The sequence below is a fragment of the Scyliorhinus torazame genome, chromosome 1, assembly GCF_047496885.1.
Source record: "Scyliorhinus torazame isolate Kashiwa2021f chromosome 1, sScyTor2.1, whole genome shotgun sequence".
In the NCBI taxonomy this organism is placed as follows: domain Eukaryota; kingdom Metazoa; phylum Chordata; class Chondrichthyes; order Carcharhiniformes; family Scyliorhinidae; genus Scyliorhinus; species Scyliorhinus torazame.
Genome location: NC_092707.1, coordinates 125129528 through 125201616, shown reverse-complemented (window position 1 = coordinate 125201616; position 72089 = coordinate 125129528).

Here is a 72089-nt window from a genome sequence, read left to right as displayed (position 1 = left end):
CGTAATCCGATAGTGTAATTTCCGATTTCTCACCCACCAATTCTTCCTTAATCAATTTAAGTGGTCCTCTTACCTCATGACCAAAAATTAGTTCAAAAAGACTAAATTTGGTAGACTCATTAGGTGCATCCCTAATTGCAAACAATACGAATGGGATTCCTTTATCCCAATCCTCTGGATAATCTTGACAATACGCCCTCAACATTGTCTTTAATGTCTGATGCCACCTTTCTAACGCTGCCTGCGATTCTGGATGGTACGCAGTTGATTTAAATTGTTTTATTCCTAAACTATCAATAACTTCTTTGAATAACTTTGAAGTAAAATTATTTCCTTGATCCGATTGAATTTCTGTGGGTAGTCCATATCTAGTAAAGAATTTAAGTAACTCCTCCACAATCATTTTAGCTGTAATATTATGTACTGGAATGGCCTCTGGAAACCTAGTAGACACATCCATTACAGTCAAAAGATATTGATTCCCACTTTTTGTTTTAGGCAGTGGTCCTACACAATTAATTAGGACCCTTGTAAAAGGTTCCTCAAATGCTGGAATGGGTATTAAGGGTGCTGGTTTTATCACTGCTTGAGGTTTCCCTATCACTTGACATGTGTGACATGATTGACAAAATTTAACTACACCTTTATGTAGTCCAGGCCAATAAAAATGTTTCTGGATTTTAGCTTGAGTTTTCCTTATTCCCAAATGACCTCCCACTGGTACCTCATGTGCAACTCGCAAAACCTCCTCTCTATACCCTACCGGCAATACTACTTGATGAACTTCTGCCCACTTTTCATCCGCCTGCATATGTACAGGTCTCCATTTTCTCATCAAGCCATCATTTTTATGGTAAGAACACTCTGGTATACTCTCAGATTCCTCTTCCGTATATGCTTTCTGATATATCCATTTTATTTCTACATCTTTCTGTTGTAACTCCGCCAATTTTCCTGAACTAAAAATATCCACCTCATCCTCCACCTGTTCTTGTTCTTTTTCAACCATCTGATCAAAAATCATTTCTGATAATTGCACTTCAACTTCATCTTCACTCTTTGATTTCTCCTCTTGTCTTAACCTGTGACTTTGCGACCTTGTTACTACACAATCCGGAAGAATCCCAGGATATTCGTCCTTCAACACTTCAGTTGACTGATTTTCCACTGGCTTATCAACCGCAGTAGGCATCACCCCCATCTGCGATCCAGCTATATCATTACCCATGATAAACTGTATTCCTGGACAAGATAGTTTATCTATTATTCCTACTACCACTTCACCATTCTTCACTGGACTTTCCAACCTTACCTTACATAATGGAACACTACTCCTCTCACCCTGAATTCCACATATCATCACCTTTTCTGGCAACATTCTTCCCAAACTACATAATTCCTCATCTCTTACCATTAAAGATTGACTGGCCCCTGTATCTCATAAAATTGTGACTTCTTTACCTGCTCCTCCTGATACACATGAGTAAACTTTACCCACACAAGTAAATTCTTTAAAGACATCTGGCACCTTCTTAACAATTACTTCTTGAACAGGCTGTACAATCGTTTGCACCTCCTTCGCTTCCCTTGGGCTTTCCTTTACCACTTTTAACAAACCCCACTGTCTTATCCTGTTTTACCACATCGGCCTTCCCAGTGCTTTTCTTCAACCACCAACACTGTAACTTTACATGGTCTCGTTTATTACAGTGAAAACATTTGAAACTTTTCATTTCTTTTCCACCCTCCTGGATTTCTTTTTTAATCTGAGGTACACTCTCTTTATTGTCTCCCATCAGATCACCTTTACCTTTACCACTTGAGTATTTCTCATGTCCCCAGTTTCTATCCCTCACCGGCTGAAACTGATGTCGGAAACCAAGCTTTGATTTATGAACTAATTCATAATCATCTGCCATGTCCGCTGCTAATCTCGCAGTTTTAACCCTCTGTTCTTCCACTTGAGTTCTCACTACATCAGGAATTCAATTTTTAAACTCCTCCAAAAGTATAATTTCTCTGAGAGCTTCATACGTTTGGTCTATTTTCAAAGCCCGTATCCACCTATCAAAATTACTCTGTTTGAGCCTTTCAAACTCCATGTATGTTTGACCAAATTCTTTCCTTAAATTTCTAAACCTTTGTCTGTAAGCTTCAGGCACTAGCTCATATGCACTTCAGATGGATTTCTTCACCTCCTCATACGTTCCAGATACCTCCTCCGGTAGTGATGCAAACACTTCACTAGCTCTACCTACCAGCTTTGTTTGAATCAGTAACACCCACATGTCCTGTGGCCATTTCATTTGTTTAGCTACCTTCTCAAATGAAATGAAAAAGGCTTCCACTTCCTTCTCGTCAAACCTTGGCAATGCTTGGACATATTTAAATAGATTCCCACCAAGCCTTCGACTATGACGCTCTTTCTCACTATCCTCATCACTATTATCCAACTGTACGTTTCCCTTTACGTCTGGCAATTTTAACTGATTGTCATGTTTCATGGCCATTTTCTGAAGTTCAAACTCCCTCTCTTTATCTTTTTCCCTGATCTGTATCTCCCTTTCTTTTTCTTTTTGTTCTGCTAGGGCTATTCTTTCTTTTCTCCTTTCTTCTCTCTTCTTTTCTTTTTCCTCTCTCTCTCTTTCTCTTTCTTTTTCCTCTCTCTTTCTCTTTCTTTTTCCTCTCTCTCTCTTTCTCTTGCAAGCCGCTTTGATTCTTTCTCATGTTCCATTTGTTTAATTTGCAACTGAATTTTTGCCATTTCCAATGAGTCAAACTCTATTTCAGGCAACTTTAAATGCTTAACCACCGCCATAATTACCTCATCTTTTCGCATTTTGTCAGGTAATGTTAACTGCAATTAATGTTAACTGGCCAAATCTAATAGTCTGCTTTTCGTTTCTGTCCGTAAAGTACTACGTGTGACCTTCTCCACCCCCAAAAACCTCTGAGCCTCTGAAAGAGCCATTGTTCACAACACTCTCCCCACTTAAACTAAAATACCACACTGGAAAAGCAACAATCCTTCACTGTCTTTAAGTTCACAAAAGCCAATCCAATAGATAGACTTTTATCCCCCTCGAGCCCCCAATTGTTATGGGCGAGGCGTTTTCAGAACCCCAAAATGTATCATGGAGTTCAACCAACCTCTCCCTTTCATGTATTTGCTGTTTTTCCTAGCACACGGCTTTTTCCCTCGGTGTGGGATTACAATTATGGACACGTGGGTTTTTAAACACAAAACACTGTTTATTCCATGAACTCAACTTAACATCTCAAATAAACATTGGATCTCTTAACACCCCTTACTTCAAAGATACCTCAGAAAATATTGCAACAGTAAATAATTCCTTAAGATGGTCTTTTATGGCAGACATCACAGAAAATCCAGCTCACTGCAACACACAGACATTCACAAGCTCTTTTCAAAACTGCAAACCTGAACTGCAAAATGGCTGGTGACCTCAGCTCCTCTGACATCACTGTTTTCTTAAAGATACATTGCTTAAACATCCATGTCTTAAAGGTACCCTCACATGACACTGGGGTCACACTCAGAACTATGAACCCACACACAGGCAGTGATGTCAGGAGGTCATTGCCAGTGTGAGAGATGGGTGAGGCACCTAGTCTCTCTGCTGGGTACCTGTCCGCCAATGATCTGCAAACAGACCTCATGCTGACTGATGAGCTGTCTGTCATCTCTGTGGGCTCTTCTCAAGGCATCCTGGACAAGGGCACCAGCTCCTCCACCACTTTACCAGTGGCTGCTGCTTCTGATGATGCCACGACAACTGATCATCCTTCCAGGCAAAGCATGCTCAGGCTCTGCCAGTAGGAGGACAATCATCAAAGCCATCAAGGCAGTCCGCAGGCTGCCTCCAATGTGACTGGCAGCGAGCGGGTTGGGGGTGGCACCAAAACACAGCACCCACAGACATAAGTTGAACGTACCTTGAGAACAACAGGAGAAATGTTATACATGACATTATTTGTGATAATTATTTTGACATTTGTGTTAGGGATGGACACTTGGTTCTTTGTCTGTTCATGTGAAGTAACATAAACATTTATTTGACTTAAATGAGCTGAGTTTTTTGGAGGGTTTGAATAGGTGCAAAGTGCAGCACAGGCTTGTGAATGTATGGCATTGTGTGGTGCTGGTGTACTAAGTTTGGTTCTTATTTCTTGATAGTTAGAAAAGGAGACAGGACTATTGGCTTAATGTGTCATCGATACCTTGGAAGCTTAGTTGAAGGTTTGCTGGATTTAAGCATCCCTGGTGTCCCCCCTTCCATGAAGGTTTCTGTCCTTCACGCTGTGCCACTCCAGGCTCTTCTTCTGAGCCATCACTTAATTTAAACTCCCTGACATGTAGAGCTGCCTCACTTTCCTCAGCGGCTAGTGTGTTCCCCTTGACAGCGCAAGGTTGTGTAAGGCACATCCGGCGGCGACTATGGGGGAGACATGCTGTGCAGGATAGTGTAATGCTCACTCTGATCAATCCCGGCATCTGAAGTGCATCTTAAACAACCTGATGATCCTCTCCACCACCGCCCTTGTGGAGGCATGACACCTGTTGTATCTCTCCAGGACTTCAGTTCTTGGGTAATGGAGTGTGGTCATCAGCCACCTCTTCAGGGGATAGCCCTTGTGACCCAGGAGCCATCTATCCAATTGTGCAGGAGCCATGAACACCCTTGGAATCTGTGTGTGTCGCAAGGTGTAAGCATTCTGTGAGCTCCCTGGGTTATGGGCACAAACATGGAACTCTGTGTTGTGTGGTCACAGACGATCTGAACATTTATTGAATAGAACCGCTTTCTGTTTACAAAAGTTCCTGGCTCATTGGTGGCACATTGATTTTTTAGAGTACCCAATTTCTTTTCCAATTAAGGGTCAATTTAGCGTGGCCGATCCACCTGCCTGCACATCTCTGGGTTGAGGAGGTGAGACCTATGCAGTCACGGGCAGAATGTGCGAACTCCACAGGGAGAGTGACCCAGGGCCGGGTTCTTGGTGCCGTGAGGCAGCAGTGCTAACCATGGCACCTTGATGACCGCATTCGTGCAGTCTATTAGACGCTGGATACGGAGGAACCCAGTATTCGCAGCAAAGACTTGTGTTCTCTTCGTCTGGATCACCTGATATGTCTGAACGTGGATGAACATGCAGACGTGTCTAAAGATAGCATCAGGTACCAGTTTGACACAACTGTATGTGGCTGAATGCGATTCCCCAGTGAGCCTTGAAAAGAATTGGTGGAGTAGAAGTTGAGGCCCACTGTGCCCTTTGAGGCCCACTGTGCCCTTTGAGGCCCCTGCCATGGGGTTCCACCTGCACAGTTGGAGACAATTTCCGGATCTATTATGTGACATATTGCTGTCACTGTGTCCCTGGAAAGTTGGAACCTCCTGCAACACTGGATCTCGGACCTCTGGAAGTAGTTGGAGCGCTGCCTGTATGCTCTAGCCACTGGGTAGCGGTGTCTTCAACGTGCTCTCCCACCTTGGCCTCCCTGTTGGCCATGCACCACCTGAGCCCATGCGTCTCCTCTTAAACACGGCCCATCTCAGCTGGCCCCCCTCTACTCCCTGCCCCTCTTCCTCGTCAGAGGAAGTTTCAACAGCGGAATGCACTATTCCCATTAGATGAGACGCAGAGGACCAATGGCAGGGAAATTAGGGATCACTGTGCTGCAATCCTCTGGAAAACCTTCCAGGGAAGGTGAGGCCATGAGGTGCCGAAAGGCAGGCTTGAAAATCATATGGAATGCAAAGAAACTGTGGAACAACTCTGCTCACACAGCAACGAATTAGCAATGACAGAGAAAGGGCTGCTGTCTCTGAGGGCCTTCTGGCCTGTCGGTTGTGCAGAAATTATTAAAATGTGATTTAGTCCACCTAAAATCGCATGGGCAGTGTAAAATTGCTATCTAGTGACTTGTTAATAGCCTTAATCGGCCCTTTATTTTTTTCTAAATTTAGAGTATCCAATTCATTTTTTCCCAATCAAGGGGCAATTTAGCATGGCCAATCCACCGACCCAGCACATCTTTGGGTTGTGGGGGTGAAACCCACGCAGACACGGGGAGAATGTGCAAGCTCCACACAGACAGTGACCCAGGGCTGGCATCGAAGCTGGGTCCTCAGCGCCAAAGGCAGCAGTGCTAACCACTGCGCCACTCTGCCGCCCACTTAATCGGCCCTCTAAATATCGGCTGCCACGGATCCAATTTCCACGCGTGCCCACCAACTGCAAAATTGAGCACATGCGCAATGACATCAGGAAGCTCGCCCAAGTCATTTGATGGTTATTTTACATTCGGCCGGATGCTGTGCTTGCCCAACCCTCAATGTCAAATTCTGATCCTGCAGTCAGAAGGATTTGGTTTTTCTTATATTCTACAAAAGCCACTCTGGTCTTATGACCTCTATAAATTGGGAACACCGTCCATTGCCGAGAATTGAGACACCACAGCCGTATATGTATTTGGCAAATGAGTTGTTGTTTGTCACCAAACACATGACTAGATTATGTGATTTGTGTGAAAACAGCTGATTAAATTTCAAAATTGCCACACTGTCACTTACATGTGATACCATCTGACTGGAAATCAACCTGTCTGATTCTTTCCATTAAAACCAATGATTCTCTTTCATTAAAATTGAATACTCACAAATTTTACAGTTAAAGAGTTCTGCTTGCCACCTAGTCAGGATTTCTGGCTTGATGCATATTATTAACAGGTTACAACAAGTTTAGTCTGAGGTTTTCTGGGCGTGTAATTGGAGTCACTAATGTTAATGCTACTTGTGTGAAATGGGCAATAAGGTTCACACCCAAAATGAGCCAGATTTGTCAGACACAGAACATTGGGATGCATATTTGTGTGATGTGTTGTGCTGTGATCATCACAAACTCTTTGTGATTTCACACTCCCACGTTAAAGGTGCATTTGTTTCCAGGGATTTTCTGTTCTGTGCGCAAAGACATGTTCGGATTTGATTCTCAACCTGTGCTGAGTCAGCTGGCCTCGGCTGCGATTCTTTGTGCCTCTGGATTAGGGAGTGTTTACCAGCCCACATTCTCGTGCAGGCTGGGTTGGTAGAATGGGCTCCGTCTGTGCTGTTTGATTCTTGATTCTATGATTCATTTTCTGTCCCGACACAGGCTACTTCGGTGAGATATTAGGAGCAATGCACCGCCCTGGTATGAGTGAGCACCCTCACCAGAGGAAAAATAAAAAAATAAATCGTTGACGCCTTTTTCGCTATTCTCCCATCGCTTTTCCATTTGAAATGTTGGTGAAACTGTGAAAGTTGCAAACAGTGGAATTTCAGAGCTGAATGAGCAGAAGGAGAGTTGAAATATGAAGCACCCAAGGCTAACGCCCATTAACTTCTGTTAATTCAGCTGTTGAGACAGCATTCTGTCCTCACTCGATTCCCAGATCAGTGCATCTTGAGCAATGGTGAGTGACTGGATATTGATCAGGAGCAGGAAGCATGGCCAAGAGTTAATTTAAAAGCAGTACCTCATAGCAAAAAAACCTCCTTCCCATTTAATACTAATCCACAGACAGTCCCAGAATTAAAAAAAAAACATTTGGAAAAAAATTAGTGAACCATTTTAAGCTCTGCTTTGTCCTTAAATAGAGTATTGTGTCCTGTTCTGGTCATTGCACTTTATGGAGGCTTAAAAGAGAGTGCTGGAAAGATTTATAAGAATGGTTTAAGGGATGAAGGACTTTACTTACTTAGATAGGTTGGAAAAGCTGGGGCTGTTCTCCTTGGAGAAGAGAAGGTTGAGCAGAGATTTGATAGTGGTGTTTGAAACTATGAGGGGCCTGGACAGTGCAGATAGTGAGAAAGGGTTCCCAGGGGCGGAATGGTCACAAGCCAGCGGACACAGTTTAAAATGTTTGGCAAAAGAAACAAAGGTGACATAAGGATAAACCATTTTCTATGCAGCGGGTGGCTATGATCTGCAATGAGCTGCCTGAAAGGGTGTTGGAGGCAGGTTCAATATTACTCTTCGGAAAGGGAATTGGATGAGCACCTGTGGGGTTGTGGGGAAAGGGCGGGTTAGTCTGATGAGCTGAGTTGCTGTTGCAGAGGCCTGGCACCAACTCTGTTACATATTGTTGTATTATTTGTAAATATCCACAAAGGGGTAGGAACTAATTAGCCAGGAGCGAATTGTTATGTGTAAGTGTTCCAGGGGGGCACATTTCATGGCTGTATTAGCGTCTCATGATGTGCAACAGAACCAGTTCAAACTGGTCCTTCTTTTGCACATGGCAGCATGGGCAATATTAAACGTAAAGAGCGCTCTACTTTTCAAGCTTAAAGCATGATTATTACAAAAAGCAGGGATCCAAACAGCAACAAGAACCCATAGCAGATAAATAGGGCTAAATTGCCTCCTTCTGTGCTTTAACCATTCTCTGATTCTAAGCCCAGCTCAAAGGTGCATTTGAGCAAAATCAGACTTGGTTATGATGACTCCTTCCCATGGTGACACTCACATGTAAACAAATGACCTCTTTGGTGAGTTCCCTAAAGTTATTGATCGGGGAGGCTCCTCAATTTGTCATTGTCCAGCTTGGCTATCCCCAAATTGTTACAAACTTGGATGGGGAGGGATGAACTGGCTTCCTGTCTTTATTGAATCCTTTCTGTTGGTCACACAAAATGTTATCTTTTCGCAGATCCCTTTTCGCAGACCCCTTTTCCCAGACCCAATAATTATATTTTAGAAGGAGTCAATTTAACCAGACTTCCCTGAGTTAAAGATCGAATGGGTTTTATTAACTCTAAAGGCGCATGCATATACATTCATACAGGATAGAAAGGGGAATGGAGTTCAAAGTAAGTGAATGTTAAAAAAAAGATGTACGGAACTGTCCTTGGTTCATATGGAGCAGATGAATAAGAGCTGCGGCCATTTTGATTTAAGAATCCAGTAAATTTGATTTCAGCAGGCGAATAGTCAGTTTCATAATTCAGTGGGGAGAAACAGAGTTAACTGGCAGAAATTAATGCCCACCCTCGAGGTGAGTTTGGAGGTGGAAATTTAATTGGGTGTGTCATAATATACACCAGTATATCATGGTGCAGACACACACACTGATAGACACACAGTGGGACCAATCAACATACACAATACCGCAGCCAATCACCAGTTAGAGCACACGCACTATAAAGACAGGGGGCATCAGAGTTCCCGCTCATTCGAGCTGCAGCTTCCTACTAGGACAGAGCTCACAGCCTGCAGCACAGACATTCACCATGTGCTGAGTGCATCGACTGGTTAGGACAAGGCAAAGGTCTTTAATTAAATCTAATATCGTGTTAACCCACAGTGAGAGTATGTTAAACAGTTAATGACTCAATAAAATAGTGTTGCACTATTTCAAGTGTTGGTGACCTGTATGTGTTCCATGGATCCAGAGCGCCCAACACAACATGGTACCAGGAGTGGGGTATTAAATGTACACAGTTTCCTGCTGGATTTGCCGGGCTGGATTTGCCAGAATCCTTCTGAGGTGTTGAGTTTGGTGAAGAGCTTGGTGCAAGCCTTCTCGCATGTGATCTCTTCGCACTTGGGAATTGGATAATGCTCCCTCATGATATTGCGATTTAGATCCTTGGGATCAATGCAAATTCTCAATTCGCCGGAAGGCTTTTTTACACATACCATGGAATTGACCCAGTTGGTTGTTTCCGTAACTCTGGAAATCACTCCTTGGTCCTGGAGGTCCTGCAGCTGCTGCTTGAGGTGGTCCTTAAGGGGTGCTGGGACCCTGCGAGGTGCGTGCATTCTGTTTCAATAAGATCTTGTAGGTGTATGGGAGCGTGTCCATGCCTTCTAAGACGTCGTGGTGCTAGTTGATGATGGCGTCGAGTTGCACCCTGAAGTCGGTGTCCTGAAAGGCAGACGTGTCATCAGGAGAGAGAGAGTGAACTCTCTGAACTAGGTTCAACAGCTTGCATGTCTGCGCGCCAAGCAGGGAGGCTTTTGAGGAGCCCACGATTTCAAAAGGAAGGATGGCTTTGCGTGACCTGTGTGTCACTTCAAGTTGGCACGAGCCGCTGGCATCAATGGCATTGCCATTGTAATCCAATAGCTGGCAGGCTGATGGAAGGATGGCTGGTTTGACACGAAGGCTTTGGAAGTCAGACTGCGCAATGAGATTGACGGAGGCACCAGTGTCCAGTGAATCGTATTTGGGACCGGTTGACCGTCAGGGTGGCACGCCACTCATCGTCTGGATCGATGCTGTATACCGACAGCGGCTGATGTTTTTGCTTCGGGTACACCCTGTTTTTTGTCATGATGCCGACTCGAAAAGGCACCTTCCGGTCCTCGGCGTCACCGCTGTGTGGGAGGTCCGTATCGGACTCGGTGACCGTGGGTTGAATTGCCCGGACATTCCTGCGAGGCTGGCTGAAGTGATATGAATTGGCAGGCTGAGCTGGTCGGCATAAGGCAGCATAGTGTCCAAGTCTGCCCCATCTTCGGCATTGTCGAGATTTGGCAGGGCATTGCTGTTTTAAATGGGCGGAGCCACAGTTGCCGCACATCATAACGTTAGCACATCCGCTTGGCCACCACGCATGTGCGGTGCGGTCGTGCGTGGTGCGTGCCTGCGCATTACATTCTTCAACGTCGCCGTCCCCTCGTTTGGTGCGCACAAGCGCGGGAGTCCGCAAAAAAGCGCGCAAACTGGCCGCCCTCATCCAGGCTGAGGCCCTGCAGTTGCTCAATTGCTTGGACCTGTTCAGCCTCGTGGGGACCTTGCTGCACCGTTTCAGCCGCTTGGATGTGGGTATACCGACTCGTGGCGTTTTCGTGTAGGACACAGGTCTCAATGGCAGTCGCTAGGGTGAGCTGCTTTACTTTGAGGAGCTGTTGTCGTAGGGGGTCCGACTGAACACCGAAAACGATCTGGTCGTGTATCATGGAGTCGGAGGTGGGCCCGTAGCTGCAAGACTGCGCAAGGATGCGGAAGTGAGTGAGAAAGGATTGTAAAGGTTCATCCTTACCCTGCAAACGCTGCTGGAACACGTAGCGCTCAAAACTTTCATTCACCTCTACGCTGCAGTGAGTATCAAACTTGAGGAAGACCATCTTGAACTTTGTTTTATCTTCATCATCCGCAAAGGTGAGAGAATTGGAAATGTGGATGGCATGGTCCCCGGCCGTGGATAGGAGGAGAGCAATCTTCCTGTTATCCGAGGCGTCCTCCCTGTCTGTTGCCTCAAGTAAGAGCTGGAAGCGCTGTTTGAATATCTTCCAGTTGGCCCCTAGGTTGCCGGCGATGCGGAGCGGCGGCGGCGGGCAGATGTTGTCCATGTATCAGGATGACGGAATGCTGGCGGAAAGCAGATCACTTGCAGGTAGGTCTAAGAAGTGCTGATATCCCTCAACTCCTGGTATCATGTTGTGTTGGGCGCTCTGGATCCGTGGAACACATACAGGTCACCAACCCCTGAAATAGTGTCAGCCGGCGGCTCCCAACCCACCCTTGAGGCGGTCAACCAGAATTCGTTGCCCACCTCAGAGACTTAATTTGTGAACTTTGTGGACATATAGACTTTCTGAATTGTTCTGTTCTTCCGTTTAATTGTTTACATGGTTTGTATGTAGTGTTCATCTCGTTATTCTTGTTGCATAATGTTTTTCTGCACCAGGCATCTTCCCATGTAAATAGCTTAGTTCTCATGTATATAGTCCTGTAAATACGTCTTTCGCACACACGTAGTTAGGGACATTCTCACCATACACTATTTATTGCCACACATGTACATTCTTTTATAAAAGGGGGATGTCATAATATACACCAGTATATCATGGTGCAGAGACACACTGATGGACACACAGTGGGACCAATCAACACACACAACACTGCAGCCAATCACCAGTTAGAGCACACACACTATAAAGACAGGGGACATCAGAGTTCACGCTCATTCAAGCTGCAGCTTCCTAGTAGGACAGAGCTCACAGCCTGCAGCACAGACATTCACCATGTGCTGAGTGCATCGACTGGTTAGGACAAGGCAAAGGTCTTTAGTTAAAGCTAATATCGTGTTAACCCACAGTGAGAGTATGTTAAACAGTTAATGACTCAATAAAATAGTGTTGTACTATTTCAAGTGTTGGTGACCTGTATGTGTTCCACGGATCCAGAGCGCCCAACACAACAGGGTGGAGGATAGTGGTTAGGGTCCACACTGCTTTCCTGCCTCTGCCCTGATTAAATGTGTGGCGGGAATGCTTTGAGAGAGCCATCCCAGCCCGCTACCAGTCGAGGCCCTTCAGAGGGCAAGTAATGCCCACGTAAAGGCTTCACTGTGCTGCCTCTGGTCGAATACTAGTGGTGGGGTAGTCGAAACATGGGAAGCCTTAGAAACAAACCATTTTAGAGTTGCTTGCAATCTCCTGGGGTGGCGGGGGTGGGGCGGGGATACGCCTTCCCTCGTTCAAAGGCACTCAGTGCCTGATTGGGGACCGAGTATCGTGAAGGAATTATACCAGTGCCCATCCTACCCTTTCCTGTGACCTCTGCCCTGTGACTTCCATTCTGCCTTCACTCGTCTGTGGCCTGCTATCTATGGATGATCCCAGGTAAGCGGGAGCTGAGAGTTACCACTGCTCCCAGTGGCACAGGACTGCAGTTGGCCTGTGATTGGCCAGCATCTCCCAGGGGGAAGGTGGGGGTGCATTCCCTGTTTGTCACTGGCGTTTTCAGCCAATGAGTGGAGATTCCTGTTGATTAAATGCCGCGCAACCTTTCGCTCGATGATGACCCACCTTTCTGATCAGTTGTATTTTACAACTAAAGGTACGCTTGCCAAGCTTTGAATCTTAATTTCTCTTCTCTGTTTGCTTTGTGTTTATTTTTCTGTTTTGCTCTTGTTGTTTTTACTGGCAGCTGCTGCCTTTCTGCATTTCAGCTCTTGTACCTGCAACAAGTAAGTTGCCCAAGAGAGGAATTGTGTCCACACTGGGATATTAATGGTGCAAATAATTATGAGGCACTTTTTCACCCACGCTCTCATCTCAGGAACCACGTATCTACAGTGATTGAATATACCAAGAGGCACCATTTTTGTTGTCTGTGCTTCATGAGCAAGGTGATTCAGAAAGTAATTCAGAAAGATAATATAACGTTATTGTTTATTGGGAGGCGAATTTATTACAAAAGTAGGGAGGTTATGCTTCAGTTGTACAGGGCATTGGTGAGACAACATCTGGAGTATTATGTACAGTATTGGTCTCCTTATTTATGGAAAGATGCAAATGTGTTAGAAGCAGTTCAGAGAGGGCTTAGCAGACCAATAACAGGAATTGGTGGCTTGTCTTATGAGGAAATGTTGGACAGGCTAGGTTTTTATCCACTAAAGTTTTGAAGACTAAGAGACAACTTGGTTGAAACCTTTAAGATCCTGTAGCCACGTAAAATGGCTGCGTTCCGATTAATCTGGCCAAAACCCAGTTTGAAATGGCTAACCCGAAAGACTGCTGGGAAAAGCAGCTAACGAGACACAAGCAGGCAGCTGCAGACAGTATTGCATATTCGGCTCTGGGGAAATTAGCCCAGATCGATACTCAGGGCTATCAACAGCCCATCAACCCAGGTATTTGCAGTTACATTCAGGACTGTTTGCAGCCCATCTATCCAGACATCTGCAGTTAAATCGGCTATCCCCGGGAACAATTGCAACATATTAGCAATTGAATACCGGGCCAGACCCGTCGGCGCCTGCAGTGGCCGAAACAAAGACAGGTGAACAACCACCCCCCGATCGAGGAATCGCCTCACCATTGGACACATCGACCCCAGGGATTGGGAACAAATCCAATCACTTGGGACTCAGGGTCAAGGGCCACCCCGGGAGGCGGGAAGCCCCTGGGCCCTATAAAAGTGAGGGGCCAAGTTCAGATCTCTCTCTTTCTCCTCTTCGCCTGCTCGAGACCTTCGCAAGAACAGCAACCGGCAACGTAAGTTCGAATCCAGCGATCGCTATCCAGTAGAGACACCTAGCCACCGACCTGTGGCAGCCTTTTGAATCCCACGGGCCAGATCTGATTGGACAAGCCATTTGTTTCCCTGACCTGGTGGGCTCTTCCTAAGTTAAATATTGGCCAGTAGTGATAGGTTTATTATATAGAAAGTAGTATTAGGGTATTAATATTGCTTGTTGTATATAATAAATGACCGTTGTTTTAATCCTTACTAAGCGGTGTGCTGTATTATTAATCATAACCTGAACTTGAACCACGTGGCGGTATCATAAAGATACCTGGCGACTCGTGAGCAAAGGTGACGTAATCAGAGCAAATAGACTAAGGTTAAAAAGAGCAACATAATTGGCGACTCCGCCGGGACCCGACTTAGAAGTGGAAAACCACTCCGGGAGAACCCCAACATTTTGAATTAGAATCCAATCGGAAACAAAAAAAACCCCACAAGTGTTCAAGCGGTTCTGGTTAATAATTCACAATTCGGAAGTGTGTATATGCATGCATAACTAACAGGGTTATAAGGCAAAACTGATAGATTTTTTGTTGCGTCAAAACTATCGGCAGTTGGTATTTCGGAAATTAGCACAAGCCGTACCCGCATCTACCACACCACCTTAGCCCCCTGTTCCAAATTCGAACGTAACAAGCAGATAAGAGAGAGCCATGCAGGCAATGCAAGCGATGCAGCGCCTTATGAACCCCGAAGATTTTGCTGTCGCACCAGTCAGCAGCGTAGGAGTGGGACAGTGTCCCGTTTGGGAAGTGGAAATCCGCAAAATTTCAGCAGGGCAAAGGATGGCCCGTGTGGAAGGATTTCTGCAATAACAACGACTCAGGTCCTGGAAGTATAGGGCATACTTGGTGGGAGAACCTGAGTGAGATCCACAAAAAGAGTTTAGCAAAAACGCACAAGCCGATGGCAATTGTGTCCTGTCTGGCACAATTGCGAGGCACAGAGGAGGTCGTCAGGACGCTCCGCAAGGAAATAGAAGGCATACATCGGATGAGTAAAATCGATGTATGCGAAATTGAGAAAGAGAACCTGGAGTTAAAAGGTAAATTAGCAGCAAAGGACGAAGAGGTGGCTGACGCCAAACGGGGTCACCAATCTTGTCTGGCGCACTTGAGTAGTTTCCAGTCTCAGTATGAAAAGGCTTATCAGGACCTGCAGCGTGCAGTCCTGGTAAAGAAAGAAACAGAAAACCAGTTAGAGAAGCTCCAGAAACAATGCAATGATCTCAAGGCAGCCTTGAGAGCGCTCCACGCCACAACCACGGAACAAAGGCAGAGTACTTTGGACCATGCAAAGTGCCGAAAGCAGATTGCAGACTTGAAAGCACTGCTTTCTGTCCAAAAGGGATTTCAAGAAACCTTTGGGGAATGTTTAGACCAGGAAGACGGCCCTGATTGGGAAGAATTGCAAGAGACAGTGCAGAGATATGTTCAGGGAGCATGTGCGCAGGGAAAACCCCAAAGCACCCCCACCCCCCACACAACAGATAATACAGGCTCCCATGAACCCTGTAACAACCCACCGCACCGCCACAGCAGACGAGGCGGAAGTCTTATATTCCACCCCCCTCACAGTGACCCAATTACGGGACGGGTGTGCCAAAATCACACCGTTCCTCCCCGCTTCAGACCCACACCATTTCTTTGCCACCGTCGAACACCTGGCGACCATGTACAGCCTGGATGAGAAAGAACAGCTCACGGTAAAATCTGGCCAAAACCCAGTTTGAAATGGCTAACCCGAAAGGCTGCTGGGAAAAGCAGCTAACAAGACACAAGCAGGCAGCTGCAGACAGTATTGCATATTCGGCTCTGGGGAAGTTAGCCCAGATCGATACTCAGGGCTATCAACAGCCCATCAACCCAGGTATTTGCAGTTACATTCAGGACTGTTTGCAGCCCATCTATCCAGACATCTGCAGTTAAATCGGCTATCCCCGGGAACAATTGCAACATATTAGCAATTGAATACCGGGCCAGACCTGTCGGCGCCTGCAGTGGCCGAAACAAAGACAGGTGAACGACCACCCCCCGATCGAGGAATCGCCTCACCATTGGACACATCGACCACAGGGATTGGGAACAAATCCAATCACTTGGGACTCAGGGTCAAGGGCCGCCCAGGGAGGCGGGAAGCCCCTGGGCCCTATAAAAGTGAGGGGCCAAGTTCAGATCTCTCTCTTTCTCCTCTTCGCCTGCTCGAGACCTTCGCAAAAACAGCAACCGGCAACAGTAAGTTCGAATCCAGCGATCGCTATCCGGTAGAGACACCTAGCCACTGACCTGTAGCAGCCTTTTGAATCCCGCGGGCCAGATCTGATTGGACAAGCCATTCGTTTCCCTGACCTGGTGGGCTCTTCCTAAGTTAAATATTGGCCAGTAGTGATAGGTTTATTATATAGAAAGTAGTATTAGGGTATTAATATTGCTTGTTGTATATAATAAATGACCGTTGTTTTAATCCTTACTAAGCGGTGTGCTGTGTTATTAATCATAACCTGAACTTGAACCACGTGGCGGTATCATAAAGATACCTGGCGACTCGTGAGCAAAGGTGACGTAATCAGAGCAAATAGACTAAGGTTAAAAAAAGCAACAATCCTGAGGGCCTTGACAGGGTGGATGTGGAGAGGATGTTTCTTCTTGTAGAGAATCAAGAACTAGAGGTCACTGTTTAAAAATAAGGGATATGCCCATTAAAGACAAGTGATAAGAAGAAATGTTTTCTCTCAGGTCATGAGTCTTTGTAAAACACTGTAAAAAATAGTTGGGATGGGACAATGTACATTAAGTGGACTAGCCTTAAGATTTTGTACCTGAACGTGTGGAGTGTTCAAAATAAAATGGATCAATTAGTTGCGCAGATAGATATAAAGGGATATGATGCAGTTGGGATTATGGAGACTTGGCTCCAAGGTGACCAAGGATGGGGTCTAAACATTGAGGGCTATTCAGTTTTTAGGGAGGACAGACAGAAAGGAAAAGGTGGTGGGGTGCATTGTTGATTAGAGAAGATATTGATACAATATTAAGGAAAGATATTAGTGAGGATGATGTGGAATCTGTTGAGTTAAGAAACATCAAGGAGCAAAAAACATTTGTGGGGGTGGTATACAGACCACTAAACTACAATGGTAATGTTGAGAATAGCATGAGACATGAAATCAGAGATGCATGTGATAAAGGAACATCTGGGATTATGGGTAGCTTAAATCTGCATATAGATTGGGTCACTAAAATTAGTCACAACACAATAGAGGAAGACTTTCTAGAGTGTATACGGGATGGTTTTCTGGACCAGTATGTTGAGGAACCAACAAGGGGACAGGCCATCTTGGACTGGGCATTGTGCAATGAGCAAGGATTAGTTGCCAATCTAGTTGTGAGAAAAACCCTTGGGGATGAGTGACCATAATATGGTAGGATTCCTTATCAAGGTGAATATTGAGTTAGTTGATTCTGATACCATGGTCCTGAACCTCAGTAAAGGTAACTATGATGGTATGAGGCATGAGTTGGCTGTGACGGACTGGGAAACATTACTGAAAGGAAGGACAGTGGAAGGCAATGGCAGGCATTAAAGGAATGTAAAGGTGAACTTCAAAAGTTGTTTATTCCTATTTGGCGCAAGAATAGAAAGGACACTATGTTCAAACCATGGCTTACAAGGGAAATTAAAGATAGTATTAGATTCAAAAAAGAGACATACAAATTAGAAAGCAATAGACCTGAGGATTAAAATTCAGCAAAGGCAGACCAAGGCGTTGATTAAGGGGAAAATCCAATTTGAAAGTAAACTAGCGGGGAACATAAAAACTGACTGTAAAAGTTTCCATGGGTATGTAAAGAGACAAATATTAATAAAAACTAGTCTAGGACCCTGACAGTCAGAAATGGGGGAATTCATAACATGGAATAAAGAATTGGCTGAGGAACTAAATTCATACTTAGATTCTGACTTCACAAAGGAAAACATGAATAATGTACCGGAAATTAATGGGATTGAAGGCAGACAAATCTCCAGGGCCTGATAATCTTCATCCCAAAGTATTTAAGGAAGTAGCCAGGGAAATAATAGATCCATTGGCAGTCATTTTCCAAATTTCCTTGGCCTGTGGAATGGGTTCCGACAGATTGGAGGGTAGCGAATGTAACCCCGCTTTCCAAAAAGGGAGATAGAGAGAAAACAAGGAACTATAGACCAGTGAGCCGAACATCGATAGGTGGGAAGTTGCAAAAGTCCATTATCAAGGATTTCATAGCACAGCATTTGGAAAGCAGTGTTGTAATCAGACAAAGTCAGCATGGATTTACGAAAGGAATATCATGCTTGACAATCTACTAGAATCCTTTGAAGATGTAACTAGTAGAGTTGACCAGGGAGAACTGGTGGATGTGGTTTATTTAGACTTTCAAAAGGATTTTGCCAAGGTCTCACAGAGCAGCTTAATATGTAAAGTTAAAGCGCATGGGATTACGGGTAGTGTCTTGCGATGGATGAAAGCTGGTTAGCAGATAGGAAGCAAAAGGTTGGAATAAATGTGTCTTTTTTGATTGGCAGGCAGTGACTAGTGGGGCACCGCAGGGATCTGTGCTAGGACCCCAACTGTTCACATTATATATTAATGATTTGGATGAGGGAACTAAATGTAATATCTGCAAATTTGCAAATGATACAAAGCTGAGTGGGAGGGTGAGCTATGAGGAGGATGCAGAGATGTTTTAGCAGGATATGGACAGGCTAAGTGAGTGGGCACATGGATGGCAGGTACAGTATAATGTGGATAAATATGAGGGTATCCGCTTCAGTAGCAAAAATAGGAAGGCAGATTATTATTTGAATGGGTGTAAATTGAGAGAGGTGGATACTCAGCGAGACGTTCGTGTCATCGTACATCATTCACTGAAAGTAAGCGTGCCGGTACAGCAGGCATTAAAGAAGACAAATGGTATGTTGGCCTTCATAGCGAGAGGATTTGAGTATAGGAATAGAGATGTTTTACTGCCATTGGTGAGGTCACACCTGTAGTATTGTGTGCAGTTTTGGGTGTACTTATCTGAGGAAGGATGTTCTTGCTATGGAGGGAGTGTAGCAAAGGTTTACCAGGCTGATTCCTGGGATGGCGGGACTGTCATATGAGGAAAGACTCAATCGGTTAGGATTATATTCATTGGAGTTTAGAAGAGTGAGAGGGAATCTCATAGAAATTTACCAAATTCTACAGGATTAGACAGGGTAGATTCAAAAATATTTTTTCCGATAGTGGGGGTGTCCAGAACTAAGTGCCATAGTTTAATGATAAAACCTTTAGGACTGAGGTGAGGAGAAATTTCTTCCTCCAGAGAGTGGTGAATCTGTGGAATTCGCTACCACAGAAAATACATTCCGTGTGTAAAGCCTCAGTAACCACGTGAGAGTGAGTATCTCTCCAAAGCACCTGGCGAGTCAGGAGCTGATTCATCTGCCCGAGTCAGCAGGTGGGTTGGAAGAGCCTGACGCCATATTTAAACATTAGTCCAACACACTCCTGTCTGTCTCTCCAGCCCAACTATCGCTAGAAGGCCATGCAGTGTGTCCGGAATCAAAAGGCAAAAGGCTAGCAGCCTCAAGAAGAGGTCTGAACCCCGATTCAACCACCAGGCCCATGAGGCCTTGATTTGAGGTGTGCGGGCACAGAAGCATGTCCTCTACATAAGGGATGGCTCCAGGAAGCAGGCCAAACTTCCATCTCCAGCCTATGAAGGCCATTGCCCAGGGGGTCAACACGGCTGGCAACTGCGCCAGAGGTGCCACTGCAGCAGAGGAAGCGGATGAATGATTTAATTCGCTTCGCCAGGGCATGTTCTCTCTCAGTTCCCTCCGTTATCAAACTCTCATCATGGCATTGTGCACTCAAATGGTAATTCTCTTCACGGATCTCACACATCCATTTGTGGGGGACACGAATCAACATAATTTTTCACGGACACTTTCACATCGTCACCCTCCCATCCACCATGTTGCTCACACTCACACTCCATCTTGACAGACAAGATCCACGCTGATAATAAAAGGCAGGCATTGCACCTCACCCTGGGCGTGATCTGACACTTGATCTTAGCTAAAAGACCAAGAAGCGATTACAGCCCCGATTCTGAGTGCTGGTGCATACCATCACCAATGTGCCATACGAACAAGTCCCCACCCCATTTTCTGGAGTGTGCATACATCTTCTTCCAGTATACCTTGTGGTATCCCTTTGATCCCCCTTGTTTGCCAGCATTTCATGTGCCTTTGCTGGGGTCCAGCTTCCCATCTCTCGGCCTTCCCTCTGTGTTCCATTGTTTGTCAGCTTCATTAACCTCCTTGCTTCTCTGCCTAGCATCGTGGCGGCACGGTGGCACAGTGGTTAGTCATTGTTCGTCACCTTCATCGACCTCCTTGCCCCTTTGCCTGGCATCATTCCCCTCTCCTTCGCATCGCCTTCTTTCCACATTGCCCCCTTGTCTTTTTCCTCCCCCACTGCCCTTGCACATTGCCCCCCTTGTCTTTGCCTCTCATGGACCAGTCTGCCCCAGCAAAGTGGTGTTCAGTGCACCAGGAGCGGTGCAGCGCTATGGCAGGTAGGTTATGTGTGTTGCGCTCACCTTGAAGTGTCTTGCAAACTGAATTCTGCCTTGTGCATGTCACTCTTTTTCAAATGGGTTTGAGGTTGACGTAATTGCCTGCTGGTGCAACGCAAGATTGGAAGGTCTGACTAGATTCCGGTGAGCAACTGTTTTAATGAGCATTCATGAGATGCAAATAAATACAAATTGTGATGACGCCACCAGGCAGCGGGAGAAGTGACCCGCCATGAACCCATCATTTGGAGTTTTTCAAACTGTTTTGAAAATGGCGGGTTTCTGGCTTTTTGGCTTCCTTTGGAACCCCACTCCCACCCGCCTCCAAATCTGCCGCGAGCGTGATGGGAGAATTCTGCCCAGAGACTTTGAGTATTTTTAAGGGAGGGCTAGATGGATTCTTGATTTGAAAGGGGGGTGAAAGGTTATTGAGCGGAGGCAGGAATGTGGGATTGTGGTTACAATCAGATTAGCCACGATCTTATTGAATGGCGGAATGGGCTCGAGGGGCCGAGTGGCCTACTCCTGCTCCTAATTCATATATTGCTTTGTATGTTCGTATTTCTGATATTCTGTTGGAACTGCGCTTGTGCAAATTCCCTGAAACATGATACAGAATGTCATGAACATATTCAAAAGCCTGAACTGAAGTTTTGCTGTTCAGTAAATGAGCTTCCTGCGATGCACAGTTCATGTAAACCAGGAGTCCTTGGTTGCTGGCGGTGAGTCTCGATTTAACTAGTTCTTGCTCAATTGCGGGAAGCGCTCTTTTGCCAACTCGGGCTGGATGTATTCCTGGAGATTCCATCAACTACCCAGCCCCCCACGCTCACCTCACTGGTTGTCCAACATGTCCATTCTCATTCTCGATGACACATCACCTGCCAACAGTATGAGCAGACCCTCCCTTACCGCTTTCAAGATTTTCACTCAGCCAACATGCTTCCTCTTTTCAATCGCCAATGTTTCCAGGAGTAATAAACCAAACAGTTGAAAGAATTTTAACAAAATGCTTCGAGTGTTGTGGAGAGTAATTGTTAATTCTTGGAGATTTCCAGGACAATCGTGGACAATTTCAAATTCTATGTGAATGACCAGGGCGGGTGGTTGTGGGATGAACAGGTGGTGGAATGGGTGCTGATGAAGTGGGTGCTTTTTCCAATTATCTTTGGTGCCAGCTGCTTGCTGCTTGGGAGACCTGTGTGTGCGGAGCAAAAGAACACATGTTAACATAATGCCTGAATAAAATGGCTTCGGGGCAGTTTTAATGCAAATACATTGAGTGGCTTTCTGTTGTTGGGCAGAATCAATAATTCATTGGGTGAGTTTGAGAGGGGAGCAAGACACGTATGGAAATGAGGGCTTACCCTGAAGCAAAACCGTCTTGAACATTCAGGTGTCAAAGATCTGAAAGGTTGTGTCACTGCTTGAATTATGTTTCAATTAAGCTTTGTGCAAACCTGTAAAAGATGATAAATCTGAAGTATAGTAGGACACGAGCTTCAAACGTGTGCTCATTCTTTTTATAACTGTCCCTGTATTTTATACAAAACCCTCAAGTCATGTATTATGCAGACGTCTGTATCACTTGCGTCGCTGTCTCGTGCTTGTTTTCGATGGGCAGCAGTTTAATTAGATATTTTTAAAATCTCTTAACTTTTCCTGCACTTGGACGCTGTATCTTAAAGATGAGCGGGGCTGACGGCGGACAGAGTGGGGTGCTGAATGAATGCTGTGCTAATAAGGCTCATCCATTAAAAAGGCTGGATTTAAACTGCAATTTTAATCCCACTTGCTGATTATCATAATTTGAAACTGCCTGGAAGGTGCTGAGCCAGAAACCTGGAGGTTTAGCATTCATGTGCTGATTAGACACTATTTGTTTTGAGGGGGGTGGGGGGGGGGGGGGGGGGGGGGGGGGCGGCAGAGGCTGCAGCTGCTCAAAAAGGCAGCTCACCGCCAATTTTGCAAGGGAATTAGGGATGGACAGTAAATGGTGACCTAGCCAGCGATGTCCTCACCCTGTAAATGAATAGATAACGAGGGCTCCAATCACCCACCTTCACTGAGAATGTGAAGCTGTGCTGGCAGCCACTCAGGGCTGGATTCTCCGAGACATCGCGGCGACATCGCGAATCACGATCGGCTGGAGAATCCGCTCTGACACTGAAGCTGGGCTTGACGTGGTTTTGCGCCGATTTCGGATTCTGCAGACCCCGCAACCCGACGGAATCGCGATGCCCGCCATGCGGCCCATAGAATCGCATTATTCGCCCCAATGGCAGATTCTCCAGGGCCTCGGGTGGGCCGATTTCCCGATGACGTGGTACTAACCACCTATAAGAAATCGTGATACCGGCGTGTTGGGTGAGGCGGCTGCGAGACGGGGTAGGAATTGCCATGGGGGGGACTGCGGGCTCCCATGATGGACACTGGCCGTGTTTTCTGCGGGGGGGAGGGGCCCTGCCGGAGTCGGGGGAGGGGAGGAGAAGGGCGGGACAGGCCGAGCAGTCGGGGAGCCCCCGACATGACACGGCAGTGCCCACGCAACTTGTTGGCCACTCAACCTGGCCCCTGGGTGAATGCCGAGAAAATCGCTGCATGGGTGGGTGCCGCCCCCCTCCCTCGCCACCCTACTCAATCGGTGACACCCACCAGGGAGAACACCCAGGGCCACACTGACCGCAGCCCCCAGTGAGGGCAGTGCCATGAAACGTTGGCCCTTGCAGCAGGGACGGGTGCCAGGAGTGGAAGTGGGGGGCATGCGTGGTTGGGGCGCGCGGTGCCAATCGGGCCGACCATGTAGCCCATGGTACCTGGTTGTGCACAGGTGTATGCGCCATGATGACATGGAATGTTTTAAAGGTGGAAAGTGAGGTAGAGAGAAGGAGAGATTTAGATGGAATTCCTGAGCTTAAGGCCCAGGCAGCTGAAAGAGAAAGCCACCAATGGTGGAAGCATTAAAATGGAGGTGCTCAAGAAGCCAGAATTGGATGAATGCAGAGATCTCAGAAGATTCTTGGGAGTTTCCAGGATGGGGGTTGAGGCTGGTGTGGGCATTCCTTAAGTCTGCTGCCTATGTTCGAGGGCTGTGTTCATCTGATGTTTGTAGCATGGAAGTATGGGGCAGCTGTGGGCCAAATAGGCTGGAGAGTGGGGTGTGATGAGAGTCACGGAGCAGGGCCTAATAGGCTGGGTGGATTGGACACTGCTGGTATGCAGCCCAGGCACTTCGGGTGATGTTCCTGCAAGGCGAGGGATATGGTTTTTGTACATGGCCTGCTCAAGGGTTTGGACTACACAGATCTCCTGTGAGACTGGTCATCTGGATGAAGGTGCAGTGGCTCCTCACTTTTCTCTTGCAGGCCAACCTTGTTCTCAGCACAGGCCCGCTCCTGCTCATCCCCTGCAATCTCTATGGGTCTCTCCTTGTGCAGTCAGGATCCTCAGCTCTGGCATCCCACCACCCGTTTTCTCTCGCTCAGTGTGGTTGTGGGCAAACCTATCCTTCACGAACACGAATGCAGATAATGTGAGCTGGATGCCTTGTGGGTCAGAGATCGATGACGCCTGGCATGCGCGGACACTGCGCCTAAGCAGGAAGGGGTTCTGATGAGGAGTTACGGAGGGTTTGAGGATGCTGGTTGAAGGTCGGTGCTGGGGTACTGTGAGGTGGCAGTATGTGGGATCGAGGTGATATTCCGGGGGGGTCACGGAAGGGTGAAGTGCAAAGAGCAGAGAGGGAGCACTTACCCTACCTGACTGAAGCAGCCATTCATCTTTTTGCTGCATTGCACACCCTTTCTCTTGGTCATGCTGTTGGCACTGACCAGGGCTGCCACTGTCTCCCAGGCATTATGTGTCACATTGCTGGAGGGTTTGCTGACAGCCCACTCCACTGCACCTAGCGAATGGCTGAGCGCCCCTCGGTAATTTGCGAGCTGGTTTCCTCGTTGCCATTCTCCTGGTTTGAATGAGAGCCCCCAAGTACTGTGGAGCTGTTTAAATGCAGCTCCCCCTTCATTGAAATGCTCATTAAATGCTAAGGGGCGGATGAAGCAGTTTGTGCCTCTAGCACAGCATTTTTTATGCGTCTGAAAATGACTATCTGGATTGCCCTGCCGGGACTGATGGGATTGGAACTGCTTTTCTCGCTGAAAATGTCAATTTGTCATTTTATTCGGTAAATTTTGCCCATTGTGTTTCAGAGGTCAACCTCAGAGCCCCAAAAGCATGAGTGAAGTGGTGAGTATCCTTTTAGAAAGTGCTACAAACCATCAGCAACAATGGGCGGAATTCTCCTATGGTCCCATAGGGTCAATGGCGGGTAGTTGGGGGTCAGGGAGGGTGGAGGAATTTGCTCAGGATGGAGGCCGCCAGTGACCTGGACCCTGAAACACCACAGCAGCGGCGGGAATGGGGGGAATGGATATATACAGGTGGATCTTCCAGCTACAGTATCTTCGAGGAGGTCCATCTCCTAGCCTCAGGGTTGTTCCTGGAGATCCATCTTTTTCCTTCAATGGTGGGTCATTGATGTTGGAGGCCTTTTTAATACGGAACCCAGATAGCGAAACTTGCGCCATCATGCCCACCCCAACACAGAATACGCCATCAATCCCCCGGGGCACATAATTAATGAGGTCAGGACTGGAAGATCTTGGCGGGAGTCTCCGTTGGCTGATGCCGAAATTGCGAAACGTGATTGGGCGTTTCCGACGCTAAAATCGTGGTGGGCGCCGATTTGACACCAAATCGATATTCTCCGTCACCTCAACACCGGCCAGACACGTGGACCAGAATGCACGTGCAGTAAATACTATTTGCATATTATTAGTGGGGATGACCCGGTATGATCCAGGGCCTCCATGATGCTCCGCCTCCGATGGGCCGAGTTCCTGACCCGCGATTCAAATGAGCTTTTAAAAATCATGAAACCGGCATCATGGCTGTGGAGGGAGAGAGAGGGGGTATGGAAAGTGCCCACATCGCCTAGTTTGCTGATAGTTGGTCGCTGGCCAGGGCCAGGGGGAGTAGCGGAGGGTGGCCAGAGGGTGGCATCGGGGTGGACGGACACCGTACACCATTGCCGCAGCCGGCGAATCTCGTACTGTTTTTCATTGGAATCGATTGTGTTCCACTTGGCGCCGGTGCGAGCCCGCAACTGTTGCTGAATCGATCCAGGATAGGTGCCAGTTTTCTGTCGTGAAAGTCCACGAATTTTATCTCGGTGTCAACAATTAGTGTCAGAAACAGAGAATCCCGTGGGTTCCTGCCGCCCTCAGTGGGAAACACCCTGGACGGGATTCACCGTGGCCTGGTGCCAATATTGGAATTGGCGATCGGGAGGAGAATCCCTTCCGACACCCAAATGGGGGGCGGCGCCGGTTTGACACCGGTTTTCTACCCTCCGAAATGGGATCATCGCATCGTGCGCTGTTGTAACGTCGTTAGCGTGTCACCTGAAGGCCCTCCCACGATGCTCCGCCCCCGATGGGCCGAGTTCCCGATCTCGCGGTTGATGTGTGGTCTCAGCGGTCGGGAACCCGGCACGGCGACTGCGGACTGTGTCCAATGCCGCCACAGTCGTCCGGGAGCCGTGCTGCTGGCCGGGGTGGGCTTCCGCGAGGGCTATGGGGACGGGTGGTGGGTGGCCAGGGGTTGTCCTGGGGGCTGTATTTGGCAGGTCGGGTCTATGCACAGCCGGCACCATGCTTTACAGCGCGACCGCTGCAGGTCCTCGCCATGCGCATGCGCGGCCATGGACCCAGCCATTCTCCAGCCGTTTTCGTTGTGGGAACCGGGGGTTTTACTCGGCGTGGCTGCTAGCCCCTCACTGGTCGCAGGATCGGTGAGGATTCGGCTCCGATTTTTGCATCGTAAAATGCCCCAGTTCCCATGCCGCCATCGGCACATAGCCTCCAAATCGTTGAATCCAGCTCCCTCGGTTCTGTTCTCTCTGCAGGATGGGAGATGGGCGAATTCCACACTGTGTGTTTACTTAGAAACAGCCAATTGCTGTTGGGGGTGGTTTAGGGCAAGCGCTAGACACCAAAAGTGTCCTTTATAATATGCCTCCAGGTTGCAATTCCTCGCACAAGCTTTAGCTTCTTTACTGTGAAAGTGTCTTGTGTTTAATATGAGCTAAACTGACATTCCAGCTCAACAACACATTTTAGCAGCTGGGAAGCCCTTCAGCATCTAAACTAGCCCAGAGAAGTGGCTCTCAATGTGTTTTCATAAGACTGGCAGTGAAACCAACACAATATCAAGATAATATTTTACTCCAACATTCATTGGTTATTCCTCTTCGACTTTTGAAAACAGAGAATGATGGATACCCGGGAGCTATTATCCAGGCACCCGTTGCTCAGGTAATATTTTCAACTATAAAATTGTAATTTAAATACTTTACAACCATGTTGTATCATAAGCTGGATCTGAAATGCTACTTAATGCTCAGAACACTGGAATGTTCAGAGAAATTCCAGCCCCACTTCGATAGTAGTTTACAATTAGTATGCTGCAATTTGAAAAAAAGCACAATTATTAGAATAATAGTTATTCAAAAATCAAGGAATAAATTTATTTGTGTAATCTTAGCTTTATGATAACCATGGAGATTAAGCATGAAGGCCCTGCCTTTTCAACCTTGTCCCTTGCCTGAGGTGTGGTGACCCACAGGTTAAATCACCACAAGTCAGCTCTGTAGTATCCCATCCTCATCGCCTGTTTAATAAGGACACCGGGAGTACACACCGAGTTAAATAAAGGATTTAGATTTGTTTACAATACGGAATGCACAATGCCTGGTAGATCCCTACCAGGTTCCTCTTTCTGGTGGGTGCCTTACTGGCCAAACCTTTTAATATTGGTTCGCACTGCTGCCTCACGGCGCCAAGGTCCCAGGTTCGAATCCCGGCTCTGGGTCACTGTCCGTGTGGAGTTTGCACATTCTCCCCATGTTTGTGTGGGTTTTACCCCCACAACCCAAATATGTGCAGGCTAGGTGGATTGGCCACGCTAAGTTCCCCCTTAATTGGATAAAATGAATTGGGTACTCTAAATTTTAAATGGCGGAGCTCGTACGCCGCAAGGATCATGGGGAAGATAATCATTCCCACCCCGTAGCCCCGTGCAGGATATTACAAACTCCCACTCTCAAAACGGGAGAGCAGCGTATGGTCAACTGGGACAATAGCGACTTTCATTTCATTTTCATTCAGCCTTACGAACAACTAAATTAAATAATCTAGGTTCATTTTAATTTGATTTTAGTCTATTTTGCCTTTCCTTTCTCTCCAATTCTCTCTTCCAGCCTCGCTCTGGAAGTGTAGGAAACATACAATAATTTACGGACACCGTTCAGTCCATCAAGTCCGTGCTGGCTCTCTGCGGAGCAATCCAGTCAGTCCCACTCCTCCACTCAGACTGGGTCGGCCGGCAAGTTTATTTCCTTCGCGAGTCCATCCAATTTCCTTTTGAAATCATTGATTGTGATTTATTTTTTCACTTGTACCACCCTTATGGACTGTCAGTTCTGGGTCATTACCACTTGCTGCATAAAAAAAACTCTTCACCAAATTTTCCCTGCATCTCTTGCCAAAAATCTTAAATAAATGTTCCCCAGCCCTTGTACCCGCAGTTACTGGGAAGAGTTTTTCCTTGTCTGCTTTGTCTGAGTCTGTTATAATCTTGCACATCTGTTTTAAATCACCCCTCATCTCCATTGTTGCAAAGGCAACAACCCCAGCCTTTCCAATCTAACCTTGCAACTAAACTCTGTCCTGTGACACCACTCGCCCTCCCCCCGCCACCCCAACCCTCATAGAATCAGAAGAATCACAGAATTGTTATAGTGCAGAAAGAGGTAATTTGGCCCATGGTTCCTCGAACCATTCTCATAAACCTCCTCTGCACCCTCTCAAGGCCTTCACAGGTCTCAAAGTGTGGTGAACAGTACTGGACAGATTCAATACTCAAGTTGGGCCCTCACCAGAGCCTGATAAAGGTTCAACAAAACGTCCCTGATTTTGTATTCCATGCCTCCATTTATGAAGCCCAAGATCCCAAATGCTTTGCCAATCACTCTCGCAATATATCCTGCCACCTTCAATGTTTGATGCACATGCACCCCCAAACCTCTCTGACCCTGCCCACTCTTTAATAATAATCGCCTTTCCCTATCGCATCTTCCAAAGTCACCGCACACTTCTCTTTTTAGCCTATCTAGACCCTGATTCGGTCAAATCATATTATACTCGTTGTTTGCCACTCTATCTCCAAGTTTGGTATCATTGACAAATTTTGAAATTTTACTCAGTATTCCGAAAGCACTGACCCTTGGGAAAATCGCTGTTTACATAGAATTTACAGTGCAGAAGGAGGCCATTTGGCCCATCGAGTCTGCACCGGCTCTTGGAAAGAGCACCCTACACAAGGTCAACACCTCCACCCTATCCCCATAACCCAGTAACCCCACCCAACACTAAGGGCAATTTTGGACACTAAGGACAATTTATCATAGCCAATCCACCTAACCTGCACATCTTTGGACTGTGGGAGGACCCGGAGGAAACCCACGCACACACGGGGAGGATGTGCAGACTCCACACAGAGAGTGACCCAAGCCGGGAATCGAACCTGGGACCCTGGAGCTGTGAAGCAATTGTGCTATCCACAATGCTACCGTGCTGCCCGTGTTTAGCACCTTCCAGTCTGAAAAATACCCATCGGCCACCATTAGCTGTTCTCTGTACTTTAGCCATTGCGTTGAACATTGGGAACAGTGAAGCCATTGTCTTCATGGTCGCCGAAGCACCACAAGTTCTGAACCCTCACTATGGCTTCCATCTCCCTTTTCTGCACACTATTTCTCATTGAATCAACAGTTCGCGACATTGAACCCAAGCTCAGCTTTCCATATGGTCTCCAATGCTAAGACTGCCTAGTCTCTGCTCCATAATATTGTCTGCCTCAGCAGTTGGTTCAGTCCATTTGCTGTTGAAACTCTCATTTGTGCCTTTTTCATCTCCAGATTGGACAACTCCAATGCTTTCCTTGCAAATACTCTCCTCCACCTTATGAAACCTAGCTCACCAAAACCTCTGCTGGCTACATTCTATCCCACAAATCTTGCTCACCCATCATTCCTTGTTCTATTCATCTTGAAGCCACTATTTGTATTGTCTATGTATTGACTCGAATTAACCTTTCTATTATCTGTTTTGTTAGTCATGGATATTTTCAACAATTATTAGAATATCACCATGTTTGTAGAAATTCTATCTGCAGTAGGAGACAGTGAAATAAAACTGCTCCAGAGATTGGTGGTTAGTAAATGTGAAAGGTGTAGGTGATGCCATAATCAGCAAGAGTGAGATTTGATAAAATACGATCGCACCCAGGATGTCAATGGTTTGTGGAGATGTCTGCTGAGTGTCAGTGAATAGCATTCTCACTTCTGTGTCAGAAGGTTGAAGTCCCGCACCAGAGACTTAAAAAATTTTTTTTTAGTGCACCCTGTTAATTTTTTCCAATTAAGGGGCAATTTTAGCGTGGCCAATCCACCTAGCCTGCACACCTTTTGGTTGTGGGGGCGAATCCCACGCAAACACGGGGAGAATGTGCAAACTTCACGCGGACGGTGACCCAGAGCCGGGATCGAACCTGGGACCTCAGTGCCATGAGGCTGCAGGGCTAACCCACCGCGCCACCATGCTGCCCTCGCACCAGAGAGTTGACCACAAACTCTAGGCTGAAACTCCAGTGCAGCATTGAGGGAGTGCAGCACTGTTGGAGATGCTGGGCGAGATATAGGAGCCCGTTCGCCATGAACGCATATCCCGTTATGCATCTAAATTTTGTGAGAGGGCCTTAACGGGGTTAACGCCGGCAAGATCTCAGTTTCATAGAATCCCTACATTGTAGGGATGAATCCTTACATCCCTACAATCCCATTCAGCCCATCGATCCAGCACCAACTCTCCAAAAAAACACTCTGCCGAGGTCCACTCCACTGTCCACTTCACTATATCCCTGAAACACAACCTGCACATCCCCGGACACAAAGGGGCAGATTTAGCATGGCCAATCTACCTAACCTGCACATCTTTGGATCTTGGGGAGGATGGCACGGTGGAGCAGTGATTAGCACTGCTGTCTCATGACGCCAAGGATCCGGGATCGATTGTGGCCCTGGGTCACTATCTGTGTGGGGTTTGCACATTCTCCCCATGTCTGCATGGTCTCACCCCCACAACCCAAAATGATGTGCTGGGTAGGTGAATTGCCCATGCTAAATTGGCCCTTAATTTTAAAAAAAAGAATTGGGTAGTCTATGTATCGGCAGCTGGAGCTGCGTGAAGCCGTGCTGGCCCCCTGTGCGTGCAGAATCGCTGATCCTAGAGGCCAGATGATGCCGTCATAAAACGCTCCGGCGTTTACGACGGCGTCAACACTTAGCCCCAGGATCGGAGAATCTCCCCGTAATGTATTTAAATGGCTTTATGCTCTAGCGTCCACCCACAATGGATCCTCTCCCTCGGCGGCCTGATGTCACACCAGTGCAAATCACTATTGGTTGTCAAAAGTGAAAAACAATCGTGATCACAACGCTGCAGGTGTGGAAGTGTCTGGAGGCCCTGGGGGGGGGTTGAGGGCCAATGCTGGGCATTACCCCCTGGCACCCTGACAATGCCACCGGTGGCATTCCAGGGGACAGTGCCAAGTGGACACTGCTAATAATAATCTTTATTATTGTCACAAGTAGGCTTACATTAACACTGCAATGAATTTACTGTTAAAACCCCCTAGTCGCCACACTCTGGCGCCTGTTCCGGTACACTGAGGGAGATTTCAGAATGTCCAATTCGCCTAACAAGTATGTCTTTCGGGACTTGTGGGAGGAAACCGGAGAACCAGGAGGAAACCCACGTAGTCACGGGGATAATGTGCAGACTCTGCACAAACAGTGACCCAAGCGGGATTCGAACCCGGGTCCCTGGTGCTGTGAAGCAACAGTGCTAACCACTGTTCTACCGTGCCGCCCCCCCCCCCCCCCCCCCATGCTGGGGGTAATCCTCCTCCATTGACGGGGTGGTTCCACCTTATGTGTGGTTTGGGTGTGAGGGGAGAGGCCCGATGACAGTGTGGGGGGTGGGAGGTGGCGAGAGTGCTCCCGATTCTTCCGTGGTAGGGCTGGGCTGCCCCGAAAAATGTGGGGGTGGTCGTCTGTATCCATGGGGAAGCTGGGGGAACTTATTTTAGTCACAGATCGGGACGCCCTTTAAAGATGACGCCCCAATCTCTGTGGAGCCAGCCTTGCTCGTTCAATAGGTCCCGCCCAATCAGAGCGATGGATTGATCCATTCCCCCAGATGTTCTGTGAACTAAGTGCCAGAAAATCTGATCTGAAAACTGAGCAGTGTTTCTGGAGAGAAAAACACCAGTTTTCAGTCAGAGTGTGACACTCTGACAAATTCTGGGAAAGTTCCACCCTCAATCTTTCAGATGGGCGGTTAAACCAAGGCCCCACTGCTCTCTGAAGTGGATGCTAAAGATCCCAAATCACGACTTGAAAGAAAGCAGGGAGTTGTCCATGGTGTCCTGGCCAAATTAATCCCTAACATCTCGAAAAGCGATGATCATTATCACTTTGCTGTGTATGGGAGCTTGCGGTTCACAAATTGACTGCCACACTTCCTGTCTTACCATTGTGACTAAACTTCAAATGTATTTTATTGGCTGTAAAGCAGTTTGGGGTGTTTTGAGTTGTCAAAGTATTCATATCAATTACTTTCTTTCCCTTGGGGCAGCTTGTTTTATGTCAAGTCCCTTTTTCATTTTTCCAGTACGCCTTGTCAATGGCCAGTCCTGAGGTATGGCAATATTAATAATTGTGATATCCAACCCTTTCCCCAAACTCCAAGCCAACTGCCTTCCATATTAGAAATCACAGCGCATACATTGGAATGACGAGCAGTCTGTAAACCGACTTCAGGATTCAAAAGGCAGCTTTGTTCCCATTGTTTATGGTAATGCATTATCTAAACCTCTTGATGATGTTTTTGCTTGGTAATCACTCTCGGGTATTCATTATCCTGTATTTAACTGCATGTTCTGTCATGTTTAAGTGTGTTTGTTTTTTGATATTGCTTTTTGCGTGAATGCTGCTGTAGATCAAAGACAGTACAGGTTTTCCAGATGAAGTCAGGAAAGCAGTAAAGTATGCGCAATAATTTCTGACAGAAAGCGACAAGCAATGACTCAGCTCCACAATTACATTGTCAGTGTAAACCTTCTCTCTCCCCCCCCCCCCCCCCCGCCCCGTGGCATGAAAACTCATCCATTTTAGCCTGGGCTTCATAAATAAAACATGATTCCAGTATCACCTCAGTTTAGACCTGATCGCATTTCCTACATTAAAATAGCAGCTACGCTTTGAAAGTACTTCATTAGCTGTAGAAGTGCTTTGGAACATCCTGAGATTGTGAAAATCGAATTCAAACCTTGAGTGTGAGCTTGGACTGTCGCATTTTTGGCAGATAACCTCAATGTCAATGAAAACATGTTACATTATAATTGTCTGAAAAAGTTTGCATTCTGCTGATCAGGAACATTGTGTTATAACAGCTGATGTCACACACGATCGATTCAATTCAGTTTGAGACACCTCGAGACTGTTGCTGTGGATTTCACAACGCAAACAACTCCAGCCTTGCTGCATGTTCGCTGAAACATTTTTGCTCTTATCCTGTAGCCAACCTAACCTGTGCTGTGAAGGAGGTTCTGGAGTCTGCAGTACTTTAACGCCTGATGCACTGTCACTTTATCTCTGATACTTGGGTGAGGCACTTGCTGCGAGCAACATGTTGGAGAATACTTTGTGTGTCATGAACGTTAATTATAATAATTACATTCCTTAAAAGAAAATATGGATAATATATACACTTAGTGGCTTCTTAAGTGGTTTCTCTGTGTTGCTCCATGCTCCTCCAATATCTGGTCTGCTGACTGCAAAGTATGGCACTAATACTTCTCCAGTATGTATCATGTTGGCAGTGCGAAATGGTGCTGTGTGGATCTGCGTATTCGTGCAATAGATTTGGGAGTGCCCAGGTGCACATCGCACTGGAAGGATACGTCCCCACTGATGCATTTTTAAAAAAAACTTCCCGCCCAGTGTGATTAAAGGAGTGCAAATAATGAACATTTTCAAATAAAATAATAAATATGGTCCAATTTGATTGATTGTAACCATGTAAGGAACAGTGTTTTTTTTTTTGCTGAACTTTTACATGTTTTGATTGGTGTTTTATGCTTTACCAATTTATCATCCTTTTCTCTCTGATCTTTCCTGGAGACAGTTACTGGCAGTGGGGTATGTCTACACAAGCATTGATTCGTCCTCTGGTAGCTGTCCACACTTTGCCGAGTAGATAATGAAAGGTTATTTCCTGTGGTTGGGCGGGGCGAGGCGTTGGAGAGCTAATACGTTTTGAGTTTAGAAAATTTACTCAAAGGATTGTAGGAGTTTGGAACCCTCGTCTTCAAATGTCAATTAGTGCTGGATCAATTATTCATTTTAAAATTGAGATCGATAGATTATTTTTAGCCAATGGTATTAATGAATATGGGGTGAAGGCAGATATATGTGTAGGATGCAATTTAACAGGAAAAAAAGAGACCATTTTTGAGAGCATTTCTTGGGGAGTTTCTCGGTGCCTGCAGTGCCAAGAACGACCCCACAATTAAACAGGACTCATTTTCTCGGGCCCCGCTGAAATCACACTTACATTCATTTCCGGCACTGACAAGCTGAGCCATTTTTAAATGCCCCCCGCCCCGATCTCTCAAATCCCCACAGAGGCCTCCAGACGCCCCAATGCTGCAACTTACTGGTTAGGGGTTGTCGAGCCCGCCCCCTCACATCACCTCAGGGAACCATGGAACCCCTCCAGTGCAGAAGGAGGCCATCTGGTTTAAATCTTGCAATGAAATGTGAGATGTTTGTAAGCCCATCGAGTCTGCAGCGACCCTCTGAAAGAGCACTCTACCTCAGCCCACTCCCGGTAACCTAACCTGTACATCACTGGACACTAATGGGCAATTTAGCGTGGCCAATCCACCTAACCTGCACAGCTTTGGACAACCCCAGACCTGATTCCTGGCACGAGCAACCTGGCATCTGGGCCCTGCCAGCCAAGCACCCTGACAGTGCCCCTGCCAGCCAGTGCCATCTAGACACCCTGGCAAAGTCACTTCCAGGGTGCCCAGGTGGAAGTGCCATGGTGCCTGGGTGGCATTGTTGGTGCCAGGGTACCACCCTGCCCAGAACCAACGACCTGGGGGCCTCTGATCGCCTGGGAGACTTCCCAGATGCCATTACGCCTGGTCCACATTTGTAGAAACCTGTGCTAAACAGTGCCACAGTGAGGTTTCTCCAGTGCAGGAGATTAATCCCCGGGCCTTGGGAGACTCAGGAGTACACATTTTTAAGTGAGCCTAATGGCTCATTTAAATATGTGAATCTTGATTCTGCCCAGTGCGGGCAACATCCAGATCATAGATTATTATAGAATTTACAGTGCAGAAGGAGGCCATTCAGCCCATCGAGTCTGCACCGGCTCTTGGAAAGAGCACCCTACCCAAGGTCAACACCGCCACCCTATCCCCATAACCCAGTAACCCCACCCAACACTAAGGGCAATTTTGGACACGAAGGGCAATTTATCATGGCCAATCCACCTAACCTGCACATCTTTGGACTATGGGAGGAAACCGGAGCACCTGGAGGAAACCCACGCACACACGGGGAGGATGTACAGACTCCCCACAGACAGTGACCCAAGCCGGAATCGAGATTGTGACATCTCGCGAGATCTCGCAATTTGATTCTTGATTTGATTGGATTTGTTTATTGCACATGTACCGAAGTAGAGTGAAAAGTATTTTTCTGCGGCCAAGGAACACAGTAGATTAAAAAAACAGTAGTTACAGTGAATGCGAAAAAGTACACAGTACATCGACAAATAAGTAATTAATTACAGTATGGAACAAGGGCAAAATAACAAAGCAAATACGACATAAGCAAAAGCAAAATAGAGCATTGTAAATAGTGTCTTACAGAAACAGTTCAGTCCGAGGCGGAGTCGTTGAGGAGTCTAGTAGCTGTGGTGAAGAAGCTGTTCCCAGTCTGGATGTGCAGGTCTTCAGATTTTTGTATCTTCTGCCTGATGGAAGGGTCTGGAAGAAGGCAAAGCCTGGGTGGGAGGGGTCTCTGATAATGCTGTCTGCCTTCCTGAGGCTGCGGGAGGTGTAGACAGAATCAATGGGAGGGTGGCAAGCTGGATGCAGCTGGAAAGGATACTCTCTTTGGCACACCTATAGAAGTTTATGAGAGTTGAATCTCTTTAGCTTCCGGAGGAACTAGAGACGTTATTGCGCTTTCTTAACTGTTGCATCAACATGAGTGGACCTGTCTATTGGTGATGGTAACCCCCAGGAACTTAAAGCTATTGACCATCTCCACTTCGGAGCCATTGATGTAGACAAGGGTGTGTGTTGTGCTATGCTTCCTGAAGTCAATGATCAGTTGCTTAGTTTTGCTGACATTGCGTGAGAGGTTGTTTTTGGTACACCATGCAACTAAGTGATCTATCTCCCTTCTGTGGTCTGACTCATCATTGTTTGAGGTATGTTCCACCACAGTCATATCATCTGCAAACTTCTTGATAGAATTCGAGTCAAATCTTGCCACATAGTCGTGTGTGTATAGGGAGTATAGTAGAGGACTGAGCAAACAACCTTGCGGGGGCCCGGTGTTGAGGACTATTGTGGAGAAGGTGCTGTTGCCTATCCTGACAAATTACGGTCTATTGGTGAGGAAGTCAAAGATCCAGCTGCACAGGGAGGCATCAAGTCCAAGATTTTAGAGTTTAGTTATTAGTTTTGTCAGGATAATGGTGTTGAAGGCGGAGCTGTAGTCGATGAATAGCAGTCTGACATAGGTGTCCTTGTTGTTGAGATTTTCGAGTGTTGAATGTAGGACCAGGGAGATAGCATCTGCTGTGGACCGGTTGCAGCGCTAGATGAACTGCAGTGGATCAAGACCACCTGGGAGGCTGGTGTTGATCTGTCTCATGACTAGCCGCTCGAAGTATTTCATGATAACAGATGTCGGTAGTCGTTGAGGCACGCTACCTTGTTCTTCTTTGCTACTGGTATTATGGTTGTCTTCTTTAAGGAGGTGGGAACCTTGGAGCGGAGAAGTGAGGTGTTGGAGATGTCTGCGAATACACTCGCCAGCTGGTCTGCGCAGGATCTGAGTGCTCGCCCAGGAACTCCGTCAGGGCCCGTCGCTTTCCATACCTAAGCCCACACTTCACCCTATCCCCATAACCCAGTAACCTCACCTAACATTTTTGGACACTAAGGGGCAATTTAGCATGGCCAATCCACCTAACCTGCACATCTTTGGACTGTGGGAGGAAACCGGAGCTCCCGGAGGAAAGCCACACAGACATGGGGACAACATGCAGACTCCACACAGACAGTGATCCAAGCGGGAATCGAACCTGGGACTCTGGAGCTGTGAAGCAACTCCGCTAACCACTGTGCTACTGTGCTGCCCATGTATTGGGCAAGAGGACCCTCGTGAGATTTAACAACTTTGTCGTGTCACCGAGTCGGGCGCGCTAAGGCCATATGATCGCGGGCAAAGGCTTAAGTTGGAAATCAGTCAGAATCTCATTGAATAGGCTCTACGGGCTAAACTGCCACCACCTGTTTCCACCATTCCATCTGAAATAAGTACCTCTACACAAATCAGAGACTGAACATTGGATCTTCTGCATGGTTCAGTTTCAAGCCAATCGTCTCCTTAATCATCGAGTCGTCAGGGAACCTGGCAATTGAGTGTGCTATATATACATGTGTATTCATTGATGGATTACTGCTGGTGCTAAGTAATTAGCCTCATCAATATTCTGCCCAATGAAGTTAATGTTAAGGATGGTACACTTTTGCAGATTTTGGCGTACTGCGTTAAGCACTGAGATAGCATGAGGTCTGTCAACTCTGCAACAATTTAACCTCTGCCTCAGAATTGATGAGTCAATTTTTCATTCCCTTCACCAGTCATCGTTCTTGCATAGGAACAGAAGTAGGCCATTCACCCCCTCGAGCCTGTCCTGCCATTCAATGAGATCATGGCTAATCTGTGACCTAACTCCATATACTTCCCTTTGGTCTATATCTCTTAATATCTTTGCGCAACAAAAATCTATCTCAGATTTAAAATGAACAACTGATGTAGCTTCAACTTCTGTTTGTGGGAGCGAGTTCCAAACGACTGCCAGTGGAAATAGTTTATCTTTATCTACCCTGTCTTTCCCTGTTAATATCTTGAATACTTTGACCATATCACCCATTAATCTTTTAAATTCTGTCAAAAACTGGGCTAATTTGAGTAATCTCTCCTCGTAACTTAACCCCTATAGTCCAGATGTCATTTTTGTAAACCTACGTTGCACTCCCTCCAAGGCCAAGGTCTGTGCGGAGTCTCCCCGTGTCTGCATGGGTTTCCTTCGAGTGCTCCACTTTCCTCCCAAAAGCCCCAAAAGACATGCTTGTTAGGTGAATTGGACATTCCGAATTCTCCCTCTGTTTACCCGAACAGGTGCCGGAATGTGGCGACTAGGGGCTTTTCACAACAACTTCATTGCAGTGTTAATGTAAGCCTACTTGTGTCAATAAAGATTATTATTATTATTTAAAAAAATATCCTTCCTAAGGTGTGGTACCCAGAACTGCCCACGGTGCTCCAAGTGGGGTCTAACCCATAGCACTGTAGCATAGTGGCTAGCACTCATGGCTTCACAGCGCCAGGGTCCCAGGTTCGATTCCTGGCTTCATTTATTGTCCGTGCGGAGTCTGCATGTTCTCCCCATGTCTGCGTGGGTTTCCTCCGGGTGTTCTGGTTTCCTCCCACAAGTCCCGAAAGACATGTTATTAGGTAATTTGGACATTCTGAATTCTCCCCCTGTGTACCCGAACAGGCACCACAATGTGGTGACGAGGGGATTTTCACAGTAACTTCATTGCAGTGTTAATGTAAGCCTACTTGTGTCAATAAAGATCATTATTATTATTAACCAGGGTTTTGTATAGCTGCGGCATAACCCCAGTGTTTTTATATTCCAATCCTCTAGATATAGATGCCAGCATTCTATTAGTTTTTTTTAAATGAATTTAGAGTACCCAATTAATTTTTTCCATTTAAGGTGCAATTTAGCGTGGCCAATCTACCTACCCTGCACATCTTTGGGTTGTGGGGACGAACCCTACTCAAACATGGGGAAAATGTGCAAACTCAACATGGACAGTGACCCAGAGCTGGGATCGAACCTGGGACCTCGGCGCCGTGAGGCAGCAGAGCTAACCACTGTGCCACCATGCTGCCCTACCCCTTTAGCTTTTTTGATTAATTTCTGCACTTGTTCCTGCCATTTTAAGGACCAATGCACATGAACCCCAAGTCCCGTTGGACATTCATTACACTTAACCACTTTTTCCATTTAGAAAGTACTCTGCTCTATCCTTTTTTGGTGCAAAATGGATAACCTCACACTTGCTTACATTAAATTCCATCTGCTACAATTTTTCCCTTTCACCTAATCTGTCAATATCTCCTTGCAATTTTATGCTAGCATCTAGGCTGTCTAAAATGCCACCTAACTTTGTATCATCCACAAAATTGGATATAAAGCTTTTTATGCCGTCATCCAAGTCATTAATGAATAGTGTGAATTCTTGAGCCTCCAATGCAGATTCCTGTGGTTCATCACTTGTCATCTCCTGCAAATTAGAATAATTACCCATTATCCCCAGTCTCTGTCGCCTGTCACTCAACCAATTCAAAAAAACTTCTGTTCATTTACTGGATGTGGGTGTTGCTGGTGAGACCAGCATTTATTGCCCATCCCTAATTGCCCTACGGAAGGTGGTGGTGAGTTGCCTTTTGAAAAATAAATTTAGAGTACCCAATTCTTTTTTTCCAATTAAGGGGCAATTTAGCGTAGCCAATTCACCTACCCTGCACATCTTTTTGGGTTGTGGGGTGAGACCCACGCAAACACGGGGAGACTATGCAAACTTCACACGGACAGTGAGCCAGGTCCAGGATCGCGCTGTCAGGCAGCAGTGCTAACCACTGAGCCACTGTGCTGCCCTTGAGCTCCCTTTTTGAACCGTTGCAGTCTCTGAGGTGTCGATACACCCACAATGCTGTTAGAGAGGGAGTTCCATGACTTTGCCCCAACAACAGTGAACGGACTGCGATATAGTTCCAAGTCAGGGTGGTGAGTGACTTGGAGGGAAACTTCCAGGTTGTGAGGTTCCCAGGTATCTTCTTCTCTTGTCCTAACCGTGTCAATAATTTGTCATCAACTTCGTGGGCTAGCACCTTAGTTGACAGTTTCTTATGTGGGACTTTATCAAATGCCTTCTGGAAGTCCTTATAAATGACATACATAGACATTCCCTTGTCCAGTACTTTAGTTACCTCTTCAAAAAATTCAATAAGATTAGTCAGACATGACTTTCCTTCACAAATCCATGCTGGCTGTCCCTGATCAACTGAAATGTTTCAAGGTGTTCAGTTACCCCATCCCTGATTATAGACTCCACCACAGATGTTAGGCTAACCGGTCTGTAATTCCCTGGTTTCTCCCTTTCACTCTTCTTAAAAAATGGACTGACATGTGCAATTTTCCAATCCAGAGGGACTTCTCCTGAATCGCGGGAACACTAGAAGATTATAGATAAGGCATCTACAATGTGCTCCGCGACTTCCTTTAACACCCTCGGATGGAAACGGAGGACCTGAGGATTTGTTCCATTAATTTCCTGGTTACTGATGCTGTACTTACGTTAATTGTATTAAGTCTCTGTCCTCTATCGACTATTCTTTTCAGGGCTTCTGGCAAGTTATCCTCCTTTTCAACTGTAAACACTGAGGCAAAGTAATTGATCAACATGTCTGCCATTTCCCCATTATCAATGGCAATATCTCCATTGTCAACTTTTAGTTGGCCTACATTGCTCTTTACCGCCCACTTTCCTTTTATATAACTGTAAAATTTCTTCTGATTGATTTTGAAGTCCCTTGCGAGTGTTCTTTTATAATCCTTTTTAGTAGCTCTTATAAGCTGCTTTATGACCCTTTGCTGGTCCTTGTACCCTATCCCATTCGTCCAGATCTGTGCTATGTCATGTATTTTTGTAAGCCCTTTCTTTTAATTTTATGCTGCCCCTAACCTCTTTAGTTGTCCATGGCTTTTTTTTGTGAAGCGGAGCCTTTTCCTCTCAGGAGTATATAGTCGCTCTGTATCTCGTTAAATGTTTCTTTAAATATTCTCCACTGATCTTCAGTCAGTTGACCCACTCTTCCCAGTTTTTCTGCCTATCTAGAGTGCCGAAGCAGTGATAAATTATGGACAGTTTGAACTATGGACTCAATGCATGGATTTAGATTGGCCACATTCATTTACTTCAGTGGTTTGCGATTTTAATTTTCCGCTCTCCTGTGCACTGACCTCGGCCTCCTACACTATTTCATGAAGCTCAAAGGGAGCTCAAGGAACAGATCCTCATTTTCAGCACTTTTACCACCTACTGGACTTAACATTGAGTTCAACAATTTCCCATGAGAACCATTTCTTTCATGCTTTCAGACAATATATACTGGTAATGATTCTGCTGTTACCATTCACACCTCCTCTACTTCACTTTTTTCCTACCCCACTTTTCTCTGCTTCTGTACTTGCTTAAAACCTGTTACATCTCAACTTTTTCCATTTTTAACGAAAGGTCTTGACCTGAAATGTTAACTCTGTTTCTCTCTCCACAGGTGTTACCTGACCTGTCGATTCTTTCCAGCATTTTCTGCTTTCATAGCATAGCATTCAGGATGGTTGCAGACATTTGGCTTAACACACTGGTTTGAATTCAAAAGTGGATCCATATTAAAAGAATGCCATTCTAGTCTATTGTTTTTCCCAGTCAAACAGCCAAAAATATTTATATTTACATAATAAACAATAATGATAAGTGTTGAATCTGAGATGAATATTTTGAGCTAATCTGTTTTGGGCTGCTTCAGAGTTATTCTGAAAGACACATACCCCGGGATAGGCACAATGCACTATTTTTCTATTTGTTCTGCACATGGACTTTCACCATGGCAGACTGCCATGTCTGAGTGTGACTGCCAAGGCTGGCATATTTTAAATGCTCCTGCTCCCAATCCTTTCAGACTTCTGATCAGGAGATTGCATTTTCCAAAGTTCAAATTTAGCAGAGTAGTCATAAATACAAGTCTATAAAGAATAAAAAGTGCCAAAAGGCCACACAAACCAGAAAAAGCTGCACCACGTGTTAGTTGAGGTTTGCCTTTATTAAGCTGGGTAGTAGCAGAATGACAGTTAATGGATGTTATTCCTGATAAGTGATGATAGGAGAATGGTAGTTTGAAGCAACAGGGGTGGCATTAGGCACACATCCAAAATCAAACCACAATCTTTTACATTGTTTCACTTATAAGCTCACAAGAAATCCGTTGTCAGTGACCAGAAAAGAAACTATGTTCAAGAGGTGCCAGTAAGTCAGTTGGTGGCCTCGCTGCAGAACATCTTTCCACAGGATATTGTAATGTCAAAGAAAAGAACCAATAGGCTAGGAATGGTTCTGGGTATTTTCTTGGGGGACGGCAGGAGGGGGCGGGTTGGGAAAGGTGATAAAAGAGAAGGATTTGCTTCCTCATCCTGCATGTAGTTGTTGCCAATGCCTTCCCATTCTTTAGAGGAATGTTTTCAGAATAATCTGCAGTGCTTGGAAGTATTTGTAACAGGACAAAACTCTCATTAAGAATTTGTTGTTCTTACAATCACTGTTAGATTTACTCCCAGAAAGCTCAGGTGCAGGAGAAAGTCAAATACTGTGCTGCTTTGGCAAATATAAACAGTAATGTCAATGTTTATTTTTCTGTGGGGAATTAAATGACTTGAGTTGGCAAGGCCCTTAAACCAAATAATGTTCAACATCCTGCCTAACTCCAAAGAATGCAATGATGTGGGCAGTCAGTGATATACGCACATCAGCTGCAGTTTAATTGCTGCACAGATGGATCTGAATCTTGAACACAACTGTCCATGTTGTGTGAAGTGCCTGAACCTCTCTGTCACATTGTTTATTTCATCCACAGCTAAATCTAACTATCCATTGAATAGATGCTTGGACCCAGTATAGCAGAAAATTGTTGCAATATTGACTGTAATTACTGTTTACAGCATTAAAAGTGTTGTCTAACATGCTAGCGAAGGGACTTAGAAACAAAAGCTGAAAACGTAATGAACAAAAGAACTTGCATTTACATATTGCCTTTCACATCCTCAGAACATCCCAAAGCACAGTTGTTTCTTAAGTCGATTTGTAAGATTTCACAAGGATAATCCCATAAATAGATGACCTGACATGCGGCTTCACTGATGTTGGTTGAGAAATGAAGTTGGAGCAGGAAATGTTCTTGCTCTTCTCCAAATATTGCAGCATGGAATTCTTCACGTTCACTTGATCAGGTTGAGGGAGTTTCAGTTTAATGTGCCATTCAGAAGACATTACCACAGCCAATACAACACTCCCTCCGTACTGCAGTCAAGCATTCTCCTAGATTATGTACTGACAGATGAACATACAGATTATGAGCAGGAGTAGGCCACTCAGCTCCTCGTGCCTGTTTGATTATTCCATAAGTCTAGAGCCAATCTGATTGTGGTCTCTACTTTCCTGACTACCCCTGACACCCTTTGATTCACTTGTCAGTCAGGAATCTACCTAAATCACCCTTAAAAATGTGAAATGGAGGGCAGCATGTGGCACAGTGGTTAGCACTGGGACTGCGGCACTGAGGACCCAGGTTCGAATCTCGGCCCTGGGTCACTGTCCGTGTGGAGTTTGCACATTCTCCCCATGTCTGCATGGGTTTCACCCCCACAACCCAAAAGATGTGCTGGTTAGGAGGATTGGCCACGCTAAATTGCCCCTTAATTGGAAAAGAAAAATAATTGGCTACTCTAAATTTTAAAAAAATTCTAAATGGCGCTATCTCCACTGCTCTCTGGGGAAGAGAATTCCCCCGACTAATGACCCTCTGATGCCCTGGAGTTAGGTTTATAGCCACTACCATCTGTCAAGTCAAACAGCCCATCAATACTCACTGTAAACTAACACATGAACAAATGCTGCTTCGGCACCATGGCAGCCATACTCCAGTGTACCTTTGAGAGAAGTGGAAAGTGAAAAAATCTAAACTAAAATTAAATCTAAACCTATGTTAACATACATACACACACATATTACATGCCAGAGAAATATCTTCAAATAATTACAGAGAAACACTTACAAATTAATACTTATAAATAATCTGAAGTCATACAAACTCAAAACGAAAACTGTGTTCCTCCCTCCACAGATGCTACCAGCCCTGATGATCATTTTCAGCTTTTATTTCAGAATTCCAGTATCTGCAGTATTTTGCTTTTATTTATAAATAGCTCTTGGTTGAAGGATACATTTTTTTTACATAGAAGTGACAAAAGGTGGCAAAGATACCAAAAACTTGCTTCTTGGTGTCACCTTTCTGAGCAGATCATGGACCTACATCTGATTGGCACCTGTTTACATACAAGATTGCCTAAGTGTTTTGACAAACACAATTTAAGTTACATTTTCACATAATGGAATGACCAAGAATCGTGGCAACAGAAATTCTACAGGAAATCTACACACATTACATAAGAATATCTTGGTTGTTTTTTGGCACCACTGTGCATGGGGAATCAAGATCAGGTAATGTCTGGCGTTGGAGGGTGGCGGGACATAACTGGGCCAGGATGCACTTATGCACAGGTAATTCAATGTTGCTTTAAAGTTTCTCTGTCCTTACTTGATGTTATTGCTTATAGTTAAATAGCAAAAATTATAGAAATTTGGGAAGTGGGGATGTAGAGTTGGTTGTTAGCATAAAGTGTTTCTCCGCACTACAAACAGGAGGTGGGAAATGCAAAATGAGGTGCTATAGTGCTGCCACTGGTGGGAGTTTGTAATTACAATGTGATAAGATCACACATGTGAATGTGGATTTATAACATAGCCAGATAGCAAGTGTGTAGCTTTAAACATAATATAGGCTTTGAAAGTGGTTGGTATAATTTATCTATGCTGTAACTGCTGTTAGTTTTGTATGGTACATTAGATAACAAAAATCAGAGACCGTAAAAATGATGGGCCAAATCCATGAGAGCATTATGAGCATATTGGTTGTGATTTCCACTTAGTGTGTGGGATTAGGGAATCAACCTCAATTTCTCAACAGGCTCCTTTGGGGACACTGAGGCTCAATGTGGTTGATGTGAGATTGTCTGTTTGAGCCCTGCCTGCAGATGAAGTGTTGACTGCCATCAAGCCATTAGGACGGACATCCTATTCATATTTTACACACTGTACAGAACCAAGGCAGCCCTTTAAAAATCAGGAAACATTTTTGAATTTGAGTTGGAGTTGAAGCATTGAGTAATGAAACATTGACCTCCTCCAGAGATACCCAACAATTCTGGTCTTTTGCATATCCCCAATTTTCATTACTCCATCAATGGCAGCCATGCCTTCAGCTGCCTCGGCCCCAGGCTCTGGAATTCACTCCCTAAGCCTTTCCACCTCTCTACCACTTACTCCTTTTAAAATACTCCATGAAGCTTACAAGGTTCAGTGTCATGTTTTGTTTAAGAATGCTCCTGTAAAGTACCTTGGGAGTTTTTTTATGTTGAAGGCACTAGACAAATGCAAGTTGTTGCTGTTGTAATTTAGTGCACTGACGTATTGGGCTGGATTTTTGACGGGTCGGGATGAATTTGGAGCCCTTTAAAAATGGCAGGCTGGTCCCGGTTCCAGGGATCCCGTCCTTGGGAGTGCCTTTTAAGAAGTTGGATTGGTTCGGTTTATGAGCCTGCATTCCTGGCCTGACCAGTCCATTGTGGATATGGGCATGCTCCTGGAGCTGGGCCAGCATTTGAAAGAGTTGTGGCTGAGGGCATATCAGGGATGTCATGAACCACAGTCTAAACAAGAGAACCTTTTGAAAGATGGGTTCAAAATGTCTGTCACTATAGGGTTCATTGCTTCTATACAGTGTGTAGTGGGTGAATATACAGGAAAGTGCCATAATGTGGCATGATGCGGCGGCGGGGGGGGGGGTTGCTGCATGAGGAGTCATGGAGGTTGTTTAAGGAGCACCTTTCTGTGAGTTCATGAGGGGCCATGGATGGTGGGGCATGAAAGCTGCTTTGGTTTTTTGAGGAACATGCCTTGTCATGGGAGGCATGAGGGGTCAAAGGGGTTGTTGCAGGGCGGGGAATACAATGGGCATTGGAGGCCTGAGAGGCCACATAAATGGTGGGTGGGAGGTATATCGTAGCATGAGGGCATGAAAGGTTATGGGGCATATCTTGGCATGGGGGCAGGAGGGGCCATATTATGGGGAGCATGATATAGTGTTGATAGAGCATTGAGAGTGTGTGGGTGATAAGGGGTGAAGGTCGGAAAGCCCTTCTCTTTTTATCTTAATTGGGATGAAGTGCCACAGCACCAAGGCGACCCTAGGCACTTTGTAGTTCCTGTTGCTGCCCCCAAACATTTCTCGGCTCGGCTGGCCCAACTGCAGCTCCCAAGTTCCTGCCACAGTGCGGGCACTTTCCGCGTGGCTGGTGGGCAGAGCCAGGAATTTTCTCGACTCCTGATATCTGACTCGAGAATGGTAAATCAGCCCATTGTTTTTCACCTCAGTGCATGGAATGATCACATCAGGAGACAGCAACACAATCAGCAGGACTCACACAGGGAAATACATGAACTAGCCAGAAGGAAGATGCATAATTATAAACAGTTGGAATAAACCTGTTGCAAAGCTAAAAATGGATGTTAAGAGACAATAGAAGGCAATCTGTGCAAGTACGTATCACTGTTTCTCAAATGCTGCAGGCCTTTGTGATAGTTTTTCAAGATTAATGTGCTATTTCATGAATCTAGCTGTTATCAGCTATTTACTGACTGATTTTCATTATGAGCACAATAGGAAAATATGTTAGCCAGCTGAGGTCCCATTTTCTCAGAAGCAGAGACCAGTAATCAACTGAATGCGACTCTGATGTGATTTGGAGCCTCCTGATATACTGAGCCTCTCAGCTGCCTGAAGTATTAACTCAATGAAGTAATTTCCTGCTGAAATGTAGGTGAAACTGAACGAATGCTATTTCGAGCATTAATTGGGACGGTAAGCTTGGCATTCACTGTGGCCTGTCAGTGTAATTGCATACTAGAGATGGAATCATGAGATTAAAAGCGGGTTACGAAAACAAATATTTCAAAAACAATTAGTGGTGATAGCAGCAGTAAATGACACGTTTAAAAGATAGAGTTTCATTTTACGCCGTTGTCCCACTCATGGCATGATTTGCGAGTGATGCACTAAATATTTCCATCGCAAAGTCAGCAGAGCCAAGAGCAATGACTGTTTAATATTGTCAAAAGCGTCTGAATGAATAGTATTCCAAATGAGAGGATCTCCTGTGACATTGCTCATGTCTAGTCTGGCGCAGATTTCCCCAGTGAGCTTCCCAACCCCACCGTCAGGTTCAAATGGGAGTCAGAGGCCCGTACTGTGTGAGAAGCAGTCATATATTGTGATTTTCCCCAAGCAGGATAATTAGTAGGCACTGGGCCAGCTTGACATCCAATGGCGGGTGGGTTCTCAAAACTCGAGGACCAAGCATAGTCTTTCCACCTTCAATACAGATTCAGGATGCCAAGTCAGGTAAGTGAGAGAGAGGGTGTGCCAAATTAACAGAGACCTGAGCCACCAGTTGCTGGAGGGGGAGGGGGGGTGGGGGGGCGGGGGGGGCGGGAGGGGAGGCATTAAAGAATGCCTTCCAGGATGGTTTGTGCTGCTGAATCCAGGTAAACAGGGAGGCCGGGCCTTTATGCAGGCCTCTTCCAGGCACTGCGGGCTCCTGGAGACAGATGTAAAACCCCAGTAAGCCTCCTTCAGTCAGCCTCATTAGGCCTTCAATTACTTCAGTTGTCCACTCCCCGATCACGTGAATGCATCACAACCTGTCCCCAGCATCCTGCCTTTGGAAAAATGGCCTCGGGACAGGATGGAGCCAAAAGCTTGGCACGCTGGCTGGCAGAGCTATTCTTAGTGCCTGCCCAGACCCGTATCTGACCCAGTGGGTTTAAAAATCCTGCCAGTAATGTTTAGCTTCTAACTGGGTCTTTCCCCTTAAAACGACACTTCAAGTACACCCTGCGGAAAAAAAGTAGGTAGGGCAGAGATCGTTATAGAACCAGTCAGTCAATCATTGCAGTCGCTTGTAAATTTTAGGCTCCAGGTCGTAAAAACCCAAAGTGAAAACGGCCAGGTTTCTTTCTCTTTTCTTTAAGTATTATTATTTTTTAACGAAATTCCAAAGGCTGACAAAGACAGAAAGGAAGCAAATCACTCACAGGGCGTCTGTAACTTAGTGTAGAACTCTGAACTGCCAGGTATTCACTCGGTTTAAATACTTCCCTAAATTTCTGGGCTGATGGAGAATGAACAAGTCTGCTGTTGATCTCTCCAACACCTGGGGGGTCTATCCAAGGGAAATTCCTTGATGACAAATTACCTTTTGTAAACCTATGCCAATATGGAACCTGATAAATCAGGTCTGACAATGTGAAAAACTCTCTGGGGGGAAATTCTCCATTATGTTGTCTCAGTTCAGTGGTGGGTGCTTCCGGTGGCACAGTTTTCGCTGGCCAGAATGGTGGGAACTCACACCCAATTGAATGTTTGGAGCCTAATTAATTATGCATCAGTAACTATCTCTCTGAATCATCTGATGGGTTGGGAGCTGATTCATCTGCCCGCCGTTTCAGTCCCACTGCCATATTTAAAAATATATATTTTTATTGGGCTTTTAACATTTGAACATTTTATACATAAAATAAAGCCCCCAATGAAAAGAATATCAAAAGAACTCCCCCGCCAAACAATCCCCATATAACTCAAAGAATAACCGCCTATGAACAATCATGAGGTGAAGGTTAAAACATCTACCCCCGTTCCCGCCTGCAGCTCCAGCAAGTCCGACACCCCAAATATGGTACCCAGGGGACTGGGCTCCAAGTCCAAGTGCAAGGTCGCCAACAGGGTGCTGAAAGAAGACGGCAAAATGTCTCCAACTTCGGGCAGGACAGAACATATGTACATGGTTTCCTCCGGGTGCTCCGGTTTCCTCCCACAGTCCAAAGATGTGCGGGTTAGGTGAATTGGCCAATGATAAATTGCCCTTAATGTCCAAATTGCCCTTGGTGTTGGGTGGAGGTGTTGAGTTTGGGTGGGGTGCTCTTTCCAAGAGCTGGTGCAGACTCAAAGGGCCGAATGGCCTCCTTCTGCACTGTAAATTCAATGATAATCTATGATTAATCTAGGACAAAGGTTCGGCACAACATCGTGGGCCGAAGGGCCTGTTCTGTGCTGTATTTTCTATGTTCTATGGTTGTCCGGACCTCTCCCACACTGCTCGCAAGTATCCTCCATCTCCTCAAACAATCAGCTCATCCTTGACTTTATCATGTGCGCCTTGTGCACCGCCTTTAGCTGTATTAACCCTAGTCTCGCACACAAAGTTGAGGCATTCACATCCGGAACACCTCAACCACACCCTTCCTTAAGCGCCACCACCAACACCTCCTCCCAACGACATCATATACTCTTCCAGAATCCTCCCATAAATCGCCATGGTGACCCCGCCCCTCCAAACCCATCACCGTCAGAGCCCTCTCCAACAACGCGGAGGGCGGTTTCACCGGAAGCATCAGGAACACCTTCCTTGTGAAATACCCCACCGGCATATGCCTAAAGGCCTCCCCTGTGGAATTGCAAACATTTCTGTCAACACCTCCAAGTTCGTAAACCACCCGTCCAAGATTAAATCCTTCATTTCCACCACTCCCCGCTCCTCCTATCCCAGAAACCGAGCATCTAATCTTGACGGCTCAAACACATGATTCTGTCAGATTGGCATCAACCTCAACCCCGCCCCTAATTTAAAATGTTACCGAAATTGCCTCTATATCTTCGGCGTGGCCACCACCACCGGATTACCTGAATATTTCCTCGGGCCAAACGAAAGAGGCGCCGTTGCATGTGCCCACAACCTCGACCCTCTACAAGAGCCTGCCTCAACCCTCACCCAAATAGCCTCTGGCTCTCTACCCCAGCCCCGCACCATCTCGGCATGTGCCACCCAATAATACCACAACAGATTTGGCAGAGCCAAATCCCCTGACTGTCGCCCTCTTTGAAGCGCCATTCTCCAAATCCCCACTCCTTACCTGACCAGACAAACAACAAAATCAACCATTCCACTCCCATAAAAAACGCTTTCGGCAAAAAGACCGGTAAACATTGGAATAAAAACAAAAACCGCAGCAAAACATTGCCTGCCAATGATATGGGGAGGCTATCCCACCTCAACAAATCCATCCTGATACTGCGCACCAGGCTTGTAAAATTCAATTTACGGAGCCGCCCCAATCCCGAGCCACCTGCACCCCCAGATACCTGAAGTGAGTAGTTGCCACACAAAACGGCAATCCCCCACAGCCAGCTCCCATCCCTGGCGGGGAGACCACAAAGTACTCGCTCTTCTCCAAATTCGACCAACCTAAATGGGTATGCCACCACCATCACAGACTTCATCAGAAGACTGCGTGCCACAGAAGGTAGCACGTACTTTCCCAACCCAAAACCACGGTTTAATCGAGAGATTCACTCCCTACTGAAGGCCAGGTCTGAGGAGTTCAATACAGGCGACCCTGACCTAAACAAGAAATCCAGGTATGACCTCCACAAAATCATCAGGGACGCCAAGGGACAATACCAGACTAAGCTAGAGTCATCACAGACTAACGTCATGGACTCTTGCTGGTTGTGACAAGGCTGAAACAACATAAGGGGCTACAAAGCAAAACCAAGTTGAATCTCCGGCAGCAGCGTACCTGTCCCTGATGAACTCAATGGTTTAGCACAGTGGGCTAAACAGCTGGCTTGTAATGCAGAACAAGGCCAGCAGCGCGGGTTGAATTCCTGTACCGGCCTCCCCAAACTGGCGCCAGAATGTGGCGACGAGGGGCTTTTCACAGTAACTTCATTGAAGCCTACTTGTGACAATAAGCGATTATTATTAATTATTATTATTACCTACCGCCACAGCTTCCGAAGTCAGATTGGCCTTATTGAAAGGGAACCCTCGGAAAGGGATGGGTCCTGACGGGGTCCCTGGTCATGCACTCATATCCTGTGTGGACCAACTGCCGGATGTGTTCACGGACATTTTAAACCTCTCCCTACTCCGTTCAGAGGTTCCCCCCTGCTTCAAGAAGACCACCGTCATACTGATGCCAAAGAAGAACCAGGCAATGTGCCTCAATGACTACCGTCTGATGGCCCTGACATCTAACATTATGAAGTGCTTCAAGAGGTTGGTTATGAGACACATCAAAGCCATACCTACAGAATGTCTTGATCCACTGCAATTCACATACCACCACAACTGGTCCACAGCAGATGCCATCTCCCTGGCACTACACTCATCCCTGGAGCATCTCGACAACAAGGACTCTTACATCAGACTCTTATTCATTGTCCACAGCTCAGCCTTCAACACCACAATCCCTCCCAGCCAAGCTCATATCAAAGATCCAAAACCTAGGACTTGGCTCCCCCCCCCTACAACTGGATCCCCACCTTCTGACTCAAAGACCACAATCAGTAAAGATAAACAACAACAACTCCTCCACATAATCCTTAATTCTGGGGCTGCGTACTTAGCCCCCTAGTATACTCCCTATACACACACGACTGTGTGGCAAAATGTGGCTCCAACTCCATCTACAAATTTGCTGATGACACAGCCGTAGTGGGTCGGATCTCGAACAACGATGAGTCAGAGTACAAGAGGGAGATAGTGGAGTGGTGTAACAACAATAATCTCTCACTCAATGTCAGCAAAACTAAACAGCTGGTTATTGACTTCAGGAAGCAAAGTATCGTACACACCCTTGTCTGCATCAATGGTGCCAAGGTGGAGATGGTTGAGAGCTTCAATTTCCAAAGTTTGCACATCACCAATAATCTGTCCTGGTCCACCTACGTCACGCTACGACCAAGAAAGCACAACAGTGCCTATACTTCCTCAGGAACCTAAGGGAATTCGGCATGTCCACAATGACTCTTACCAATTTTTACAGATGCACCACAGAAAGCATTCTGTCTGGCTGCATCACAGCCTCGTATGGCAACTGCTTGGCCCAAGAACATAAGAAACTACAGTGAACAAAGCCCAGTCCATAATGCAAACCAGCCTCCCGTCCATTGACTGTCTACATCTCCCGCTGCCTTGGGAAAGCGGGCAGCATAATCAAAGACCCCTCCCATCCGGATTATTCAATCTTCCAACGTTTCCCATCAGGCAGGAGATACAGAAGTCTGAGAACACGCACTAACAAAAACAGGTTCTTCCCCACTGTTACCAGACTCCTGAATGACTCTCTTATGGACTGATCTGATCTCTTAACACATCTTTCCTACTGAGTAGTAATACACTCCGTATGCTCACCTGCTGCCTGTGTTTGTTTATTTACATTGTGTATTTATGTATGTCCTATGTTTTTTTTCACGTATGGATTGATCTGTCTGGGCTGTACGCAGAACAATACTTTTCACTGTATCTCAGTACACGTGACAATAAAACAAATCAAAATCCCAATTCAATTTGTTCCCGAAAAAGCCCCAAATGGCTTAAGCAGCCCCATTATATCCCCCACCTTGGGGAGCATGTTGGAAATATAAAACAAAAGATTGTCAGCATATAGGGACACCCTATGCTCCACCCCCCCTCCTCATTAACCCCCCCCCATTTATCTGAACTCCTCAACGCAATAGCCAAGAGCTCTATCGCCAGTGCAATCAAATGGGGGGACATGGGGCACCCCTGCCTTGTTCCCCTATGAAGCGGAAAATATCCTGAGTTTGCCTCATTTGTACGTACACTCGCCTTTGGTTCCTTATACAACAATTTGACCCACGCCACAAACTTAGGCCCACCCCAAACCATTCCAACACCGCAAACAAATAATTCCACTTTATCCGATCAAATGCCTTCTCGGCATCCAGCGCCACCACCACCTCCCTTCTGATGGGGAGAACACCAGGGTTAGCAAGCGTTGTATATTCGAGGACAACTGCCGAGCCTTTACAAACCCTATCTCATCCTCCCTAACGACCTGTGGAAGGCACTGCTCCAACCTAAGTTACATTCTCGTGTATTGCAATGATTGAGTCAGTGCACCAGAGAATGTCTAGTTCATGACTAGTTAAAGATTTATTAAATTACAATAATGTGGGAAGGGGAACAATACTAATACTACGAAATTATGAACTGTTAATAACTAGAATATGAGAGCTAACACTAAACACGGCTATCCACGACGACTCCCAACCCCAGACTCCTCGAGGCTGCAGTATCATGTGATACATCTCTAATGCCACCTACTGGTTGGAGGTCAGACATGTTAACATACAGAATTGATCACGCATATTGTTACACTAAACACCAATGCTTTGGCAAGAATCTTGGCAGCCACATTTAACTGAGATATTGACCGATATGACCCACACTCCACCAGGTCCTTATCCCTTTTAACATCAGCGAAACAGATGCCTGTCCCATCGTCTGGGGAAGCGCTTTCCTAACCATTGCATCTCAAACATCTCCACAAACCGCTGTGTCATCCTATCTAAAAACGTTTTATAAAATCCACCGGGAACCCATGAGGCCCCTTGCTTTACCCGCTTGCATCTTCCCTACCGCCACCCAAACTTCCTCAATCCCCACTGGCTCCTCCATCCCTGCCCTATCTTCCGTTCCCACCGTGTGATACTCCAGCCCCTCCAGAAACTCTCTCTTATCCAACTCATTCCCCGGGACTCCAATCTATACAACCTCTTACAAAACTCCTCAAATGCCATACTCACCTGCTCCGGTGCAACCACCCAGTCCCAGTCCCGAAGCTGAACAATCTCCCGGGAGGCTGACTGCCGGCGGACCTGCCCTGCCAGCAAGTGACTGGGCTTCTCCCCATACTCGTAAATCCTTCATCACCTGATGCACCGCTTCCCCTGTAGACAAAAGGTCAAACCGCATCTGCAGTTCCTTTCCAATAGCCAAAAGATCCAGAATGGGATCCACTTCCGGTCCATTTCCAAAATTTTATCTACCAACTGTTGCTGCTCCTCCCTTGTCTCCATATCCACCTGCATGTTGCACAAGATGATCTTGCCCCTTACCACCGCCTTCAACGCTTCCCATACCACCATCAGCGAGACCTCGCTATTTTTATTGAACCCCACTTAATCACATAAACATTTGGCATCCTCACACAAAAGCTCGGACCTGCAAGCAACCCCACATCCAAGCTCCAAACCGGCCTCTGTGCAAGCCCCTTTTCCAAGACCACATTCATCATGAGCGGAGCGTGATCTGAAATAACAAACGCCGAGTATTCCATATTTCCTCACCCTCGATATCAACGACTTCCCCATATTAAAGAAACCAATTCTTGAATATACATTATGCACTGGCGAGGAAAAGGAATAGTCTCTAACCCCTGGATGTAAGAAGGTCCACCCATCTCCTTCATAAACGCCGCCAACACCCTCGCCCCCCCGCCAAGGGGTGAGTGAGCGATCCACCTTTGGCTGCAACACCGTGATTAAATCCCCCCCCTAAAATTAACTGATGCATGTCCAGGCTCAGGATGGCTGCCAACATCCTCTTCATAAACCCTACGGAATGCCAATTCGGAGCATACAATCTAACTAACACCTCCAATCCCCCCCCTTCCGAAGCACCCGTTACTATAACATATCTACCCCCTTGACCTGCCACCATCTTCTGCATTTGAAACCTGATTCTCTTAACCACCAGGATTGCTAACCTCCGGGCCCTGCTATCAAAGACCAAGTGAAATACCTGGCACACCCAACCCTTCTGAAGCCTAACCTGTTCCTTCACCCTAAGATGTATCTCCTGCAGCAGCACCATGTCGGCTGTCAAGCTGTTTATATGCAAAGAGACTCTCGCTCTCTTCACCAGTCCACCCAACCGCACGTTCCATGTTACCATTCAGGCTGGGGGTCTCTCACCCGCCCTCCTCCTCCTATCAGCCATGACCGCCCCGCGGGGCATACCTTTTAAAAGCATTTTCCAATTAAGGGCAATTTAGCGTAGCCAATCCATCTACCCTGCACATCTTGGGTTGTGGGGTGAGACCCACGCAGACACGGGGAGAATGTACAAACTCCATACGGACAGTGACCTGGGTCCTTGGCGTCGTGAGACAGCAGTACCAACCACTGCACAAACGTGCCGCCCTTCCGTGGGCATACGGGTCCCCCTGCCAACTTGCTAGGCCCACCGTCCTCCCAAAATGGCCCCAAGCTCTGACCCACAAATGAGGCCAAATCCTGCCCCTAGTCACCGTCAACCAACTACCCCTTGACACCCTCACCCTATCCCAGAAACCCCCCAACCAATTCCTCTCGAAACTGCTCCTCGCAGCATACTCCCCATCCCCCCACCATTCACACCTACTAGGCCCGTTGAAACCTGTCCACACCTCTCCCCTCGCCTTGCTCCCATTCATGAGCAAACTTCAGTTTGCTAGCGAGATGGCCCCTACCAGCGCCCCTTCCCCCACATACCCAATACAAAGACCAACAAAGAAAGCCCCAACACCCAACCTTCCGAAACAACCAAACATGCTAAACACTAAACCAAGGGAAAAAACTCTGACCCTTAATCCCACTGTCCCCAACGAATCCCCTCCCAACCATAACATACGAAATCAAGGTCCAAACTCTGTTCAGTCCCAGTCCTTCAGCCCTCCCGAATGCCTCAGCCTCCTCCGCCATCCAAATAAATTGCTCATTGGAGTTAAATGTAACTCTCAGCTTCACTGGGTAGACCACCCCAAACTACCCTTCACTCTTGTACAGCGTTGCCTTCGCCCTATTAAAGGCCGCCCACTGTCTTGACAGATCCACCGTGACATCCTGGTATGCACGAATACCACTGTCTTCCCAACTCACCTCCCGATTCTGGTTGTTACATTGCAAGTCCCTTTCCATCATCTGACAGCTGTGAAAGCAAACTATCACAGCTTTTGGAGCTCATTCATCTTTGGCTTCGTCCAGACCGACCTAGGTGTCCTCCTCCCCCAACAATTTGGCAAACATCTCAAAAAGTACTCCGTCGGCCTCGGACCCTCCAGCCCCTCAGGCAGTCCCACAATCCGAAGCTTCAGCCACTGTGACCTGTTCTCCTGGTCCTCCACTTTGGCTCTCAACCCGTTATTACTTTCTTCCACCTTCCGCACCTCCTTGGGCAGCACGGTAGCACAAGTGGATGGCAATGTGGCTTCACAGCGCCAGGGTCCCAGGTTCGATTCCCTGCTGGGTCACTGTGTGTGCGGAGTCTGTATGTTCTCCCCGTGTCTGAGTGAATTTCCTCTGGGTGCTCCGGTTTCCTCCCACAGTCCAAAGACGTGCAGGTTAGGTGGATTGGCCATGATAAATTGCCCTTAGTGAACAAAAAGGTTAGGAGGGGTTATTGGGTTACGGGGATAGGGTGGACGTGAGGGCTTAAATGGGTCGGTGAACTCTCGGTGGGCTGAATGACCTCCTTCTGCACTGTATGTTCTATGTTCCTCTCCCATCGAGGCGAGCTGGTCGCTGTGCTGCAACGATGCCTCCTTTACCCCATTCAACATACACATGTTCCCTCACCATCTCCGATGTCTTTCGAAGAGCCTCCTTTATTCGGGCCAGTGTACCCTCCACAAGCTGTTTGAACGTTCCCATAATCTTCTTCCCATGCCACTCAAAATGCTTGACAAACTACCACTCAAACTCGATCACCATCACCTCCGACAGCGTGTCCACTGTAATGGTCACATCCTATCTGACGAGCTTGGTCCCGCCATTTTTCCTCTCACTGATCTCCGCACCGAACTCAGACCTGCAGGCGGACTAGCGCTTATTTCTCTTCATGCCGTATTCTTTCATTGGGGTTTCAACATCCTCTAATTCCCACAACTTTACTGAAGACGCTCATATTAAAGATCCCCTCAAAACTGGATGAAAAGGGGCAAAACACAGGTGGTGGGATCCACCCAACATATGACTGCCACCTACACCTCCACCGGAAGTGCCCCCACCCCCACCCACCCCCACGCCGCCATATTTAAACATTGATCCAATACACTCCAATCACTCTCTCCAGCCGCTTGTCGTCAGGGGACTGCAAAAGATGGCATTCAGGCAGAAGCAGGTGGCTTTCACCCTCAGAAAGAAGCAGCACTCTGTGTCAGTCACCAGGTCCTCAGCACCTTGATCTGTGGAGTCCAGGTGCAAAGGCAGCACTGGTAGCCCAGGGCTGGCTCTAGGAAGTACCCTAATGTCACCTCTTCAGCCTGGAAGGCCATCGGCCAGGAGGGCAGCACGGCTGACAACTACGGCCAAAGTGTCACGCCTTGCAGGAAGCAGATGAATGATCTTATCCACTCTGCCAGGGTAAGTTATTCTTTTCAACTCCTTTCACTCTGGACCTCTCATCATGGCATTGTGCACTCAAATGGCTCCTGTCTCACAGATCTCACACATCCTTTAGCGGGGGACACATGCCAACACTCATTCTTTCATGGACATTTTACCCTCCCATCTATCATGTTGCTCACATCCCACCTCTGGCTCTTCTGGGGAGGGCTCATGACACATAGGGGGCAATCATTTAAGCCAACCTTTGCTCCCCCACTTCTGATCACATGCCATTCTTGTGTCTTCATACAGGGCACGCTGGTGCATGACATGTGAAAATGGGCCCAGGCCAGAGGATGAATGACAGAGATGCTCATTCTCACTGAATGTGAGGAGCTGCAGCTGAGCTGGCTGGGGAAGACAGATATCGCTCCTTTAAGACCATAAGAGTAGGAGTATAAGTAGGTCATTCGGCCCATTGAGTCTCCACCGCCATTTCATCATAGAATTTTCAGTGCAGAAGGAGGCCATTCAGCCCATCGAGTCCGCACCAGCTCTTGGAAAGAGCACCCTACCCAAGGCCAACCCCTCCACCCTATCCCCATAACCCAGCAACCCCACCCAACACTAAGGGCAATTTTGGACACTAAGGGCAATTTATCATGGCCAATCTACCTAACTTGCACATCTTTGGACTGTGGGAGGAAACCGGAGCACCCGGAGGAAACCCACGCACACACGGGGAGGATGTGTAGACTCCGCACAGACAGTGACCCAAGCCGGAATCGAACCTGGGACCCTGGAGCTGTGAAGCAATTGTGCTATCCACAATGCTACCGTGCTGCCATTTAATGAGATTATGACTGAATTGAAATGATAATCCTCAACTCCACTTTCCCGCCTTATCCCCATAACCCTCGATTCCCTTACTGATCGAAAATCGCCCTATCTCAACCTTGAACATACCTAATGACCCAGACTCTAAGCTCCCTGTGGTAAAGAATTCCACATATTCACTACACTTTGAGAGAAGGAATTTCTGCTCATTCGTGTCTTAAATGGACGACGCCTTACTCTGAGATTACCCTCCTTGGTCCTAGACTCTCCCACATGGGTAAACAATCTCTCAGCATCTGTCAAGCCCCCTGAGAATCCTATATGGCTCAATAAGGTCACCTCTCATTCTTCTCAACTCCAATGACTACCGGCCCAACCGACTCAACCTCTCCTCATAAGAAAATCCCTCCATACCCGAGAGCAACCTGGTGAACCTTCTCTGGACTGCCTCCAAAGCCATTACTTAGATCAGGGAACCAAAACTGTTCACAGTATTCCAGATGTGGTCTAGCTAGTTGCTTGTATAGCTTTACCAAGACTTCCCTATTTTATACTCCATTCACTTTGAAATAAAGACCAACATTCAATTTGCCTTCCCTATTACCTGTTCACCTTGCATGGGGCTAGCTTTTTGTGATTGATGCACGAGGACCCCCAAATTCCTCTGTGCTACAGCTTTCTGCAGTCTGTCTCCATTGAAATAATATTCAGCTTCTTTATTCTTCCTACCAAAATGCATAACTTCACATTTTCCTACAGTGTATTCCATCTGCCAAGTTTCTTCCCACTCACTTAACTTGTCCATATCCCTCTGCAGACTCTTTCTGTAAAGGGGAAGGGGAACTTGGCATCACCCAATAACCTAGTATGGATGTCGGCTCCATCACTTCATGAACTCCAGACAATCAGACTCTTTCTGTAAAGGGGAAGGGGAACTTGGCATCACCCAATAACCTAGTATGGATGTCGGCTCCATCACTTCATGAACTCCAGACAATCAATGAGTCAAATGTACTCTGAAATACCTTAAGCCTGAGATGGCTGTGAAGCCAGTAAATGTTTGAGCCTGTCTATCCTCACCCAGAGCAAACCTGACATAGTGATAGGCCTTCCTGTAAAAGGCATTGGTGTCCTCTGTTATGCAGCAATGTGTTGCAGACTGAGCAATGCTGCACAACTCCCCTGTTGATCCCTGGAAAAACCCAAAGGCAAAGAAATTGAGCGCTGCCATCACCTTTAAAGCCACTGGCATGGGGAAGCCTCAAACTCTATGTGGCCCCAGGTCTTCATGAAGAACGTGGCATATGTTACAAGGTCTTTGGACAATCGCAGGCATACCCGGCACTGCCTCTCACTCATTTGTAAGCAGGAGAATCTTCAACGAATAACCCTTGGGTTGACGAGTTGCCTCCACTATCTGGGTATCTCCCCTTCGCCCACCTGTTCATGTCCCCAAGGTGATGCCTCGGGCTGGAATGGCGCATGGCGACAACTCTTCCTCCTTCATCTGCCTTTACCTTTCATTGCATGAGCACTCTGAGAAATGTAGCATTGAGCCATGGATCCATAGTGTTTTTGCCTTCTCTCTGAAAGTAAACATTGAAGCTAACAATAGTTGACGGTTGCAGAAAGGGAAGTTATGTTTGATAGACCTTTGCGAGATGTGGGCTGCACAGCTTTGGATGCCTTGATTGCATTGTGCCTGTTGCAGCCTTAACCCTGAGACCCCAGCACACTCAGAGATGTGACATCTGGAGCCCTGTAGGGGGTGATAAGGTGTGAATGAAATGATTAAAACAAAGTTGCTCTGCACCCTACTCTTTGAAGTGGTATAACAATGACTTTTCAGTTGCTCATAGTCAATGATTGGACTCCGTTTGGCCAGTAATGAATAGCATTAACTGTTAACCCATGCCTTCCTTTCACTGATGGGATAGCAGATATGATGCCGTGTGATCCCTTCACTATTGGCTTCAATCTCAAAGGCTGCATTCCTAACATGTAGTCTGTCGATGTTGAGACTTTGAGGAGAGACCCACGCAGTCACGGGGAGACTGTGCAAACTCCACATGGACAGTGACCCGAGGCCGGGACCGAACCCAGGTGCTTGGCGCCGTGAGGCAGCAGTGCTAATTAATGAGCATTCATGAGATGCAAATTAATACAAATAGGGTTCACACCACCAGGCAGTGGAAAAAGCGACCTGATATTAACCTGTCATTGGGAGAATTTTAAACTGTTTTAATGTCAGCGGGTTTCCAGCTTTTTGGCTCCAGACGAATTCCCCGCTCCTGCATGCCATCAAATCCGTCGCAGGTCGGATGGGAGATGTGGTGGTTTCAACCATACAATGGAGGCTTCCTGTAGCAAACAAAGGGTTTATTGATGAAAGGTAAAGGCAGATAGGTAACAGGCACAGAACACTTTACAACAGGGGTTTACTCTACAGCTCCCTGGTCCACACTGCCCGGGGTCCTGCTCCCAGGGCAATGCACGAACCCCCTTTTGGCCACAATATGTCACTAAGCACCATCCCAAACCCATAATGCTCAGCAAGCTGGAAAAGCCTGGCTATGAAGGCTGAGATAACGGGTACGATTTAAATGTTGCGCTTGAGCACGAAGCAGCTGTTAGGTCGCGGGAGAGGTCAAAATCGAGAACTGCGCTGAGCGCCAATCGGTTTGCAATCTTTTTTTTAACAATGTTTATTGTCACAAGCAGGCTTACATTAACACTGCAATGAAGTCGCCACATTCCGGTGCCTATTCGGGCACACAGAGGGAGAATTCAGAATGTCCAAATTAGCAAACAGCACGTCTTTCAGGACTTGTGGGAGGAAACCCACACAGACACAGGGAGAACGTGCAGACTCCACACAGACGGTGACCCAAGCCGGGAATCGAACCTTGCTCCCTGGAGCTGTGAAGCAACAGTGCTAACCACTGTGCGACCATGCCGTCCACTCCCGTTGGTGAAACCAGGAGCAAGCCATGGCATGGTGAGAAACCAATAATCACCACTTATGGCCAATCCCCATACAATTAACAGGAAAGCCCCCATAACTAACGGCCTCCCGTGATCTAACCGCCTCCCCAGCGAGTGGTCATGCGGGTGCCAATGAGTAACTTTTTTTTACAAACGTGAATCTGGCGGAATGGCTGCTGCGGGAACCCTAGGAGGTGAGTCGTCATCTTCACTCCTGGGCACTGACCCCGTGGCCCTGTGGTTGGTGCCCCAGTGCTCTGGAGGGTAGGGAAACAGGGGTGGGGGTTGGAAGTCCCGGAGTGGGAGTGGGTGCAGCCTCGGTCGAGGTGGGCCACCTTCGGTGGGGGGGGGGGGGGGGCGGGGGGGGGAGTTGCCCCTGGGCTGGAGGGGTGGTGGATTTCTCAGCGCCTTTGGGTTTGCCATGTCACCCCCTGGATCGTGTGCATCCATTACAGGGGCAACCCCAGCTCCTGCCTGTCTGCCCCACCGACAATCCATAACTCCCACTGACCATGGAAGCCTCTGGCCACACGGTTGAAGGCTATTGCTAATTGGGAATTGGGAATCATAGTTAGGTGATCACTTTGCAGCTCCCAAGTGGATTCCCTTGGGTAAGTGTGCCATGCAGCATGTGGGAGGTATAGCATCCCAATCAGACCGTGATGCCCAGACACTGTACCTGAGCACTGGAGGAAGCAATGTTGATCTCCAAATTTCTTTCTCTGTCAGTCTGGCCTCAATAAAAGTTGAGACGGATTCGCACGTAAACAGAAGTTATTTATTTAGCTTGCAAGCTTAATCATCTTACAGAAATGTAAGAGACATCCAGCCTCTTTCATTCCAGAAAACGACTGAACTAAAAGACAAAGGAATCTCTGCAAAATCAGTTCAAATGGTATCAAGTTTCACATACTCGACGGACATAGGTCAGCCTAGGTCCCTCCTGACCTGTTCGATCTATTCTGATTGGCTCACTTCCAATCCCTTTCTCTGGCCCCTATCAATGCAGTCTCACTCTCATAGACACACCTTTTCCTGCTTTTTCCATGCGGTCTCAAATTCCTTTGTCCCTAACTGCAAAAATCAAAGTGGCTTATTTCTACATTACATTAACTAGTAACTCTAAAGTAACTATTTTATATCACATTCGTCATTCCCTCCTTTTATCATTCCATGATAACCGAACTATCCAATCTATAGCTACGGTTCCTCATCTAAAAAGATCCGTCGCTGCATTTCCAATTCCTGTCTTAGCCCCCCTTCATCTGCTTCACCCTCATGGATTTTAACAGTTAAATTTTTTTTCTCGGTGATTGGGGCGGTGATCTGATCCAGTGCACCCAGCATTCTACCCATCACACATTTAAGGATGGCCAGGCCCACAAAGATGCAGCCGATAGCTACCACTAGATACATGGCCATATTTATCAACCAGTCCTTCCATCCTCCAAATCCCCAGTTACCCCAAGAGTCAGGATCCTGCATCCCGTCCAAGTGATCCCGTATGCGATCCATAAATGTAGTAATGTTAGCGGTCAAGTCCTGAACACCCATGATCCACTTGCCCTGTACTATGGCGCATACCCCACCCTCACGGGCCAGAAGATAGTCAAGAGCATACCGGTTCTGCATTGCAAACAACCGTAGCTGAGACAACTCCTTAGTTATTGCCCCGAGGGCTCCCAAGGTTTCATTTCCCAAGATGGTAAGGCCGCAAATAAAATAATTCCGATCACTAACAGCCAAGGAACCCCCCACACCTCCCAGTGTCAATACGCTCAGAATGCCCCACCCGGCTGAGTGGCCCCGGTTGGGTGCAAGAACCTGAGGTTTTTTCCAGTTCTCGCAAAATTCAGCAGAGACTGCCCGGCGTGCTAACTGATTATGCAGCTTCCACGCCGAAGGGCAGGGGACTGTGGTAGGGACTAGAGTCCCTATAGCAATTCGGCGGGGAAATGGGGTGACAAAACGTTGGTCGCCGTACCATTAAATAAAAAGTAGTATCCTTGTTCCGTGTGGAGACTAGCATCACAATCAGCATATCGGTTGCGTAAGGACCTCCCAGTAGCTCAGTTTATCCAATTTTGAAATGCCCATTCGGGCCGCCCAGCAATGCAGAAAGCCCTATTCCCGACAGTGATATGAGAGACATTCGCCCAGCCACAAAGGAGCTGGAGGCCAGCGTTCAATGGAACGCAAGTGGTGCTATAACAAACGCATTGGCCAGACGCCTGGGTGATATGGCACCTCCTGTCCGTACAGGTGGGAAACAGACATGTTATATTTGTGTCCACCTCTACCAGCAAACAGCCGTACCCTTCACTGCTGAAGCAATTCTCGTACGACCGGGAATCCCTATTGGGAGTGAAGTGGCTAGGTATGTACGCCCTCCACCGTCGCAGCCTATCGTACTGTGAATGGGAATTATCCCGAGGGAGGGGAAGGCAAATAGCCGGTGGTGCTGAATCCGGATCGTAAGGAAGAGTGACGTGCTCGGGCAATGGCTCGGAACGCTGACAATGAACCACCGTTTGGGGAGTGCCCCAAAGCGGTGAAACAGAAAATAACCTAGACACCGCTGCGGGGTTTGGGTAGCAGACAACCCGTCCCTGGCCATACAGACGGTGGTAAATCTGGTAGAAGAGATTCATACTACCCGGGTTTTCCTCAGTTTGGCCTTTAATTAACTTAAGTGTATCTCCCGGTAACCTACGTTCTAGCTGTACTTCCCTTCTCACACGCCCCGTCCTCTCTCTAGTCCCTTTCTCTTTCTCATGGTCTCTTCCTACACTCTTCTGACAGCTTGATGTTACCTTTATTGTACCACTTTTAACACATCCAAAATCAAATTTACATGTATTCCAAAAACAAGGCAATGTCCATATAATATAATGTTCCCTTCCCATCGCCGGGGCCGGTGCAGCTGCTTCATGACTCCCGCATTCTCCTTAACTTTGATGACCTTCCATGAGTCGATACCATGTCCTCGTATATGGGGGCAGTGAAGAACATCACCTGTGCATAGGTGATGTATCCTTGTAGATTGGTTGGGGCTACACAGATACATAATATTCCCCTTTTCCATGTCCATCGCCAATAACACGCCAAGCGAAGTGAGGCCAAATATCAGACAGACGATGCGTAGCCACTCCATCATGCTCCACACCTGTAAAATAGCACTGGAGAAGGGAGGCAGGTTAGTATACGACCTTTTACAGTAGTGGAGATGGACTCAATTTACAGTGATGTAGGTGGACCCAAGCACTTCGCCCCTCCACTTTAACTGCTGTGGGGGTGGTAAGGAGAACTTGGAAGGGCCCGTCCCATCGCGGCTCCGACCCCTTCCTAGTCCAATTTTTGACCATTACATAACTACCGGGCTGGACTGAAAGTGAGCTAGGTACTGGGCAATGGCTGGTGAGCTGCACGGACTGGGCCATGGAGTTCCTTGAGCACTTGCGTAAAGGCTAGAACATAGGTGGTCATTTCTTCAGTCATCTGATGAAACTGAACCCGTCTGGGAACCTGCAGGCTCCAAGGAATTCTAAGAGGCCTGCCATAAAGAATCTCGGCGGGAGAGAGCCGGGCTGGTCCCGCAGGTGTAACCCGCAGCTGGAAGAGGGCAACGGGGAGCAACTTAAGCCATGTCAGTCCCGTGTCTGCTCTTAAGTTAGCCAATTTAATTTTGAGGGTCTGATTGTGTCTCTCAACCACCCCGGCTGCCTGCGGTCTGTAAGCACAGTGTAACTGCTGGCGTATGCCCAACTGGGAGCAAAACTCCTTGTTAATTTGTCCAATAAAATGAGGCCCATTATCAGAACTTAACTGAGCTGGTATACCGTACCGGGGAATGATTTCCCTCATCAAGACTTTAACCACAGTAGCAGCTTTACTATAGATAGTCGGATACGCCTCAACCCATCTGCTGAACACATCCACAATGACCAAAACATATTTATAACATTGACACCTTTCCAACTCAATGTAATCCATTTGGAGCGTCTCAAAGGGACCACTGGGCAACGGGGTTTGCCCCTTCCCACAAGGGATACCTTTTCCGGTGTTATATTGCTGACAAATCAAACACCGATTACTGATACTTTGGGCCAACCCCTGCATTTTAGGGTGCCACCAAGTGTCCAGCAACAAATCACTAGTCCCTCGAGCCCCACAATGAGTTGCAAAGTGTACACATTCGATGACCCATAAAGCCAGCACATCAGACATACAAGTCTGATGTGCAGGCGTGGTCCATAAAGAGGAAACAGAATCATATGTACAACCTAACCGTTTCCACATTTGTTTATCACTCTCAGGAGCGTCCTCCTGTAACCTTATGACGTCTTGGATGGTTGGCATTGGCTTGTCAGAAGCAGACACATTCATAGTAGATCGTTTAGTCTGACTTAACATTTTAGGCACCATCACTTGCTGAATTTGTGCGGCTGTGCGCGCTGCACAATCTGCTCGTTCATTACCAACGTCAACTGGGGTTGTACCATTCGTGTGGGCAGCGCATTTAATAACGGAAATCTGCGCTGGCAGAAGGAGGGCCTGCAGTAGGTCATTAACTAAACCCCGGTGGGATATTTGACCACACATAATCATGTCAGGTTGTTCTGACGAAATGTCACTCAAATCGCCCCTTATTGTGGTAGTTTCCTGAATCAAGGCTAAACAGTCGTGGCCAGGTGCGTCTTCATGGACAGGGGGACCACTAAGAAAACAGGCTGGATTGATAGTGGTACAGTATTTAAATGTCAGACGTGGATTGTTCAAAAGGTATATCTCATACCTATTCTGACGAGCTGCGGTAAGATGCTGACCATTCGCCCCATATCCCTGGCATGGTACTGGTCATGGACCTGACGTGTAATATGAGGGCTTACCGAAGCTGACTGTGGCCATAAATGTGGTGATATTGTAACAAAATCGGCTGTACCTTCTTTTCCCGTGACTGTGGCTGTAACCTTGACTGGCCATTCGGTCTCAAGTAATGGCCGGTATTTGTCCTCCAACTCCCTGTTTCGTCCAGTTCTGTCATAGGCCAGGGTAACGTGATGCAGTGACTGTTCAATGTCTAACGTCCACCACTGGGGGGTGATAGAAATATAGCACTGTTGTCTCATCCTCCTCTTCGCTGATCCACCCACCCAAAGTCACTATATTGGAGCTCCTGCTGGTAAACTACCATTTCTGCCGCTTGTTGGGATCGCAGATCATCCTTTTTCATTACATACTCAGTCTTAACCTTTGTAACTGAGCCTCCTTCTTGGCCTACACCCTCCTTCCAGTAAAATCTGACTGCCCTTGCCATCTGGGAAGGGTCGTTCTCTGTCCAATTCATGTTATTACATTTCACAGCAGTAACCACAGAAGGTGGTAAGCAATGCATTAACATAGCACAGTATTGAGGGGAATTCTGACCAGTTTGATACAGCAAATCGCCTGACTGCCCCCGGTAGATTTCATTAAAACGCCCCAGACATTCCTATGGCTCATCAATCTTCCTAGGTTTTAGGTCTAAGATAACAGAAAGATTTATGGGCCCCTGAAATGTGCTATTCAACGCATTCAAGATCTGTGTCCTTCTTTTCTCTATTTGCTCTCTTTTTTTTTTAAAACTTAAAAATGTTTGAAAATTCAAATTGAATTACTGCAACTTGCAAGCTTAGCTCTGATCTCAACTCAGAACTAAATTTACAATTTGCTTAACACAAACTTGTATAACATTTACAACTTAATTATTTCTTTATCTTAACAATTTTTTCTTTTAACAAGTTTTTTTTCTGTTACATATACATAAGTATTAGCAAAATCAACTATCATAAGTATTAGCAAAATCAATTATCATCTCCAGATTGACACTTTTTAAAATGGTGTCCATGATCTTCTTTAAGTTTCTATTAATCTCCAGATAAAATGAGATAAACCTTATTTCAAGTAAGTGAAATTTAAGATTCTGGCAATTTCAATCAATTGCTTTCGAAAATAATAACTTTTATCAAAGAGGTGGAGAAACCCACTGGTTTCCTTTAATTAATTCAAAATGTAACTTTGCTGGTGTTCACTGACTCAAAGGAAAGGTATCCGATTACACTATGGCTGCTGCTGTTCTCTCAAAGCCTGAGTGAGAAGCACTGTCTGTTTTCAACTCCGCCTGCTGCTGTTAACCCTTTGAGAGACTTCTGCTTCAACCTCACAATCTCAACTAGACCTCGGAACTTTACAGTCCAAGGAGACAATTTTAGCTTAATCAACTATATATTTAAAACACTCACACATAGAGTTGAACCATCTTCAGATTTAAAAACAGTTATACTGGACTGAACCCCCATCTATTGAAGTCCCATCAGCCCCTGAACCCATATAATAGACTGAACCTTTATTATTTAAAGTCCCATCAGCCTCTGAACCCTGATAATAGACTGAACCTTTATTATTTAAGTCACATCAGCCTCTGAACCCCGATAATAGACTGAACCTTTATTATTTAAGTCACATCAGCCTCTGAACCCTAATAATAGACTGAACCTTTATTATTTAAGTCACATCAGCCTCTGAACCCTAATAATAGACTGAACCTTTATTATTTAAAGTCCCATCAGCCCAAAACCCTAACCCAAGCCGAAACAACAATATGAAATCCCATCAATTAAAGTGCTAATCCCCAGACTGACCTGTGATTTCGTCGAGGCGGTCTTTCTGTGCCAACCGCGAGTGACCAGACTAATCAGACGATAAGAAGAGGGGAACAATCAATGCTGGTCGTTTTCCATTTCTACATTGAGGGCCCTTTGTTCCCGTCCTCCTGTTCATAATCAGTCTAATTCTGATTTCGCAGTTGGAACAGGATCGCCCAGAGAAATCCCGGTTTTCGGCACCAAATGTTGATCTCCAAATTTCTTTCTCTGTCAGTCTGGCCTCAATAAAAGTTGAGACGGATTCGCACGTAAACAGAAGTTATTTATTTAGCTTGCAAGCTTAATCATCTTACAGAAATGTAAGAGACATCCAGCCTCTTTCATTCCAGAAAACGACTGAACTAAAAGACAAAGGAATCTCTGCAAAATCAGTTCAAATGGTATCAAGTTTCACATACTCGACGGACATAGGTCAGCCTAGGTCCCTCCTGACCTGTTCGATCTATTCTGATTGGCTCACTTCCAATCCCTTTCTCTGGCCCCTATCAATGCAGTCTCACTCTCATAGACACACCTCTTCCTGCTTTTTCCATGCGGTCTCAAATTCCTTTGTCCCTAACTGCAAAAATCAAAGTGGCTTATTTCTACATTACATTAACTAGTAACTCTAAAGTAACTATTTTATATCACATTCGTCAGCAACACCATGAATGCAGCGGCCAACATCTGAACACCCAGGGGCTGGGGCCCAGCACCAGGGACATTTCCCTAATCAGAGGGTCTGAGGGTTGGTGAGTGCACCAGTGAGGGGATCAGTGCCCGGTCCAGAATGATACGTGCAGGGGCTCACACTGCAGCAGGGTGCAAGGGCATGGCCTGCGGATGGCAGGGTATGTGGGGTGGGGGCGCAATGGGGGAATGGAGGGTCCTGGGATGGAAGACACTGCTGGTTGTCAGTCTCACACCCTCTCTAATTCCTTACAGATATTACTCAAGATGGATGGTATCTTGGACCCGCGGAGGTTGCCCACACGGTGCTGCTGGCAGGCCAGGCGGCCAGACGCCGGAGAAGGCAGTGGCAGCAGTGTCGACAGAGGCTCGAGGCGGCGGCCGATGTGCACGGCCCCGACCCACCCCCGGCAGACCCGGCCTTCCATCAGGTGAGGGAGGGACCCAGAGGGGGAGGCCAGCGACAGCCCAAGGTGTACAGGCATCGCTGGTCTTTCGAACAGATGACGGACAGCATGTCCTGGACAATTCCCATCCACCACCACTCTCCTCTGCCTGGGTGAACTCATTCTATCTCTCAACAACGTCTTCTTTAACTCATCCCATTTTCCCCAAATCAAAGGTGTACCCGCATGGGTTCCAGCTACACTTGCTTTTTTATGGGATATGTGGAACATTCCTTATTCCAGGCCTACCTGGGTCCCCTCCCACAACTCCTTTACCGATACATTGATGATTATTTTGGTGCCGTGTCATGCTCTCATCCGGACCTGGAAAAATTCATCAACTTCGCTTCCAGTTTCCACCCCTCCATCACTTTCACCTGTTCCATCTCAGACACTTCCCTTTCCATCCTTGATCTTTCTGTCTCCATTTCCGGCAATAGACTATCCACTAATATCCATTACAAGCCCACTGACTCCCACATCCTGTAAGGACTCCATCCCTTTCTCTCATTTCCTTCGCCTCCATCGCATTTGTTCCTATGACGCCACTTTCCAAAATGGTGCTTCGAATATGTGTTCCTTCTTCCTCAACTGTGATTTCCCACCTACAGTATGCGGTTCATCTCCCACGCCAATAGGCTGGCCCCCTCCCCTCCCTCCCAGAACAAGGATAGAGTCCCCCTCGTTCTCACATTTCACCCCACCAGCCTCTATATGCAAGGCATAATCCTGCGCCATTTTCACCAGCTCCAGCGTGATGCCACCATCAGACACATCTTCCCTTCATTCCCTCTGTCAGTATTCCGCAGAGACCGTTCCCTCCGAGATAATCTAGTCCACTCCTCCACCATACCAAACACCTCGCCCATGGTGTACTGTAACTTCTGCACTGTAAATTCTATGTTCTATGTATGTTCTATGGCACCTTCCCATGCAATCGCGAAGGTGTAACACCTGTGCCATGCTTAACATCACAGGCCTAAAACACTCATTCCAGGTTCACCAGCATTTCGCTTGCACCTTTTCCAATTTGGTCTATTGCATTCACTGCTCCCAATGTGGTCTTGTCTATATCGGAGAAACCAAACGCAGCCGCTTTGCTGAGCACCTTCGGTCTGTGCGCATTCAGGACCCTGACCTTCCTGTTTTAACACAAGACCCTGCTTGCCATTTTAACAAAAGACCCTGCTCCCATGCCCACATGTCTGGTCCTTGGCCTGCTGCAATGTTCCAGTAAAGCTCAACGCAAACTGGAGGATCAACATCGCATCTTCTAGTTAGGCACACAATAGCCTTCCGGTCTCAACATCAAATTCAACAACTTCAGATGATTAGCTCTACCCCACCTCGACCCCTTTGTTTTCATCCCATTTCATTTTAACTGTCTTTTACCATTTCATTCTTTCTTCTCTTACTTCATATATATTTCCTCCCCTATCTTATCCCCCTTTCCTTACCTTTTCTCTCCTTTGCTTCCCCTTCCCCTCCCCCCACATCTACATCTGTCACAACTTACCCTCTGATGTTAGTTTCTCTGCTCTCTGGCCTTTCACACCTTTTGTTCTCTCTGGGAACTGCCACGAGCACTCTTTCCCCTTGGTTTCTGTGGCTATTAGCACTCTGTTCCCTTGGTTTCTGTGACTATGACTCATCTTTCATTCTCTCATCCCACAGTATAAATATTTCCCACTTTCTTAGTCTTTTAGCTTTGACAAAGGGTCATCTGGAATCAAAATGTTAGCCCTTTTCTCTCCCTACAGATGCTGCCAATCCTGCTGAGATTTTCCGGCATTTTCTCTTTGGTTTCAGATTCCAGCATCCGCAGTAATTTCCTTTTATCTAGTGTGCTGCAAGAGGCAATATGTGGAGGATGAGGATACCTGCTCCTGGTGACCCATCAAGGTCTCCGCAATCCTGAACTGCTATGCCTCAGGATCATTCCAGGGCTCGAGCGGGGATTTGTGTGGCATTTCACAAGCTACAGACAACATGTGCATTGGTGAAGTCACGGATGCCATGGTTTTACAGACAGCGAACTATATAAACTTTGCTGTGGACCAGACCCAACAAGATACACAGGCAGCAGGATTCTCTGCCATCACCGGGATGCCCCAGATGCAGGGCTTTATAGATGGCACATGTCCCCTTGCATCGGGCCACCTGGGTGTGCCCGACATCAACAGGAAGGGGTTCCACTCCCTGAATGTCCAGCTCATGTGCGACTACCACCAGACGATCAGGTATGTGTGTGCACCCTTCCTAGGGTGTGTGCATGAAAGCTACATCCTGGGCAGTCGGACAACCCTGACCTCTTCGAGGACCACCCCAGAATGGCTGGCTGTCTCTTGGGAGATAAGGGTACCCGCTAATGATGCCAGTATGGAGGCCGGTTACCGATGCGGAGACCCGATACAACAAGGCCCATGTGGCCACCCGGGCTGTCATTGAGCAGTGCATTGGACTGCTCAAAATGCGGTTCCATTGCCTCGACTGCTTTGGTGATGCACTGCTGTACACACCCCAGAAAGTTGTCTGTTTTGTGGTGGTCTGCTGTACTCTCCACAACCTGGCACAGCAGCGGGACGATGAGCTGGAGCTGGAGTGGGAGGAACATGTGGCCACCTCTGAGGAGAAGGACGCGGATGCACTGGATCCGCTGGAGGACGAGCCTGGGGAGGGCCCGCAGAACCAGCCGGAGGATGGAGGGCAGGCAGCAGCAGCGGTGTGGGTCCTGCAAGCCCTGAGGGCCAGGGAGGCCTTCATCCTTGCCCGCTTCACCTCGGACATGGCGTCATCCATCATCGCACGCCAGCCCCTCCACCCCCTCTCCCTTCTCCCTCCTCTCCCTTCCCTCCTCCCTTCTCCTTTCCCTTCCCCCCTAGCCCCTCCTTTCCACCTTCCCCCCCTAACAAATTTCCCCGTGCCCCACCCCTCCTCCCCCTCTCCCCAAAGCACCCTGGGTACGTGTAACATTACTCCAGGGTGATGGGACTGTGTTGGCACTGCAGCGGGTCACTGTTGATGGCGGGGGGGGGG